Source organism: Equus przewalskii, chromosome 7, assembly GCF_037783145.1.
Source record: "Equus przewalskii isolate Varuska chromosome 7, EquPr2, whole genome shotgun sequence".
Classification (NCBI taxonomy): domain Eukaryota; kingdom Metazoa; phylum Chordata; class Mammalia; order Perissodactyla; family Equidae; genus Equus; species Equus przewalskii.
Window position 1 is genome coordinate 3,654,904 of NC_091837.1, and position 71,886 is coordinate 3,726,789.

Consider the following 71,886-nt stretch of genomic DNA (forward strand, 5'->3'; position numbering starts at 1 on the left):
AGTTCTTCCAATCTTTTGTTGTATTTTGGAGGAGAGAGAATCCCGGGTCAGCTCACCCTGCCATTTTGCTCGGCCCCCTTCCTAAAATGTTTATTTCTTAATATGTTGTTTTTTCACAAACTGATGCTTTCGAAAGAGATAGTTAATTGTCCTCTTTGACTTCTGAGGTCATCCCTGGGGGTGGAGTGGTGATGTGGGTCCACCTTCACATTCAGGGTGCAGATCTGTGTGACCCAAATACTGACACTTCTTTCCGTTTGACGACTTGCCCGTCTCCCCTCCCCCGAGTGATGATGATTCTTTCCAGACATTTATGAATATGAGTTTTTAAACCTTTGATGCCTTTTTCTGAAAATTAAAACATGGAAATCTTCGTGAATATTTCAGGATTTCCTGCTACCCAGATCGTTAGCTAATAGAATTCCGCTGGGTTCCGTTGCCCTAGTTCAGATCCTGTAAGGTGAGTGAACGAGATTCTGTGCTCCCTTCTGGGGGTTACATTCTCTGTTGATGATGCACGATGCTGTCTTTTAATCACGGGAACAGCTTTACTGAGATACGGTTCACATACAAGTCACACTCGAAGGCATGCAATTCAGTTTTTTAGTATATTCACAGAATTGTGCAACATCAACACAGTCGATTCTGGAAGCTTTCCACCATCCCTCTAAAGAAACACGTTCCTTGTTAGGAGACAGGCCCATTTCCCCCAACCCCTAAGGCCTAGGCAGACACAAATCCACTTTCTGTTTCTATGGATTGGCCCGTTTAGAACATTCTGTATAAATGGAATCACACAGTGTGTGACCTTCTGTGTCTGGCTCCTTGCACTCAGTGTAGCGGTTTCGGGTCCATCCGTGTCGTGGCGTGTGTCAGCCCATCATTGCTTTGATTGCTGAGGAATATCCATTGTGCAGCTCTAGCACGATGTATTTCTCCTTTCCTCAGGTGAGGGACATTTGGGTTGTGCCCACTTTGCGGCTTTTATGACTGTGGCTGCTGTGAACATTCCTGCACAAGTTTCTGCGTGGACATCTGCTTTCATTTCTTTTGGGCGCACACCTGGGAGTGGAACTGCTGGGTCAGATGGTCACTCTCTGTGTCCCTGTTTGGATGCCAGGAGGACCTTCTCCAAAGCGCCTGCACCGTTTCCCGTTCCTGCAGCAGCGTGTGAGGGTCCCAGTTCCTCCACGTCCTCACCCACACTCACCGTCTGTCTTTGATTCTAGCCACGCTGTGGGTGTGAAACGGCTTCTCACTGTGGGCTTGATCGGTATTTCTCTGACGGCTGATGACGTTGGACATGTTTTCATGTGCTCAATGGCCATTTGTGTATCTTCTTGGAGAAATGTCTGTTCAGCTCATTGACCTATTTGAAAATTGGGTTATTTGTCTTTTTATAACTGAGTTGCTGCTATCCTTTATATATTCTAGGTATGTTTCTTATCAGATATACGATTTGCAAATTTTTCTCTATATTGTGGATTGTCTTTTTTCATTCTAAATGTTGTCCTTTGAATCCCACAAGTTTTGCATTTTGCTGATGTCTAATTTATGCATGATAGAGTCTTACTAGATGGAAATGATTCAGACATTAACTCACATCCTCATCAATATTTTGGTTATCTGAGTTAGAAGCCAGCTGTCAAAGGGTCTGGGAGAGATTTGAATTAGTTTATTTCAAGATTCGCTATAGATCCAAAAGAACTCGTTGGGGAACATATCAAATGTCAAACATTTCTTTATTATCCTTTTACTGCTCATGGGATCAGTAATCATAGCCCCTCTCTCATTTCTGAGATTAGGAATTTGTGTTTCTCTCTGTTTTTCTGAGCTAGCCTGGCTTGAGGTTTATCCATTTTTTAAATCTTTTTTAAGAGCTAGTTTTGGTTTTATTGATTTCTCTATTGATTTCCCTGTTCCAGTGTCATTAATTTCTTTCTTCTTTTTGAGGAAGATTACCCTGAGCTAACATCTGCTGCCAATCCTCCTCTTTGTTGAGGAAGAGTGGCCCTGAGCTAACATCCGTGCCCATCTCCCTCTGCTTTATATTTGGGACGCCTGCCACAGCATGTCTTGATGAGCTGTGCCATGTCCGCATCAGGGATCTGAACTGGTGACCCCTGCCGAAGCAGAATGTGGGAACTTAACCACTAGGTCACTGGACTGACGCCTAAGTGTCATTAATTTCTGTTGTAATTTTTATTTCCTCTCTTCTGTTTGCTTTAGGCTTCCTTTGTTCTTCTTTCTCCAGCTTATTGTGTCAGATCTTTTTGTTTTTTAAAGATTGGCACCTTGCGCTAACATCTATTGCCAATCTTCTGTTTTGATTTTTCCTTCTTCTCTCCAAAGCCTTCCAGTTCATAGTTGTAGATCCTAGTTGTGAGTGCTTCTAGTTGTGGCATATGGGACACCACCTCAGCATGGCCTGATGAGTGGTGCCATGTCCATGCCCAGGATCCGAACCAGTGAAATTCTGGGCTGCCGAAGTGGAGTTTGCGAACTTACCCACTCGGCCACCAGGCTGGCCCTTTTTTTCCTAATATGTGCATTTACTGCCATAAATTCCCCTGCAGGTTCTGCTTTCACTGCATTCCACACATTTTGATTAGTTGTATATTCATTTTCATTTAGTGAAAAATATTTGCATTTTCTCTTGAGACGTCTTTTTTTCATCCATATGTTGTTTAATCTGTAAATATTTTGGGATTTTCCAGCTACCTTTCTGTTTTTGTTTCCTACTTTAATGTACTTTTTGGTCTGAGAACATACTTTATTTGCTTTCTATTTTCCATAGTGACATCTTTCATTAATTGCACCCAACACTGAATCGCTTGCTGGGCTGGAGGGTAACTGTGTGGCCTCTGTCCTCTGAGTCCTGGTCGTTGGTCGCACCACAGTGGCTGGGGTGACACATGTCCCGGTTGGTCTGTCCACAACGAGGTGAGGCACGTGCACAGAGCATGTGCTGACTTTCAGAAACACACATGATGTCCTTCCCTTTCTAAATGCTCAGAGACGTCTAGTTAATGTTTGGTTTGTAGACTGTCCTGAAATTGTGCTGGGGCCACGGGTCTGCGTTTTCTGGAATCCGTGTGATCTTCTTTGTCCATGTCCGGGCTTCTGGCCCTTCCCTCAAAACTGCCAGGGCTGGGTAATCCATCAGATCCCACAAGCTGGCTTCCTGAGAATAGCGGAGTTCCTGCCAGCTCCTCTCAGGGGCCTGGTCGTCTGGTCCCTCCCAGCACATGCACTGTGTCCTTGTAGTGTCACAGCCTCCAGCGAACACCTGCTGAGCCTCCCCCAGACCGGGCTTGCAAAACTCCACCGTCCCCACCTCACGGAGCTCCTGCACAAACAGTGCAGCCAAGGTGGCCAGTCCTGCGATGGGGGAAGAAGCTGCAGCTGGGAGACCCAGGGAGGAATGTCAGGCGGCCCGGGGCCTTGGGAAGCGTTCCTGCAGGGTGCGAGGCTGGAGGGGGATCTTGAGGATGTCCAGGCAGAGGGGGCTGTGTGGGCAGAGGCCCTGAGCTGTGTGAGTTGGGACCCTTCCAGGGCTCCCTGCAGTGAGTGGGGTTGTCCCTAGTTTTGGACTGGGCCAGGAACGGGTTGCCCTGGATCACAGGGCCTGTGAGCCCGTCTCAGGAGCTGAAGTGGATCCAGTAGCAGCGGAGCCACAGAAGGGCTCAGGGGAGGGGGTGCGACCATCTGTGTATTGGGATGGACCATGCGGGCTGCTGGAGGGAGGTGGATGAGGGCAGAGGTGGAGCCCATGCTGGTCACCATGTGGTCTGGCCAGAGGAGATGGTGGCCCAGCATGGGTAGAGAGGAGTGCCAGACTCAAGACATAGGTAAGGACGGTGAGGCAGAGCAGGTGGCCCCACTCTGTCCCTGCCCACTTCTCATAGTCCCATCCCCACAAAGTCCCACCGTTTCAGTTGGCTTCTCCGAGTCCTCAGCCCTTCCTGCCACCCTGGTGCTGCGTTCCTCCTGCTGCCCCTGAGCCAGGGGCCCTGGGCAGCAGCATCCACCCTCAGCCTGGCAGAGCCATGTCTGTCTCAGTGCCCGACGCTTGAGGGTGCTTCCTCTCTGGGGTCTGGGACTCCAAGAGAGCTTGTCCCCACTCCTTCCTGGCTGATGCCCAGAACTCTGTGACCCTATGCAGTCACTAATGTCCCTGTTTACAGCAGAACAGGTGGGGAAGGGACTGGCCTGTGGTCCCTTGGCCAGTATGTGGGGTCCCACTTCCCCAGAGGCTCCTCTGAGGAGGGTCCCACCCTTTGTGTGCCACACCCAGCACCTCCACCCTGGCATGAACTCACCCTCCCAGAGTCCCTCCACCATCCCTATTCTGTCGTCTGAATTGGACCAGAGGAGCTTGGCCTCGAGGAGTCACTTCTGCTCCCCCAGGGACAGAGCTGTCAGGAGGGAAGGTCTCGCTCTGTCTTGGGAGACAACGCTGCACCCCTATCTGGCCGGGGGCTGGTTGCCATCCCCCTCTGACCACCTCCATTTAGCTGCACTCTCCAGCTTTCCCATGCGCCCCAAACTCAGGGAACCTGGGGGCTAAGCAGCGGAGGGGTGTGTCCCTGGGGACTGCAGGGCTGGGTCACTCAGGGGAGACACCTCCTGGGCCTGGACAGCTCTGCTCTCTCACCACCTCAGCCTTCTCCATCCACTGGAGACCTGCTGGGCTGACGAGGAATGTCCTGAAGGGGAGACGGAGATGCACAGCCATGGTCACTGTGGGCCCTGTCTTCCAGCGCCTCCACAGGGATGGGGGTTTGGGGTACTGGGCTGGGACCCTGGGTGTCTCCCCTCTGCAGGCCCGGTGGTGGCTCTGTGTCTCTTCTTTCTGCCATCAGCCCCCTGCCCACTCCCTTCCCAGGCCCTGTGGGGATTGGAGGCCTGGAGTTTGTCTTGTGTTTTCAAGGCATAAAAATGGGCCAGTGTGTGATCTTCAATGGGACCCACAGGACCCATGAGATCTGGGGCAGGTGCCCCATGGAGAGTGACACTGTGCCTGTGTAAGTGTCCCCGAAACCCAGGGCAGGGTCCCAGGACCAGCACAGCCTGCCCCTTACCTCCCCCCACCTGCAGGAAGCCCCTACTGGTCCAGGCTGAGAACTTCACCCTGTTCATGAAAATCAGTGTCACCTTCAGCAAGTTCAACTCACCAAGTGAGCATGGTGGGTCCTGGCTGGCCCCAGATCCTCCTTGTCCCCTGCTATTTATGATCCTCCCCCATCTCCAACCCCTCAGGTCCAGTGCCTTGGAGACCTGGGATGCCACCTATTTCAAGCACCGCCCCTACGACCCACACTTCAGCCCCTACTGCCCTGTGTTCCACATCGGGGACCTCGTGGCCATGGCTGGTGGGGGTCTTTGAGGACCTGGCATTGCAGTGGGTCCGTGGGGACAGGTTTCTTCGGGGACTGGGGGATAGGCTCCTGGGCCCATGTGCTGGGGGAGCAGTGATGTGCTGTGTGCAGGGCGGTGCTGTGGAATCCATGTCTGCTGAGATGGTGACCTGGATACCGGGGGCCCCGACTGCCGACCTCACTACTCCTTCCAGCTGCAGGAGAGGAGCTCCAACTTCAGGTGCAGCCCCACTGTCAGCCTGCTGCTCCTCAGCCAGGTCCTCCCCGGGACAGACCACAGCCTGGCCCATCCCTCTGGACGCTCTGCTGTGTGTGTGAGGGGGTCCCAGGGCAGGAGGGGGTCTCTCAGCTCCAGGTCCCCCAGCACAGGCTCCGTCCAGCCTCCCTCCTGAGCACTTTGGCCTCCACCCCATCTCTCCCCACACCCTGCTGCAGCTGGGACCCCTCACCCCAGCCCCTCCTCCACTCCACCCTGCCTCTAGCACCTGCCTCCATGACACAGGGGCTTTCTCTTTACTTTTCCCTTAAGGTTTTATATGAAAAAGTACAAGAATCTATAGAAAACTTCAAAGATTAGTGCCATGAAAACTCATATAGCCTTCATCTGGGCTCACCATGATTATTTTTATTTATTTTTTCACCATTCTGCCCCATTTGTTTTCTCTCTCCCTCTCTAGAGAGCCAGATATATTTAGATGGATTTCACAGGAAACCATTGGAAAGTAAGTGGCAGATATCTGGACACTCACCCCTCTCAACGCTGTCCTGAGAATGAGGACCTTCCCCAGGTGACCGATGTCCTTTTGTCACACTCAGGAAATTTAACATTGGCAGATAAATCTAATATTTAAATTTCCCCAGCTGTGCCAATAATAATCCTAAATATTTTATTTTCCAACCCGAGGTGCACTCAACGCTCTTGCGTTGCATGAATTGTCGTGTCTTTGAGTCTCCTAAGCAGACCTGTCCCATCCGTCTGCCCCCTCATCACCCTCATGCAGACATGCACACAGCCACCAGGCCTGGAGGTGATGCCCATGACACTGCCCTCTGAGCCCTCCTGGCCTGGCTTCACTGGCCCTCCAGCTCTATGCAACCATGTGGGGCTGGACCTGCCCACGCCCTCTTCCCCTCCCCTCTGTGTTCTCCCTACCCTTGTCTCTCCCTAGAGCTCCTCCCTGAGCCCTGGGAATCCAGCCTGAGGGTCTCCTGGCAGGAAGTCTTCCCTGGCTCCCAGGGGAGAGCACATGCTCCTCTCTGGACCCCACAGCCCCAGGCTTCCCCACCTCCCCCACCCCCACTGCTGGTGTCTGTTTAGGGAGCCTTCTGTCCCCATCCCCTCAGCAGGCAGGGAGCTTCTGAGAGGCAGGTCCCAGCTTGCTTGTCCCCTGTGTTCTCAGCAATGACACAGGGCTGAGACCCAGGACTCAGGCTGGGAGTGGATGGAGTCAGTGGATGAGTAAGATGAGGCCTGTGAGGGCCAGGCCCCCCAGGAGTGGGCAGAGCAGCCACTGGACTCTCTCCTGCCCTAGGACAGCCACTCACTGGGGAGAGTCCTCAGGCGGGGAGGCCCGGAGCCTGCTCAGCTCTACGGGATCTGCTTCAACATCCTCATCAGTAGACAGGTAAGGGTCAGGCCAGGACAGGTGGGGGCAGGCAGGGGTGAGGGGTGGGAGGGAGTGACAGCCACAGGCAGAGAGGTTCAGCCTAGGTCTCAGGCAGGGAAGTTCGGGCTCATCCCCACAACCCTCACTCTGGGCACTGGAGTGGCCTGGCTGGGTGTGGTGAGTCTGGCCATCGTGGCTCCTTCTGGCTGCTGGTAAGCATGTACCCCCTGAGAGCCCCCCTGAGAACCTGTGCTGACATTGAGTCTCGGGATGAGGGCTGTTGAGGTGGTGGGAGGGTAGGTTGGGGGCCAGGCTGTGGGTCTGCCCTGCCTCTCCCAGATCACCCCTTTCTGTGACCTGCTGCTGTTGTACTTGGATGGAGAAGCCCATTTCTACTGAGGACCAAGCATGAGGAGGGGGCTGCGGGCCTGACGCTGGCTACACTTTGGAGGGTGGTGGCTGGAGCCCCACCTTGCTGTCCTCATCTGTAGGCAAAGGACCCGAAGAGAACTGCCAGCCCGGAGCAGAGAGGCGGCTTCCCCAACATCCGGCTGCCCAGGTGCCTTAGAGGGGGCCCAGCACCTGCCCCCACTACTGCTGCTGGGAGCAGGACACTGTCACCGGGGGCCTGGCACCCACTTGCTGGCCCATTCCTGAGGCCTGTAGCCTTTCTCTGCTGGCTGGGGGTTGAGGGTTGGGGGTTGGGGGCTGAGAAAGGTCAGTCCCCATGGCTGATGGCTGATGCCCTGGCAGGACCAGGACAGGGGTAGGGGGAGAATTCCACCCTTCAGCTGCCAGACAGCCTGTCCCTCCCCAAGCTCCAGCCTCGGCAGGTGCTGCCTGGGGACCACAGAAGCCAGTTTTGTGTAGAGACTGCAGGGAACAGACGCAGGGCCCTGGTCCAATGGGGCTCCGGTTTGGGCTGGGGCTGCAGATGCTCTCCCAGGCTCCATCTCCAGTGTTCCCAGCAGCTCCCCACTCTCCAGCTGTCCACCACACTGGCTGTTGTTGCCTTGGCCCTGCCTGGCTCCCAGCCCTCCTCCCCCTGCCTGCACCCCCCTCACAGGGAGAGCCCCTGCCCTCTCAGCTGCCCCACACTGGGGTCTGTGCAGCCAGAGTCCCAAGCCAGGGAGAAGGCAGCCTGACAAGAGGAGCTGTGGCAGCTGCTCTGTGCTGTGTTCCCAGGGCAGGGCCCCTCCCAGCTCTGGGTCTCATTCATGGAGTGAGGAGTGTGGTGGCAGATGCTCTGACCCCCTAGGACACCAGGCAAAGGTACAGGCACCTCTTGGGCCCATACCTTCTCAGCTGATGAGCACCAGCACCTTCCTGGTGGCAGCCCTTTGGCTGTGGAGGGCTGGGATGGGGAGCTGGATAGAGGGGTTGTTGGTGGGCATGGGGTCCTTTGGGACCCTCTGTTTGTCTCCTTGGTGACACCAGCCCAATGCCCTGGAATCTGCTCACCAGGCTTCCTGGGATTCATAGGGTGGGGAGGCTGCATATCTGCACACATGTCACTGCTGTCCAAGGTCACACCTGAGAATACGTCTGAACAGCTGCCACCCCAGCCTGAGGCAACTGCCCGAGGACCACGCTCTGACCAAACCCCAGCTGCAGCCCAGGGGCTGGAGGGAATGTTCTTAACAGAGGACATGGAAACCCCAGTAGGCTGGCCTGGTTCTGGCTCTGGAATCCTCCAGGGGCCTGAGTCCTGCCTGCTGGAGAATTTCCCTGTGTCCCGGGCCCACGGTCAGGAGTGGGGAGGGAGAGGGCTGCAGGAGCCAAGCCCTCTCTGGGGCCTGGGGACCCCCAAAGATGGGGCTCCATCGTCACCAGGTGGGCTGAAGGTTCCTGGAGCAGGTCCAGGTGCTTGTGCACCCACCTGCCTGTGTGTGTCCCATCCTGAGCCTTTGTCACAAAGCCCTGAGGGGGCAGCAGGGAGAGAGGCTGCTGGAAGCTGTGGGCAGCCCTGGGCTGGGAAACAGCTGCTGCCTCAGCCTGCACGTCCATGTCGGCGACCGTATGCGCCATGTGGGCCTGTGCCTGAGAGATGCGTGTGCCCGGGCAGGGGGTCTCTCCATCTGGGGCAGGGATCAGGACATGCCCTGCTTTCTGGGAGCCCTGGGAAACCGAGGGAACCCAGAACTGTCCTGCCCTTTCTAAGTGGCCTCCTTGGGGTCCAGGCTCTGCTTTCTATATCTGCCCCCAAGGGACATGTGTGGAGCCTGGGAGGGAGCCTGGCCCCACCCTGTCATGGACCCCCTGTGCCTGGTGTGTGTAGCTCCCCTCTGTGCTGGGCAGAGGGCACTGGCCTGAGGTTAGAATCCCGGGACCCAGGTCTGGCCATGTCCCTGACTCAGGGCTGTCCCAGGGCTCGCACATTCACCTTACAGAACCTCGGCAAATGTGCTGTAGGTTGGAGATAACATCTGGTTTCTGGGGACAGGTAAGGACTCAGGATCACAAAGACCCCCACAGTGGACACAGCAGCAGGCCACATGGCTGGCCGACCTGTTATTATTGTGGGTTCCTGGGGCTCGGACCTCTTCCCTGCCTGCCCTACTCCATCTGCCCAGGTAGCTGGACTTGGTCATAAACTGGATGGCGCTGAGCAGAGTCCACCACACCAGCAGTGGCCACGGCCCACTCCCAAAGACTCGAAGCTCAGCACCGGGGCTGAGGTCCGGCATGGGCAGGTGTGAAAACCCGAGCTGCCCCAGATAGAGGGACTGCCAGCTCCTCTGGCCTCCTGAGAAGGTGGGGTAGGGCAGACAAGAGCCAGTGGTCCTCATGGACTGGTTGGCTCCTCCCTGCGACCAGGCTCTTGGGCCAGTGCCTGGCTGGAGGGCTGCAGGGCTGGTACCATCTCCTCCAGGTTGCTGTGTGTGGCCATCAACCTGGGCCGCTCCTGCTGGTTCTCCTTGCTGTGCCTGATGCCATAGCCAAAATACACCACAAGTCCTGTAAGGGCAGCACAAGCATGAGGGGCAAGTCGCAGCCCTGCTTCCCTGGTTGACCTCCTCCTGCGGCCCCCTGGGGTCCCAGCCAGGTCCCCACTCACCGATCAATAACCAGATGGACAAGCCCAGCCAGGCCACGTAGCTCAGCTGCAGCATGAGGAAGATGTTGAGGAGGATGCTCAGGGCGGGAGTCAGGGGCACCATGGGAACCTGAGGGGACAAGTGCAGGGCTGGGCTGCAGGGAAGGGCTGCTGGCCCAGGGCCTGACTTCTCAGGAGTCCACAGAGCCTTTCTCTGCCTCTGGAGATTCTGGAGATAAGGGCCCACCTGCCACGCAGAGAGAGGGGTGTGGGGCACTGGCCTCCCCCGCCCTGTGGCCCTGGTGCATCCTGCCACAGCAGAGGAGGAAGGGGCGAAGGGAGCTGGCTGGGCTGAGCGCAGTGGGTGCTGGCTGGAGGAAGTACCTGAAAGGTGTCCTGCCGGCGCTGTTGCTGGTGGGCCCCCAGGATGAGGAGACTGAGCAGAAACGTGGCGGAGCTGAGCAGGAGCAGCAGGGTGTAGCCCCCGGGCGGGAGGTGCAGGGCCGTGTCCCCGAAGACCAGCACGCAGTCCAGAGTGACGGCTGAAGCCACCAGGACACCGAGGGCCCAAGCCACGGCGGCTCCAGGCCTGCACCCACTCAGGAAGCGGAGGTAGGGCCTCAGGGCTGGTCGCAGCTGCCCGGGCTCAGGGGCTGAGGCCTGCTCTGTGCCCACAGGGCTGCCTGAGCTCTGAGAACTGGATGGAGGGGACTCTCGGAAGCGTAGAGCAATAATGCTGGTGGTCAGGACAGTGAGTTCCAGCATTATTCCGATGGACAGGAACCGGACTAGTGCCTGGAGGTCTAGCAGCAGTGCCAGGAAAGCCATGAGGAACCCAAACACCAGGGTGCTCACCACAGGCACTTGATTCCGGGGGTGCTTGGGGGCAAATACCTGGAAGAAGAGCCCATCGGCAGACATGGCACAGACCATACGTGGCAGGAACAGGAGGATGTTGAGCAGGAGAGTGATTACGGCTGTGACAGAGGGTGGGAGACTGGTCAGCATGGTGCAAAGGCCCACAGGGGCCGCTGCTGTGGGCCAGGGCATGGGTGGCCCCTTGGGAACATGGCCATGAGTTTCTCTGAGCTCTGAGAATGAGTGTGAGTGTATGTGGGGTGCAGGATTGCTCCCCCTCACCACCCAGGAATGGGACATCCCAGTTTAGGTGACAGGCCCACTGGAGAATCTGATGAGGGCTGAGTCCTTCCGCCTGGAAGGATCTGGAAGCACATCCCCAGAACTGACATGCTGTGTACAACTGGGAGAGGTGGTAAGTAGGTCCCTCCCAACAAGCCCGGGTGGATAGTCTAATCATTAGCACCTTCCTGGGTCCAGGATGCAATTGAGAGCATAGGCCCAGATGGGGAGATGTGTCCCCTGGAGGCCCCTCCACCCTGTTCCTTCCCACCTTGTCCAGATGGGCCCCTTACCACAGATTGCACCAGCCACCACGATGAAGGCTGCCCAGCTATGGCCCTGCTGGAGGAAGGCATCAGCGAGTGCTGAGTCAGGGTCCAGGCTGTGCCAGGGCACCAAGAGGGTGAGGACTGTGGAGACGAGGATGTAGGCGCCAGCCACTACACCAACTGAGATGGCAAGGGCCATAGGCACTGTTCGCTTTGGGTTCCGGACCTCAACACTGGAGGCAGCAATGTCACCAAAGCCTGCAAAGGCGTAGAAGCAGGTGGCGGCGCCAGTCATGATGCCGGAGAAGCCGAAGGGTGCAAAGCCGCCCTCCTCAGCACTCCAGTTGTGTGGGCGGGCCAGGACAAACCCCAGGATGATGATGAAGAGGATGACGACCAGACTGATGGTGGAGAAGATGTTGTTGACCCAGGAAGAGACACGACCTCCACAGGAGACGAAAGCCAAGAACAAAAGTATGATGGCAGCAGCCAAGAAGTCTGGGTACTGGGCCAGAAAGGGCACCTGCCAGATGCCCACATGGGCCTCGGTGAAGCTGCGGATGCGGTGGCTAAAGATGACGTCCAGGTAGCTGCTCCAGACGCGGGCCATGGCAGCTCCACCAATGAGACACTGGATGAGCACGATCCAGCCAACGAGGAAGGCCCACAGCTCGCCCGTGAACACATAGGTGAACAGGTAGGAAGAGCCCCTGCAGGGCACATGCACTACAAATTCTGCATAGCATAGGGCTGTGAGCAGGGAGGCCACGGCAGCCACGCTGAAGGACACAAGCACTCCAGGGCCGGCCATCCACTTGGCCACAGTGCCTGTGAGGATATAGAGGCCTAAGCCAACCATACCACCCACACCTTGCAGGGTCAGGTCCAGTGTAGTCAGATTGCGCCTCAGTGATGTCTCCATCGTGGGCTCCTCCAGTGTCTTCAGCCGGTTCAGTTTCTGGCAGAAGCGCGCCAGGCTGGCGGTGCTGGGTATTCCCCAGGCCATGGTGGGCAGCTGAGATGAGCACCAAGTCAGCTGCTGGCACCTAAGAGGGTGAGAGTGGAGTGAGAGGCTACCCAGCTGGGTCCTGACCAGCCCTCAGTCCTTGCTCTGACCCTGCCCTGAGGACCCAAGCCTGGAACCACTGGCAGCTGCAGGGGTGGATGAGGCAGGCTCAGGGCCTGGCAGCAGGGTGGGCAGGAGGCCACAGGGAAGCATGGGGACCCCTTCAGCCTGCCTCCAGGGCAAGGGACTGGGTGTTTGGGAGGGGCTCTGAGAGTGGGGATGGGGCAGCCCCAGGGAGCCAGGCTAGGAACCCCTCCCGTGGTCTGGGATCCCAGAGCATGTTGGAAACCTGAGGCTTCCCAAGAATGGGGCCAGGCCCCCAGGCCCCAGGATTGGAATGACTCTGTGGCCCTGGGCTTCACCCAGGTGGCCACCTGACCTCAGACAGCGATGTTCATGCCCCATCCACTGCCTTGCCAGTTTGGTCTATCATTTCACCCCACTGGGAGTGGGGGGCACCCTGGGCCCTGCGCTGAATGCCAAGGCCCTGCTTCCCTCCCCTGCACCTTGACACACTGCTGCCTCATCAGTGCCAGAGTCCCTTTTGCCACGCCCCTGTCCCTAGGTACCCTAGGCTCCATGACCTCTCTGGCTGAGTTCAACCACACAGGACTTGCTCTGACTCCCCTGCTGTCCACATCGCTGCCCCTCAGTGTGCAGGGCCCACCCCATGCCTAGCACCAGATCCAGCACTGGACCTTGCCTCATGATCCCACATGCACCCAGACCACCCTACCCACACCTCCCCAGGTTCTGGGGAAGCCCTGTGGCTGTGCCCAGTTCACAGATGAGGAAGCCCAGGCCTCCAGGCAACTGACTAGCCCAGGTCACTGGGGTGGCCTCAGGAGGTGGGTGGAGGCTAAGGTCCAGATCTGGGAGGGGACTAAGCCCACACATTTAACATTGCTGCTGACACCCTACATGATCCCTCATCCCAACACACAGACTCCACCAGCTGGGCACCATCCAGGCCCCTCGACCTTGGGAGGTGTGGGGGCTGCGGGAATCAGGCAAGACGCTGGTAAGATGAGGGTCTGAATGTGGCTGAGAGGCCCTGGGCAGTCCCTGACCTCCTGGCACAATGGGATGGCAGTAAGCCACCCTCACCCACTGACAAGTGAGTGCCCGGCTGTGGGGAGTGTTCTGTGAACTGGCAGAAATCATGCTGGCTGTTCTGAGCTTCCAGCTACCGACAGTGTCCTGAAAGGAGGCAAGCAGACCCCTGGGGATGACGTCCAGCCCTCCACTTGGGGTAGCCCTAGGGCCCCTCAGACCCCAATGGCAGCCCCTTCTAGCCCAGGAGTAATTGTCAAGCCTGGGGGAACTGAATGATGGCTCCCCACTTGTGGATATCCCTGAGAGGTGTCATGGACTGAGCATCTGCTCCATGCCAGTCCCCGCATCATGAGGATACATCACTTGTCTCATCACGTGACCAACACAAACTCCCCTCAGGCTTATTTATTTCTGGGACTGTGGGGTCTGTGTCCTTCTGCTCTTCCCACTCCTTTGAAAGTGGAAAGGTTGGTGTCACAGGGTGTGAACTTGTCTACAGCAAAATGAAGACAATCTATTCAAGCAAAAGAAAAACAAAACAGTCATCCTCTTCCCCCAGAACTCTCTCCACGTTGTCAGGTTTCTATGTGGTTTGTGGGATAGGATGTTAGGGGCACCTGCAGGCTGTCTGGCTCAGCAGGCTGGTGACAGGGTGGTGGACGCCCAGGCGAGATGGTGCCACTTGGAGCACTCTGCCTTAGCCAGCCCCTTGCTCCCTTCTGGTATGTGGCTGACGTTGTCTTGAGGAGCTTCTCAGATGGGCTCCCACTTCCTGCAGGGGTGACCCCTCCCACACCTCACTCCTGTGTGGCCTAAACATAACTGAGCAGATGCTCCTTGTTCTGAAACGCCTTCACAGAAACCCGGAAAAATTCATTTCCAACCAAGAGGCCTGGGCAGTTGTGTAACAGGAGCTCCCCCAAGGCCTGACCGACGGCCACCTGAGAGCTGGTATGCAGGGTTTCAGAGCACTGACTTTTCATCTACCCAGAGAGAGACTCTCACCACACCCCCTTCACAGGCACCAACATCCAGTGGATACTCATGGTCAAGCATGGTCGACACAGTAAACTAAACTTCCAGGGACATGGCTGGGCCAAGTGCTGGACCCCAGCGAGCAAGGCAGTTACACAGAGCAACACATGGATATGCAGTGAACACAATGCACCAAAAATACAAGACGAAGATGAGAGAATGCTTCCTTCCTCATCCTACATAGCCAGGAGCACCCTGACACCAAACCCAACAGAGACATTACAACGAAAGAAACCACAGACCAACATCTTTTATGAATATAGATGCAGAATTGCTCAACTGAGTACCAGCAAATCGAATCGAGCAACATGTAAAAAGGACCAGGCAGGATTTATCCCAGGAATACAAGATTGAATTAACATATGAAAATCAATCAAATGAATATGCCATACTAATAGAATAAAGAAGAAAAACCACACCATTGTCTCACACAGACACAGAAAAAAACAGTCAACACACCTGGAATAGAAGGGCCCACCCCCCCAAACTGATAAGGACCATCCATGAAAATCCCTTTGCTGCTGTGCTCAGTGGTGAGAGACTCAAAGCTTTCCCTTTGCTTCTGCTTTGGAACAATGCCAGGATGTCCTCTCTTACCACTTGTACCCAACATTTTACTGGAGGCTCTGGCCATGGCAATTAGGTGAGAACATGAAATAAAAGGAATCCAGATTGGAAAGGAAGAACTAAGACTATCTCTAGCCTCAGATGACATGATCTTACATAGACAAAATACTAAGGGATCCACACAAAAATATCAGAATTAATAAACCAATTCAGGAAAGCTGCAGGACACAAGATCAATATACAAAAACCAATTGTATTTCTGTATACCTACAATGAACTATCCAGAAATGAAATTGAGAAAACAATTCTGCCTACAAAGCATCAAAAAAATTTATGTATAAACATATTTAGAGTAAGTTTGGCAAAAAAATGCAAGACGTACACTGACAACTACTAAACATCATTGCAAAAAATTAAAGATCTAAATAAGTGGAAAGACATCCCATGTTCATGGACTGGAATACCTAATATTGTCAAGAAGGTAATACTTCCCAAATTGGTCTGCAGATTCAGTTAAATCCCTATTAAAATCCCAAGTGCCTATTTTGCAGAAATTATCAAGTTGCTCCTAAAATTCAAGTGGAGATGCAAGGGAACCAGGAGAGCCCAAACAATTTTGACAAAGAGCAAAGTTGGAGGACTTACATGTTCTGATTTCTCAACTGACTACAAAGCTACAAGAATCAAGACAGTGTGTTACTGACATAAGGAGAGACATAGATCAATGGAATAGATTTGAGAGTCCAAAAATATGGGAAAATAATTTTTAAAAATTTATGACCAATTGAAATTATGGTCAATAGATTTTAAAAAAATAGACTTTATTTTTTACAGCAATTTTAGGTTCACAGCCAAATTGAGCAGAAGGTGGAGTTCTCATATTCCCTCAGCCCCAACACATGCACAGCCTCCCCCGCTATCAACATCCCCCACCAGATTGGTACATTTGTTATAACTGAGGAATCTGCATTGACACATTGTTATCACCTACAGTCCATGGTTTACATTAGGGCTCACTCTTGGTGTTGCACTTCCCATGGGTTTTGACAAATGTATAATGACGTGTACACACTATTACAGTAAGCCCTAAAAATCCTCTGTGCTTCACCTGTTCGTCCGTCCCTCCCCACTAAGCCCTGGAAACCACTGATCTTTTCACTGTCTCCACAGTTTGGCCTTTCCAGAAGGTCATAGAGTTGGAATTGAATCATGTACTGTGTAGCCTTTTCAGATTGGCTTCTTTCAATTAGTAATATGCACTTAAGTTTCTCCATGTCTTTTCATGCCTTAATAGCTCGTTTCTTTTTAGCGCTAAATAATATTCCATTGTCTGGATGAACCACAGTTATTTATCCATTCACCTACTAAAGGACATCCCGGTTGCTTCCAAGCTTTGGCGATTATGAATAAAGCTGCTGTAAACATCCATGTACAGGTTTTTGTGTGGACATAAGTTTTCAATTCATTTGGGTAAATGCAAGGAGTGTGGATGCTGATTCATACGATAAAACTATGCTCAGTTTTGTAAGAAATTTCCAAACTGTCTTCCAAACTTGCTGTGCCATATTGCATTGCCAGCAGCAATGAATGAGCGTTCCTGTTGCTCTGCATCCTCAGCAACATTAAGTGTTGTCAGTGTACTGGATTTCCGCCATTCTAACATGTGTGTACTGGCATCTCGTTGTTTTAATTTGCAATTCCCTAGTGACATAGGATGTGGAGCATCTTTTATAGGCTTATTTTCCAACTGTACATCTTTTTTGGTGAGGTGTCTGTTCCAATGTTTTTCCCATTTTTACTTGGGCTTTTGGTTTTCTTGTTGATTTTTAAGAGTTCTGTGTTTATTTTTATAACAGTCTTTTATCAAATATGTCTTCTAGAAATATTTTCCCCTAGTCTATGCCTTGTCTTCTCATTCTCTTGATGTCCAATTCCCTTTTTACAAGAGAACCAAAACAACTCAATGGGGGAAACGATAGTCTTCTCAACACACTGCAACAACTGGATCTCCACATGCAAATGAATGAAGTCAGACTGCTACCTCACACCACATGCAAAAATTAACTCAAAATGGATCAGAGACCTAAATCTATGAGCTGAAACTGTACAAGCAGACCTTGGAGATATTGTGGTTTCAGTACCAGAGCACCACAATAAGATGAATGTCACAGCAAAGTGAGTCACATGAATTTTTTGGTTTCCCAGTGCATATAAAAGTTTTATTTACACTGTACGGTAGTCTATTAGATGTGCAATAGAATTATGACTAAAAAAAGAATTACATACATTAATTAAAAAGTACTTTCTTGCTAAAATCTGCTAACCATCATCTGAACCTTCAGAGAGTTGTAATCTTTTTGTTGGGGAAGAGTCTTGCCTCGGTGTTGATGACTGCTGACTGATCAGGGTGGTTGTTGCTGAAGATTAGGATGGCTGTGGAGATTTTTTCAAGACAACAATGAAGTCCGGAACATCGACAGACTCATCCTTTCACAGTTTGTCTACAGCCTGTGATGCTGTTTGGTAGCATTTTACCCACAGAAGAACCTCTTTCAATGTTGGACTCACTCCTCTCAAACCTTGTCACTTCTTCATCAACTAAGTTTACATAATATTCTAAATCCTATATTGTCATTTCAACAATCTTCACAGTATCTTCCCCAGGCTAGATTCCATCTCAAGAAAGCACTTTCTTTGCTCATCCATAAAAAGCAGCTCCTCATCCATTAAGTTTTGTCTTGAGATTGCAGCAATTCAGTCACATCTTCAGCCTCTACTTCTAATTCCAGTTCTCCTGCTATTTCCACCACTTCTGGAGTTACGTCCTCCACTGGAGTCTTGAACCCCTCAAAGTCATCCATGAGGGTTAGAATTAACTTCTTCCAAACTCTTGTCAATGTTGGTATTTTGACCTCTTCCTATGAATCATAAATGTTCTTAATGGCATGTAGAATGGTGAATCCTTTCCAGAAGGTTTTCAACTTCCTTTCCCCAGATCCATCAGAGGAATCACTATCTATGACAGCTATAACCTTATGAAATGTGTTTCTGAAATAATAAGACTTGAAAGTGAAAATTACTCTTTGATTCATGATCAACATTACTGCCCAGATCCTGCAGGATGGATGTTGTGTCAGCAGGCATGAAAACAACATTATTCTAATTATCCATCTCCATCAGAGCTCTTGGGTGACAAGGTGCATTGTCAATGAGCATTAATATATTGAGGGGGAATCTTTTTTCTGAGCAGTAGTTCTCAACATTGGGCTTAAAATATTCCACAAACTGTATTGTAAACAGATGTGCTGTCCTCCAGGCTTTGTTTTTCGATTTATAGAGCATGGGCTGAGTAGATTTAGCATAATTGTTAGGGACCCTAGCATTTTCAGAATGGTAAATGAGCATTGGCTTCAACTTCAAGTCACCAGCTGCATTAGCCCCTAACAAGAGAGTCAGCCTGTCCTTTGAAGCTTTGAAGCCAAGCACTGTCTTCTCCTCTCTAGTGATGAAATTCCTAGATGGTGTCTTCTTACAACATAAGGTTGTTTTGTCTATGTTGAACATCTGTTATTTAGAGCAGCAACCTTCACTAATGATCTCAGCTAGATCTTCTGGAGAACTTGCTGCAGCTTCTCCATCAGCACTTGCTGCTTCACTTTGCACTTTTATGTTACGGAGATGGCTTCTTTCCTTAAATTTCATGAACCAACCTCTTCTAGAGTCAACCTGTTCTTCTGTAGATTCTTCACTGGCTCAGCCTTCATAGAATTGAAGAAAGTTAGGGCCTTGCTCTGGATTAGGCTTTGGTTTAAGGGAATGTCATGGCTGGTTTGATCTTCTATCCGGAACACTAAAGTTTCCCAATGTCAATAATAAGGCTGTTTTGCTTTCTTATCATTCGTGTGTTCACTGGAGCAGCACTTTTAATTTCCTTCAAGAACTTTTCCTTTGTGTTCATAGCTTAGCTAACTGTTTGGCACAAGAGGCCTAGCTTTTGGCCTATCTAGGCTTGTGACATGCATTCCTCACTAAGCTTAATCCTTTCTAGCTTTTGATTTAAAGTGAGAGACGTGCAACTCTTCCTTTCACTTGAACACTTAGAGGCCACTGTAGGGTTATTAATTGGCCTAATTTCCACAGTGTTGTGTCTCAGGCAATAGGGAGGCCTGAGGAGAGGGAGAGAGATGGGAGAATGGCTGGTGGGTACAGCAGTCAGTACACCCATGACATGTACCAATTTAGTTTGCTGTCTCAGATGGGCACAGTTCGTGGCACACCAAAACGATTACCATAGTAACATCAAAGATCACTGATCACAGATCAGTATAACAAATTAATACTGATGAAAAAGTTTCAAGCACTGTATTACTGAAATGTGACCCAAAGCCCCAAAGTGGGCAAATGCAGTAGGAAAAATGATGCCAATAGACTTGCTTGATGTGAGGTTGCCACAAACCTTTGATGGGGTTCAGGGCAGGCCACCCCAAGATGTGCCACTCTTTAATGCAGATTATTTTGAGCTGAAGACAAAGCTCAGAAGACACTGGAAGAACATTTGACCTTCCCCCAAATTGCCTAAAAGAATTTAAGCTGGAAGGGCCTGTCCCAGTAGGAGCTCTTACTATGGACAATTCTAGGTGTGGGGGGCAGGAAGGCATCTAGCAAGGGCCATTTTATCAAAAGATCTCTTTCTGGTCCCATTGTGTATAGACAAGACAATGCACACATTTGTTTACCAAATATGAACTCTGTTCATCTTCCTGTAAATTGCCTTCTCCCCCTTGCCTCTGTCTCCCTCTCCTTAATCCAGAAGGACCCAAACACCTCATTTTGCCTGACTGTCTTTGGAATTCTTCCTGCTTATGTGAGTTCCCCATGTGCCTGTATTAAACTTTGCTTTTCTCCTGCTAACCTGCCTTATGTAATTTTTAATCCTTTGACCAGCCATGAGAACCAGAAGTGGAAAAGGAGGAATTCTCCCTCTTCCCCTGCACCTTCAATTTGTAAAAAATGCACTATCTGCAAAGCACAACAGAATGAGGTATGCCTGCAACAGCTGTTATGATATGTCAAGTTAACGTTTGTTAGTTAGAGCCCTGGGGGTATTGGATGGTAAGTCTTGGTTCATCAAAGACCATAAAGGTATCAAAATAGAGACGTTTGTTACACATCCTGGAGAAGGTCCACAGCAAACCTTGAGAGACCATGCCAGGGAGTTAAGGCAGAGGGCAGGCAGAGGGCAGGCAGAGAGCAGGGCAGAACCTGGGGCATATGCCTCTATTGGGGTGCACAGGTGGAGTGCTTTGGGGTTCTCAGGCTATGACTGGATCGGTCAATTCAAACCGAGAAGAGGTTTTGGTAAGTCTCACAGGGCTGTTATCTAAGGGGTGCATAGGGGGAAGGCCCTGGGAGACAGAGAGAATGCTTCTCACAAGGGCAGTGGTGGAAGCCATACCAGAAACTTCCATTGACTTGTGACTCTCCTGGTGGTTATCTAGGGTGTGCACTCTCCGGAGGGGCTAGTGTCACTTCAAGGCCCCTGCAGGCTGCTTGTCCACATGAAATGGATGCTGAGGCAGCAACACTGTGGAGAAGTTTAGCTAAACTCCCAACAAACTCTTAGAAGGAAACATAGGAGTAAATCTTCATGACTGCAGATTAGGCAATGGCTCCTTTCTTTCTTTTAGTTTTTACTTTTATTGAGGTAACATTGGTTTATAACATTGTATAGGCTTCAGGTGTACAACATTATAGTTCAACATCTGTACACACAACAGCGTGCTCACACCAAAAGTGTAGTTTCCATCCATCACCATATAATTGACCCCCTTTCCCATTTCACCCTCCCCCAGTCCTTTCTTTAAAAATGACAGCAAAGTTCAATCAATCTAAGAAAATGTAGATAAGTTGGACTTCATCAAAATTAAAAACTTGCATGCACAAAGTATACCATCAAGAAAGTGAAAAGAAAATCCACAGAATGGAAGAAAATATATGCAATCATATATCTGATAATGGGATTGTGTCCAGAATATGTAAAGAACTCTTTTCTTTCAATTATTTTATTGAGGTCATATTGCTTTATAACGCTGTGTAATTTCAGGTGTACATTATTATATATCAGTTTCTGTATACACTGCATCGTGCTCACTACCGATAGTCTAGTTTTTAGCTCCCACTATACATATGCGCCCCTTTACCCCTTTTGCCCAACCTTCCACCCCCTTCCCCTCTGGTAGCCACTAAGCTGTTCTCTTTATCTATGTGTTTGTTTATCTTCCACATATAAGTGAAATCATAAGGTATTTGTCTTTCTATGTGTGACTTATTTTGCTTAACATAATACCCTCAAGATCCACCCATGTTGTTGGAAATGGAACGGTTTTGCCTTTTTTATGGCTGAGTAGTATACCACTGTATCTTCTTTATCCATTCATTCACTGATGGGCACTTCAGTTGCTTCCACATCTTGGCTATTGTGAGTAACGCTGCAATGAACATGGGGGTGCACATGGTATTTGTATTGTTGTATTTCACGTTCTTTGGATAAATACCCAATAGTGGGATAGCTTCATCATATAGTATTTCTATTTTTAACTTTTTGGGAAACCTCCATACTGTTTTCCATAGTGGCTGCATCAGTTTGCCTTCCCACCAGCATTGTATGAGTGTTCCCTTTTCTCTACATCCTCTCCAATATTTATTATTTTTTGTCTTGCTAATTATAGTCATTTCGACAGTTGCAAGGTGATATCTCCTTGTAGTTTTGGTTTGCATTTCCCTAATAATCAGTGATGCTGAACATCTTTTCATGTGCCTGTTGGCCATCTGTATATCTTCTTTGGAAAAATGTCTGTTCATATCCTCTGCCTATTTTTGATTGGGTTTTTTGTTTTTTTGTTTGTGTTCTTGGGAACTTAACCCCTTGTTGGATATACAGTTTGTAAATATTTCTCCTAGTTGGTGGGTTGTCTTTTCTTTTGGTTCCTGATTTCTTTGGCCTTTCAGAAGCCCTTTAGTCTGATGTAGTCCCATTTGTTTACTTTTTCTTTTGTTTCACTTGCCTGAGTAGACACGGTATTCAAAAAGATGCTTCTAAAACTGACATCAAAGAGTGTACTGTCTATATTTTCTTCTAGGAGTTTTACGATTTCATGTCTTACTTTCAAGTCTTTAATCCATTTTGAGTTAATTTTCATGTTTGGCATAAGATGATGGTCTACATTCATCCTTTTGCATGTGGCTGTCCAGTATTCCCAACACTGTTCATTGAAGAGATTTTCCTTTCTCCATTGTATGTTCTTGGCTCCTTTTTGAAGATTAGGTTTCTGTAGATGTGTGGTTTATTTCTGGGGTCTCAATTTTGTTCTATTGATTGGTGTGTCTGTTTTTGTGTCAGCACCATGCTGTTTTGATTACTATAGTTTGTAGTACATTTTGAAGTCAGGGATTGTGATGCTTCCAGCTTTGTTCTTTTTTCTCCGGGTTGCTTTGGCTGTTCAGGGTCTTTTCTTGCCCCATATGAATTTTAGGATTCTTTGCTCTATTTCCACCATGAAGAATGACATAGGTATTCCAATTGGGATTGCATTGAATCTGTGGATTACTTTAGTAATTTGGACATTTTAACTTGTTTATTCTTTCAATCCATCTGCATGGAAAATCTTTCTATTTCTTTATGTCATCATCAATTTCTTTCAATAATGTCTTACAGTTTTCGTTGTATAGGTCTTTTACCTCCTTGGTTAAATTTATTCCTAGGTATTTTTATTCTTTTTATTGCAATTGTAAATGAGATTATAGTGTTGACTTCTCTTTCAGCTAGTATGTTATTAGGGTATAGATATGCAACTGATTTTTGTAAGATGATTTTCTACCCTGCAACTTTGCTGTAGTTTTTGGTTATTTCTAGCAGTTTTCTCATGGATTCTTTAGGGTTTTCTGGATATAGAATCATGTCACATGCAACCAGCGAGAGTTTCACTTCTTCCTTGCCAATCTGGATAACTTCTATTTCTTTTCCTTGCCTAATAGCTCTGGCCAAAACCTCCAGTATTATGTTGAATGAGAGTGGCAGAAATGGGCACCCTTGTCTTGTTCCTGTTCTCAGAGGGATGGCTTTCAGTTTTTCCCCAGTGAGTATGACGTTGGCTTATATGGCCTTTCTTATGTTGAGGTACTTTTCTTCTATACCCATTTTATTGAGATTGTTTTTAATAAAAAATGGGTGTTGGGTCTTGTCAAATGCTTTCTCTGCATCTATTGAGATTATCATGTGGTTGTTTTATTCCTCATTTTATTCATGTGGTGTATCACATTAATTGACTTGTAGATGTTGAACCATCCCTCTGTCCCAGTATAAATCCTACTTGATCGTGGTGTATGATCCTTTTAATGTATTGCTGTTTTCAGCTTGCCAATATTTTGTTGAGGACTTTTGCATCTTTGTTCATCATTAATACTTGCCTGTAATTTTCCTTATTTGTGTTGTCCTTGTTCAGCTTTGGGATGAGGGTGATGTTGGCCTTGTAGAATGAGTTAGGAAGTGCTCCATCTTCTTCAATTTTTTGGAATAGCTTGAGAAGGACAGGTATTAAATCTTCTTTGGACGTTTTGTAGAATTCTCCAGTGAGGCCCTCTGGCCCTGGACTTTCCTTTTTGGGGAGGTTTTCAATTACTGTTTCAATCTCTGTACTTGTGTTTGGTCTATTCAGATTCTTTATTTCTTCTTGATTCAGTTTGGGGAGGTTGTATGAGTTTAAGAATTTATCCATTTCTTCTAGATTTTCCAATTTGTGGGCATATAGTTTTTCATGGTATTCTCTTATAATCCTTTGTATTTCTGCAGTATCCATTGTAATTTCTCCTCTTTCATTTCTGATTTTATTTATTTGAGCCTTCTCTCTTTTCCTCTTAATGAGTCTGGCTAAGGGTTAGTCAACTATCTTTATCTTCTCAAAGAACCAGCTCTTAGTTTCATTGATCCTTTCTACTGTTTTTTTTTTTTTTTGGTTTCTACTTCATTTATTTCTGCTCTGATTTTTTATTTCTCTCCTTCTGTTGACTTTGGGCTTTGTTATTCTTTTTCTAGTTCTGTTGGGTGTAGTTTAAGATTACTTATTTGAATTTTTCTTGTTTGTTAAAGTGGGTCTGTATTGCTATGAATTTCCCTCTTGACACTGCTTTTGCTGCATCCCATAAGAGTTGGTATGTTGTGTTTTCATTTTCATTTGTTTCCAGGTATTTTTCAAATTTCTTCTTTGATTTCTTCATCGATTACCTGCTTGTGCAGTAGTGTGGTGTTTCATCTCCACATATTGTGGCTTTCCCAGGTTTTTCTTGTAGTTGATTTCTATTTTCATAGCATTGTGGTTGGAAAAGGTGCTTGATATGAATTCAATCTCCTTAAATTTATTGAGGTTTGTCTTGTTTCCCAACATATGGTCTATCTTTGAAAATGTTCCCTATGCACTTGAGAAGAATGTGTATTCTGCTGTTTTTGGATGGAATGTTCTCTATATATCTATTGAGTCCATCTGGTCTAGTGTTTCATATAAGGCCACTGTTCCCTTGTTGACTTTCTCTCTGGATGATCTATCCATTGATGTAAGTGGGGTGTTTAGGTCCTCTACTATTATTGTGTTGCTGTTAATTTCTCATTTTATGTCTGTCAATAGTTGCTTTATGTACTTTGGTGCTCCTGTGTTAGGTGCATATATATTTACATGTTATGTCCTCTTGGTGGAGTGTCCCTTTTATCATTATATATTGTCCCTCTTTGTCTCTCATTGCCTTTTTTATCTTGACGTCTACTTTGATATAAGTATGGCAACGCTTGCTTTCTTTGTTTGTCATTAGCTTGGTGTGTCATCTTCCAGCCCTTCACTCTGAGACTGTGTTTGTCTTTAGTGCTAAGATGTGTTTCCTGGAGGCAGCATACTGTTGGCTCTTGTTTTTTAATCCGTCCAGCCACTCTGTATCTTTTAACTAGAGAACTGAATCCATTGACATTTAGAGTGATTATTGATATGTGAGGCCTTAATACTGCCACTTTATCTCTTGTTTTCTGGTTGTTGTATGTTTCCATTGTTTCTCTTCCCTTGCATTTCTGACAGCCATTTCAATTTGGTGGTTTTCTGAGTTTTCTCTTTATTTATGACTTGTATCTCTGCTCTGTTTTTTGTTTAGTCACTCCCATGACCTTTGTATAAAAGATCTCATAGATGAGATAGTCCATTTTCTGATAACCTCATATCTCCATTAGCCTAAGCAGCTTTCATCCCTTTCTTCTTCCAGTTCTGAGGTATTGTTGTCACAAATTATTCTGTTTTGTGTTCTGAGTTTGTGACTAAATTGAAGTGTTTATAATTATTTTTGATGTTTTCTTTCCTATTATCTTTAATATTATAGCTAAGTTTTTGCTAACCTGTTCTGATAGAGAGCTGAAATTTTCTGATTTTGTCTATCTCCCTGCTCAAAGCTTTGTAAACTTTGCCTTTTTGTTATAGGTGTGAGGGCTTCCTTCCTCATTTTTTGTAAGAGAGGTCTAGTGGTGATGAACTCCTTCAGATTTTTTATCTGGAAAAGCTTTTATTTCTCCATCACATCTGAAGTATAGTTTCACTGGATAGAGTATTCTTTGCTGGAAGTGTTTGTCTTTCAGTATTTCAATATATCATCCATTCTTTCCTAGCCTGTAAGGTTTCTGCTGAGAAATCTGCTGAAAGCCTGATATGGGTTCCTTTATAGGTTATTTTATTCTGCCTTGCTGTCCTTAATGTTTTTTCTTTGTCATTCACTTTTGCCAGCTTTACTATTATATGCCTTGGAGAAGGTCTGTTTGCATTGATGTAATTATGAATTCTATTGGCTTCATGTACTTGTAAGTCTAGTTCTTTCCCAAGGTTTGGGAAGTTCTCAGCTATTATTTCTTTGAACAAGCTGTGCTCCTTTCTCCCCCTCTTCTCCCTCTTGAATACTTATAATCCTTGTGTCGCTTTTCCTAATTGAGTTGGATATTTGTCAAAGAATTTCTTCATTTTTTTTTTCTTTTTCTCTTCAAAGCAACCTGGTACATAGTTGCATAATTTTTTAGTTGTGGGTCCATCTAGTTGTGGCATGTGGGATGTTGCCTCAGGATGGCTTGATGAGTGGTGCCATTTCTGCACCCAGGATTGGAATCAGTGAAACCCTGGGCTGCTGAAGCAGAGCACATGAACTTAACCACTCGGCCATGGGGCTGGCCTCAAATTTCTTCATTTTTAAAAGATCTTAGTTATCTCTCCTCCTCCACCTGAAGCATTTCTAGATTCCTGTCCCCTAATTCACTAATAATATCCTATGTAATGTCAGCTCAATTTTTTATGATTTCTAGATTAATTTTTATCTCATTAATTGTGTCCTTCATAGCCAGAATTTCTGTATAGTTTTTTTTAAGGGCTTCAATCTCTCTGGTGAAGTATTCCTTCTGTTCATTAATCTTATTCCTGAGCTCATTGAACCATCTTTCTGAGTTTTCTTGTAACTCATTGAGTTTCTTTATGTCAACTATTGTAAATACTCTGTCATTAGGTTGTAAGTTTCTGTGACTTCAGGATTGTTTTACAGAGACGTGTCATTTTCCTTCTGCCCTGAAGTGTTACTGTGTCATGGGGTTTGATGAACTGATCCTTCACTGGTGCATTTGTGGTAGTAGCAAGTGGCAGATTCCACCTGCCAACACTGGGGAGGGTCAGGAGCTGTGTTTCTGATCCTGCCTTTTCTGTTGGAAGTTGTGTGTGCACAATTGCATTTTTGTGGGCTGGCTGCAGCCACTTGGTGGGTCACTGTTGTGGGGGTGGGGACATTTGCTCAGCAGGTGGGTTGTGTACATGCATGGCAATTCTGTGCTCATGAATGGTTTGGCTGAGCTGCTCCATTTGGTGTGTGGGTACTTTCATGGGGGCTGAGCTGACACCACTTGCCACTTGGTGGGGAGTGATCTCTCAAGTGGGGCTGCCATGGCACAGTGGGGACTCCTGCAGGCCAGGCTCCCACTCCAAAAAGATTCACATGTGTGGGCCTGACTGTTCCTGCCTCCTCTTACAGTTGCATGGCTACTGTGTGAGGCTCTGCAACCTGGATCACTGCTACTGGGCAGTAGGTGGGATGTGCTTATCTAGTTCCACTGCTTCCCACGATTCAGTCCACCCACCTTCAGGAGTATATCTGTGTGGATCTCTCAGGATTCCTGTTGTGCTGTGTGGGAATCCTCTGTTGGCTAATGAATGTCCATTTAGTTGTAACTTTGAGGGGAGAGACAAAGGGAACAGCTCACTCTGCCGTGACACTGACATCATTCCCTATGAAGAACACTTGCAACTTAACAATAAAAAGATAAATAGCCCAATTTAAAAATAAGCAATGGATCTGAATAGACATTTCTCGGAAGAAGATATACAAATGCCCAATAAGCACTTGGAAAGAGTCTTGGCATCATTAGTCATTAGAGAAAAGCAAATCAAAACTACAATATGAGGCACCCCCTAGGATGACTACAGTCAAAAAGTCAGATAAGAAGAAATGCTGAAGATGATGTGGAGTGACTGGAACCCTCACACACTGCTGGTGGGAATTGTAAGATGGAGAAGCTGATTTGAAAAACCACTGGGCAGTTACTTAAAATATGAAACATGAAGTTACTGTATGATCCAGCCATTCTGCCCCAGGTATGTACCCAAGACATGAAAACATGTGTCCACACAAAAATTTGCACATGAATTTTCATAGCAGCATTACTCATAGGAGCCCCAAAGTAAGGCAATTCAAATGTCCACCAACTCCTGATGGAGAAATAAAATGTGAAATATCCAGACAATGGAATATTATTTGTACATAAGAATGAATTAAGTCATGACATAATATGGATGAATCTTGAGAACATCATGCTAAGTGAAAGAAGCCAGTTATAAAAGAGCACATATTGTCTGATGTCATTGATATGCAATGTCCAGAATAGTCAAATTCATACAGACAAGGAGTAGATTAGTAGGTGGCCAGGGGATTGGGGAGAGGGGAATGGGAAGTGACTGCTAATGGGGACAGAGTTTCCTTTTGGGGTGATGAAACTGTTCTGAATTAGATAGTGGTGATGGTTGCACAATTCTGTGGATTTAGTGAAAACCACTGAAGTGTACATTTTCAGTTGGTGAGTATTATGTATGTGAATAAAGTTGTTATCAAAATCAAAGATAAAGCACCAAACTGTTGCCAAGAAAGAGCTCCAGGGGCAGGAAGGGCTGGGTGCCAGAGAGAGATGGAGCCTGGTCAACAGAGGAGCAGAGTAAGAAGTGGGGAGACCAGTGCTTCTCCCAAGCTGACCTCTTGTGCGTTACCTGATTGAGGCTGTGGAATGTGAGACAGTCACTCATGTCTAAGGGCTTTAAAATGGAGCTGGGAAGCCATGAAGGAAATGGGTCTCATGCATGTCCTCATCCAGCAGAACATGAACTTCTGAATTGAGTAACCTGCAAGAACCTGCAGCCCCTCACAGTGATGGACTTTTGGCCCCCTCTAGCTAGCCTTAGTAATCAATTATTTTTAGCCAAGAGTAAATTTTGCCACCAACCCCAATTAACATTCTTTGTAATGCAAACCTCCCTTCTGTGCCTTTAAAAACCCCTGGCTTTTACTCCCTAGCTGGACATTATTTTGGTTTCTACCTGAATCTGTGCTCCCTGAATCACAATTCTCTGATCCCCAAATAAATGCCTCTCTGCTTCTCCTTTTAGCTCTGTATTTATAGGTTAACACACATGATGTCAGAAAGTGGGACCTGAAGTGATCTCATCTTTGTGGACCACCCTCCCCTGGAACCAGGTATGGTACCTGCAGAGCCGCCTGGGGTTCACTGTTTCCATGGACCACTGACTCTGGTGATTGTGGGTCCTCTCAGGTTGTGACCTCCCTCCAGTGGGTCAAGGTCAGAGCCTCTTTTTGGGGATGGGGATGAGTGCCCAGGAGATGATTGTCTCAGTCCAGTGTGGCGGCCATTGCCAAGGACTGGATTCCCTCCGCAGGGTTTTACTTTGCTCTATGAGCACTCTCACTGAATTGAGGGATACCTATACTGTTACAGGCTCTTAACATCAGCCCCGATATCAGTTCCCCCACATTGAACCCAGCGTATATGGGGTTAAAACTAAAACTCACCACCCCCTTTCCTGCTTCTCTAGCTCCACTCACATGTAAATACCTGTTTCTTTAAACTTTGACTCTTTGAGCTTTACAACTAAATGGGAGTTACAAATTGTTAAAAGCCCAGTTGGCCTGGTGTTGGAGGCACACTAAAGTTTAGCTAATCATGTGTCCTTGAAGTTTGCCAGGAAAGCCACTGTCTCAAGAATATCAAGGAGCGGAGGCTTCCCAGACCTCAACTCCTCGACTCCCGGCGCTCCAACCCGCCTCACACAGTAAGATGAGAGACAACGGCGAAGGACGCCCACCTGCCATCCTCCTATCTCACCCCCCCACCCCACCGCCTTGCTGCAAGCAGCCTCTCAAGGCCAAACGCAGGCTGGTGGACAAACACCGACCTGCACAAGCTACATGGGCCCCATCCCCTACCCAAAACCCCAAATAAAAATCCCTACCCGTTCCTCATCGGGGAGCTAGCAATTTTTGAGACATGAGCCCTTGCTTTGCTCCCTGTGCCTGGCATAGTAAAAAACTTTGCTCTTCCACTCAAGACTCTGTTCTCGTTATTTGGATTGTCATCGGGTTCAGAGACCGAACTTTCGGTTACAATACTGTCATTCCTGTCTGTGAGCTTCTCTTTCACTTGGGACTTTAACTTTCTAAAGCTTCCCAAGAAGTTTCTCCCTGAGGAACTCTGGCTGGTTTTGTTTAAGAACTAAGGTCCCTTCTCTTGCAAATTTCTATCTCAATGGACCAAAATTACTAAGGATGATTTAAGATCACAATGGCCAGTAGAGGGAATATTCTAATTAGATAAGATCACTTAACAGGTGCACTCCAAAGCAAATCCTGAAATAGTTTCATTGAAGGTTTTGTGGCAAAAAACTAATGGAAAATTAAACCTGCAAGAGGGACCTAAAAGGAAAGACCACACAGCCATACACAGGAGGCCACCAGGTTAGTGGCCTTACTGACGCCCTCACATCCACTCTCATAGGAGGGTCCTGATGGGCAACTCCAGAGATGATGAGACTCTGAGGGTTTTCCTGGTAAACTGCTACGTCATTCCCTTAAACAGCCCAGGGGAATCTAAATTAGAAAAATTGAGGTTATTTAATACTGCCAGAAATATTTACCATTTGTTCTGGCTGAAAACTAAGCAGATATTTTAAAGCTTTTTAAATTTCTTCAGTAGCTCTGTGGTCAACCATTGGCCAAATGAAAAGCTGATATTCAGAGCCTGAAAGAATTTTTATAGTAGGTTTTCTTCCCTAAGTGTTAGGACACAAAATTCTTTCCTTATGGTTCCTCGTCCACAAACCTCCTATAACCTCCTATTTCACATTCAGAATTTGCCCCATGGCTTCTTTCTTCCTTTCTACTATTTTAGGACAAATTTTTCTTAACAAAACAAACAAAAACATTTCCACTCCTTGTAGCTTCTTTAATGAAAACATACATCTTACTTTCCTTGAGCACAACGGTGTTTTCCTTATTAGTTTTTAGTAGCTTTAATTACATATATTAACTGAAAATTTTGCCCTTATGGATGTTCATTTTTCATGTAAACTAAAGAGTAACTTATTATGAACTGCTTTTTTACATTAGCATTCTGTGGCTTGGCAAGTTAATAAACAGTTTTTACAATTTCTAGATACATGCTACTTAATAATACAATTTTTATAAAATATGACATGTTTACTAATAGGCCAAAACATCTTTTAGTTTCTCTGTAATGAGAAGTCAAAAGTAGATAAATTTATCCATGTTCAGCAATAATGTTTCAGTATTTTATTTTATTTGAAAATGACCCAAATATTCAATGAGTTTTTTTTTTTGAGGAAGACTGGCCCTGAGCTAAAATCCGTGCCCATCTTCCTCTCCTTTATATGTATGACGCCTACCACAGCATGGCTTGCCAAGAGATGCCATGTCTGCACCCAGGATCTGAACTGCTGAACCGTGGGCCACCAAAGCAGAATGTGCAAACTGAACCACTGCACCACTGGGCCGGCCCCTTCAATGGGATTTTCCTCATTTAATTTCACCTAGAGAAATGTTAAAGTTTCAAGTTACCAGAGAAATTTTGGAAGTTGTCTTAAATACTCATGCCATAACACATAATTATTGTTAAAAAGCTCACCCAACACTTTTATCTTTCTCATCTGTTTAGTTTACTCAATCCCAATAATTCCTTAGATTGCCTACAAAACTTTATGAGACATTAGGCAAAATTAGCCATCATTTTAAGTTATTATTTTTGCTAACCAGTTTTATAATAGCTATAATATCAGCTTATTTGACCAACAAACATAAAATAAAGCCTGCATGTCTCCATATTATCCAATGTTGATAACATTGAGGACACGTCCATTTTTTTTAACTTTTTATTAAGATTATGATAGTTTACAACCTTGTGAAATTTCAGTTGTACATTATTGTTAGTCCTGTTGTAGGTGCACCACTTCACCCTTTGTGCCCCGCCTCATCCCCCCTTTCCTCTAGTAACCACTGATGAGTTCTCTTTGTCTATATGTTAACTTCCACCTATGAGTGGAGTCATGCAGAGTTCGTCTTTCTCTGTCTGGCTTATTTCACTCAACATAATACCCTCAAGGTCCATCCTTGTTTTTGCGAATGGGACGATTTTGTCTTTTTTATGGCTGAGTAGTATTCCATTGTATATATATATACCACATCTTCTTTATCCAATCATCAGTGGATGGGCATTTAGGTTGCTTCCACATCTTGGCTATTGTAAATAATACTACAGTGAACATTGGGGCGCATGGGACTTTTGGAATTGCTGATTTCAAGTTCTTGGGATAGATACCCAGAAGTGGGATGGCTGGGTCGTAAGGTATTTCTAGTTTTAATTTTTTGAGAAATCTCCATATTGTTTTCCATAGTGGCTGCACCAGTTTGCATTCCCACCAACAGTGTATGAGGGTTCCTTTTTCTCCACAACCTCTCCAACATTTGTTACTTTTTGTTTTGGTTATTTTTGCCATTCTAACAGGTGTAAGGCGATATCTTAGTGTAGTTTTGATTTGCATTTCCCTGATGATCAGCGATGATGAGCATCTTTTCATGTGCCTATTGGCCATCAGTATACCTTCTTTGGAGAAATGTCTGTTCATGTCTCCAGCCCATTTTTTGATTGGGTTTTTGATGTTTTGTTGTTGACTTGCGAGAGTTCTTTATATATTATGGATATTAAGCATTTGTCAGATATATGACTTGCAAATATTTTTTCCCAGTTAGTGGGTTGTTTTTTGTTTCAATCCTGTTTTCCCCTTTCTTGAAGAAGCTCTTTAGTCTGATGAAGTCCCATTTGTTTATTCTTTCTATTGTTTCCCTCGTCTCAGGAGTTATGATGTCCGAAAAGATTCTTTTGAAACTGATGTCGAAGAGTGTACTGCCTATATTCTCTTCTAGAATACTTATTGTTTCAGGCCTAATCTTTAGGTCTTTGATCCATTTTGAGTTTATTTTTGTGAATGGTGAAAAAGAATGGTCAATTTTCACTCTTTTGCATGTGGCTTTCCAGTTTTCCCAGCACCACTTGTTGAAAAGACTTTCTTTTCTCCATTGTATGCCCTCAGCTCCTTTGTTGAAGATTAGCTGTCCATAGATGTGTGGTTTTATTTCTGGGCTTTCAGTTCTATTCCATTGATCTATGCACCTGTTTTTGTACCAGTACCATGCTATTTTGATCACTACGGCTTTGTAGTATGTTTGAAGTCAGGGATTGTGATGCCTCCAGCTTTGTTCTTCTTTCTCAGGATTGCTTTAGCAATTCAGGGTCTTTTCTTGCCCCATATGAATTTTAGGATTCTCTGTTCTATTTCTGTAAAGAATGTCATTGGGATTCTGATGGGGATGGCGTTGAATCTGTAGATTGCTTTAGGTAGTATGGCCATTTTAACTATGTTTATTCTTCCAATCTATGAGGACACATCCATTTTAATCAAAGCAACAATCTTTTTTTCTTAAAGATTGGCACCTGAGCTAACAACTGTTGCCAATCTTCTTTTTTTTTTTCCTGCTTTTTCTTCCCAAATACCCCCAGTACATAGTTGTGTATGTTAGTTGTGGGTCCTTCTAGTGGTGGCATGTGGGACGCTGCCTCAATGTGGCCTAATGAGCAGTGCCATGTCCATGCCCAGGATCCGAACCAGCAACAACGTGAGCCACTGAAGTGGAGCGAGTGAACTTAACCACTCGGCCATGGGGCTTGCCCCACCAACAATCTTAAATAAGCTTTCATTTACCAAAGATTAATTTTTATCATGTTAACTTGAAAGACATTTGGGTTAGTTGCTATTACATTTAGAAGTAATTTATGCAAATACTTATGTTAATCCAGTTGAGTAGAGCTCTTTAGAAACTAGACCACCCAGAGGTAAGATGTCACATAAACACATATATAAACGTGCCACATCGAGACTCCACTTGATGAGGATTTTAGGCTGGTTAATTTTAAAACTACAGATGAGAAGCAGGCTCCAAGGGGTGGAATTTGCTTGCTCTTTGTTGGGAGGCATTTGCATTTGTGGGGGGAACCTCCATCTGTGGAGATGTCTCCCTCTCTGTGCCAGGGGGAAGAGGGATGGCCTTGTCTCTGGAAACTTTTAATGGGGAAGGCAAGAACTTAAGTTGGTTACTTTCTGGCAACCTCATGTAACTGATTTAGGGTGGTGGCTTCTGGCCTTTACTTAATCTGATTTGATTCTTATCTAAAAGATGTGGGACCACCCAATGGCCAGACCCCACCTGCACTGATACCATTTTAACTTTTTTCCATGTTCTTTCCTTTGTCTTGTAAAGAGATGGCTCACATACCTATGCCTTAAATTTAGCCTTACTCTCCACCCACGTTGGCAGCAGAAGCGGGGGCAGCACCTCCTCCTGCCCATGGGTCCTGTCCCCATGCTCTTCCACACTATTCTCTAAATAAAAGAGCACTACCGCCAGATCTTGAGAGTACAAGAAATCTTTCTTTCGACTCCTCGGCTCACTGACATCGCATCACACTGACAAATAAAAATGGCAAGTAATAGGATATATTGGAGAATATGAGGAAGCCATTTGTTGTAAACCTAATTTGGTCTGACCTTGTCTTTCCAAAAGGGCCTGACCGTGGCCGTTGAGCATGCATTGTATATCTGCTTTAGATATTCCCTATGGCAAGAACAAAGGCCCTTGAGATAAAGGTGCAACTTCCCTCCCCCTCCCAACGTTGGCATTCCCCTAAGGATTAAGCATCTTTCCTTAGTCTAGGAACTGATTGCTGCACTCATCTGTGACCACCCAGCTCGAGACAATAGACTTACCTCCTGCTACACCCTCCGAGACAGCAGACCTGTGTCCATCAAGCGTTGTGCTGACAGGTCAATCTTGTGACTATTGTGGGAGGGACATTTCAATCATATGTGAAACAGCCTGTTTGGGGGGTATATAACCACTCTGTATACCTCACTTCTTCGGTGCCCTTTCTTCCTTAGGGAAGAAAGGCCCTGGGCCATGGTCCTCAGATTTCAGCTCAGAATAAACTCTCCCAAATTTTCATTTATAGATTGGTTATGGATTATTTTCATCGACACCACAGTTATTGTTTTAAAATTACTGCCGTGAATCAGGTACAGTAATAAAAGGCTCCCTAGTTATGATTCCACGTTTTGTTTTAGGTTTTTTACTAATATTTGTGGAGAGGACACTCAAGATGCTAGATTTTTGGTGAGGGTGCTCTTACGGCCATTTTTCTTGCCTTTACCCTTTTTTTCTTCAGTCTTAAGAATTGCTGGTAGGCTAGATATTTCTTGGAAAGTTTGCATGTTCTTTGAGATAAGGGAAATGGGTGGACTCTGAACTGCCTCTAGACCTGAATTTCCAGTCTTGCAAGGATTTTTTTAAGCACAGTTGCTCTTAATTCCTCAGAAATTGGGTTGTAACTTAAATGACATTATAGGTTGATCAGCCTGTCCAGCTACATCACAAAGGCACAGAAAAACCATTCACATTTTCTCCAAGATGGAGTTTCTTGGGCATATTTTGTTTATCTGTCTCCAATGTCCCAATATCTATGAGCATCTTGAGAGGAACAGGGGAGGCTTTGGGACTGGAGAAGGACAAGCAAACTTTGAACGGCCTTCCAGAGCCACACCTCTGGCCCTGCAGGGATTTGCAAGGCAAAGATGGTTGTTTCCAGTTCCCCAAAGAACTGATTACAGTCTGAATGATAAGAGAGGTTGGCCTACCCTTTCAGCTACATTTTTCCAATTGCTTCTTTATATCAGGGAGATATTTACTTTAAGAGGTAAGTCCAAAGGTTGTTATCTTCTAAAACTTCAGGATAATGAATCACACCTTTAAAAAGGCTGCACAAAGTGTTTAATAAAGGCCCTTTGCCAAGTGCACAATTCAGCTCTAGACCAATTTACTCCACTAACTTCTGGAAGAGCAGGAGAGGAGGCTGAGACACCAAGTTTAATTCTTAAGACTAGTCTATGAGACTTCTCTAAAAAACTTTTCCAATTTAGAAGCTTTTCCAATTTAGGGATCCATTGTCTGACCATTGATGAGTAGGATCTTAATAGCGACTCAAACCAATAAGCATTTATGGCTTAACTATGGACACAAGACGCGCCCCCAAAAGAGAATGCAAAAGAAGCAGCCCTCACAAGATCCAGAAAGTTCACTGTCAAAAAAAAGTCCAAGAAAGAAAAGGTTTCCACTGCACAGATGGTAGTGCACTAAGAAGCAGTGAAGGTTGAGACAACAAAGGTCCCTGATGGACTGGGACCCTCATGACAAACTCCCCTGAGATTTGATACAGCAGGACAAAGAGAGTGCACCTCAGAAACCCAGTCTATTCAACTGGCCGCCAAGATGCATGCTGGTACGTGCATCCTGCAGATGGCAGAGACCAAAGAGGTCACAAAGCCAAGCTCTCAAACATGGAACAAGACAAAAGAAAAACCTTCATCTTATAAGCCCATTAATAGCTTTAGCTAAGCCTTGGGTCTCTTGGAGCCAAAGTAATACCTAGGAGGGAAGTACCTTGGGGTTGCGGATTGTGTGTTGTTTTACAGAGTACCTTGTACACAGAAGTGTTCTTGAGATTGGTGGGAGACCTGTCATCATGTACCCCATTCTGTGACCAACTTTTCCTATCACAGGAGTCTTCTTGCGGAGGCAAGTGCCCTAATGGCTCTTAACTGCTTGACCTGTGCCCACCAATGTTGTGGCCCTTTTTGGCTTCCAAGAGGCCCCTTAGCAATAGCTTTCACCTCATGTGCATACTTAACCTACAGCAAAGTTTACTGAGGGCCCAGACAACAGCTTATAGAGATACCTGTGTCTTGCCCTATGGTTCCTTCCTTTTTATGACAATTGACATAAATGACAGAGACAAGAAAAAATAGTGACCATCTCTGGGAGGAGAAGGATCAATCAACCAGTGAGTACTCAAACCAAATTTCTCAGAGTCACTGAGTGACCCATCATCTGACTATTTTCTCCAGAGTTTAAAGAACACGATAGCTAGGCTGTGTTATAAAGAAATATCGCCTTGTCGTGTTTCATGGGCTCATAGCTAAAAGTTGCCCATTTTGGGAGAATGTAGCCTAAGGGGCTAAAGATGGGAATCAAATTAGCATTTCCCATTGTTTCAGAATTTAGACACAGCTGGTCAAAAGTGTATTTATGCTGCAGATAGAATCAGGTAGGGAAAATTTTCGGGATCCCTGAAACCAAGGCCCTGACAATGATGTCAAACCACAGCTTCCTTCCAATGGCCAATGTAATTTCTGAGGCTGATGGCAGTTTGGTAGGACCCTTGGCCACAAAATGGAGTGCAACCACATTTTTGCCCAACTGTATTTTGTGACCTCCACCCTGATGATTATTAAGCCAAACCCTCAGGACACTAAGCAAGCTGGGTCAGATTCTACAGTTATTTGTAAACATTTGCAGCTTCTGGAAACTTTAGGTGCCAGAAAGTGGTGAGCTTGACTCTTTAAAGAAATTTCTCTACTGCCTGGCTCTTAAAAAGAAGCCCCAAAATAGCCACTGCAATTTTAAATTATCCCGGGTTAGCCTGAATGCTATTCAGACAAACATTAACACACAGTACAATTCTGTGTATAACCCAGACCAGAACACTAGCTAGTTTTCCAGGAGTAGCTCAGAAGCAGTGCCAGGAGCTACTCAAAACCAGATTGCCAGGGACAGGTCACAGCCAGCGCCAAGAGTTGCCCAGATCCAGAAGCAACTCTTATCCTGCCTCTAATTACTTTGGGTGGTTCAGGCTCAAGGTTTGGGTATCAGCCCACCAGGATTCCCCAGAGTGAAAGCCAAACTTCTATTTCCAGGAAATCAAACCAGAGAGACAAGGTGAAGGACAGTCATTTTCTTAAAGTTACTCACCCAGAGCTCAGAGATGTCTTGATCCAGAAAGTATTTCTTCTCCTAATGGGAAAACAAAACACCTTGGTACTGGGAGCACCAAAGGGGGAAACAGGAATCCAATCAGTCACGTCACTAGACAAAATTGTCTAGGCGGCTGCTTAGGGTCAATGAAAAGACCACACATCCTGCTGGGGGTTCCAAAGTCTCAGGCAGGCGGTGACAACACCTTGTCCCTTCATGGTCACCAACTGTTACTTCAGAATATTGGAGTACTCTTGCCTGATGAGCTTAATGAGCCATTAATTATGGCATCAGACTTCGGAGGAGAAATCAGCTTTATTCTGAGAGATGGATCTGCAGGGAGGCAAGGGGCGTGTGCCCTCACACTGATCTCCCTGATTCAGGACTTGGGGTGAAATTTAAGACATTAGGGAGGACAGGGTGGCACCTGGAAACACTGGTGGCGCTGGTTTTGATTGGTAGGCTTCAAGCATTTATGGTATGGCTTTAAACATTTATGACAAATTTCTAAACTTTTATGATAGGGCTCTAAACATTTATGATGAGGTGGGGAAGGAATCTAACACTGGATCTTCCTGAAGGAGGGACTCCTCACTTCTGAGAAGAGCCTAACTTTCAAGGTCCAGTTGTGTCCCAGCCCTTTGGGTTCCATGGGGAGGAGAATCTTTGATTCCAAGGTCATTTCATGTCTATGAATAATAGACAATAAATCTATGAACACAGATAGAAAGAAGCAAATTATGGATAATGTACAAAGTTGCAACCCAATTTCTGAGGCACTGAGAGCAACTGTCCTCATCTCACAAATCTCTGCAAAACTGAAAATGCAGCTCCACAGGCAGCTCAGGTTCCACCATCCCTGTCACTGATCCTGACACCTCCCCATCTGAATCAAAGCCTGGACCCTCGCCAGGAGCACCCTTATTTAGACTGTCCCCAATTCCTGAGACTGAAGGAAAAGTTTAAACCCCAATTACCCTGAAAGCCCTAGGGACAAACTTGCATTTTTCCTCTCTGTCCTTTGAAGTTGTAAATGTTTCCCTGTCTTTAGCATGTAAACAGCCCAGGAGAGAACAGCCCACAGTCACCTGAGACTCAGCCTGACTCCTCTATCATATAAATGATTTCTAAATATAATAGAAACTAGCCCAAATGTTTCTCAAGTTAACATGTTATAAAATAATCTTTAGTCAATAAAAGCTTGCTTAAGTTTGTTGGTTTAATGAAAATAGATGCGTCTTCACACTTATCAGATATAATGGAAACAGACAACTTTTATTCTATGTGGGTTATTAATCAAGGATCCCGGGCCTGTGTGCTGGTGGAGCAGTGATGTGATGTGTGCAGGGCGGTGCTGTGGCATCCACGTCCACTGGGATTGTGACCTGGATGCCAGGGGCCCAGACTGCCGGCCCCAGGACTCCTTCCAGCTGCAGGAGAGGAGCTCTGACTTCAGGTGTGGCCCCACTGCCAGCCTGCTGCTCCTCAGCCAGGTCCTCCCCCACCTGTCCTCCTGTGGTGGCCGGGACAGACCACAGCCTGGCCAGGCCCTCTGGACGCTCTGTTGTGTGTGTGAGGGGGTCCCAGCGCAGGAGGGGTCTCAGCTCCAGGTCCCCCAGCACAGCCTCCATCCAGCTTCCCTCCTGAGCCCTTTGGTCTCCACCCCATCTCTCCCCACACCCTGCTGCAGCTGGGACCCCTCACCCCAGCCCCTCCTCCACTCCACCCTGCCTCCAGCACCTCCCTCCACAGCACAGGGGCTTTCTTTTTACTTTCCCCTTAAGGTTTTATCTAAAAAGTTGCAAGACTCTATGGAAAAATTCAAAGATTAGTACCATGAAAACCCATATAGCCTCCATCTGGGTTCACCATGGTTTTTATTTTAACCATTTTTCCAGATTTACTTTCTCTCTCCCTCTTTAGAGAGAGCTGGATATATTTAGAGATTTCACAGGAAACTGTTGGAAAGTAATTGGCAGATATCCAGACACTCACCCCTCTCAACACTGTCCTGAGAATGAGGACCTTCCCACTGTCCTCTTATCACACTCAGGAAATTTAACTTAGGCAGATAAATCTACTGTTTAAATTTCCCTAGCTGCACCATTAATTGTCCTAAATCTTTTTATTTTCCAATCCAAGATGCACTCAAGGCTCTCGCATTGCATGTATTGTCATGTCTTTGAATCTCCTATGCAGACCTGTCTCATCCTTCTGCCCCCTCATGTCACCTCGTCACCCTCATGTAGACGTGCACACAGCCACCAGGCTTGGACGTGATGCCCTGTGACACTGCCCACTGTGCACTCCTGGCCTGGCTTCACTGGCCCTCCAACGCTGTGCAACCACCTGGGGCCGGACCAGCCCTCCCCTCTGTGCTCTCCCCGCCCTCCATCTCTGCCTGGAGCTCCTTCCTGAGCCCTGGGAATCCAGACTGAGGGGCTCCAGGCAGGAAGTCTTCCCTGGTTCCCAGGGGAGAGCCAGTGTCACTCTCTGGACCCCACAGACCCGGGCCCGCCTCACCTCCCCCACCCCTACTGCCTGTGTCTGTTTAGGGACCCTTCTGTCCCTGCCCCCTCAGCAGGCAGGGAGTTTCTCAGAGGCAGGTCCCAGCTTGCTTGTCCCCTGTGTCCTCAGCAATGACACAGGGCTGAGACCCAGGACTCAGGCTGGGAGTGGATGGAGTCAGTGGATGAGTAAGATGAGGCCTGTGAGGGCCAGGCCCCCCAGGAGTGGGCAGAGCAGCCACTGGACTCTCTCCTGCCCCAGGACAGCTGCTCACTGAGGGGAGGCCTCAGGTGGGGAGGCCTGGAGACTGCTCAAGCTCTAAGGGCCCTGTATCCTGCCTGCTGGAGAACTTCCCCATGTCCTGGGCCTATGGTCAGGAGGGGAGGGACGGGGCTGCAGGAATCAAGCCCTCTCTGGGTCTCAAGGAGGGGCAGGGTTGGGTACCCACCCCAGGGAGACAAGCGGCTGCCTTCTCTTGGGTTCCTGATGAGCAGGGCCGTGCTGGCAGCTTGCTGGTGGAGTGACATGGGCCAGGCTGGGGAGGGGAGGCCTGGGGCTCAGGCTGGGCAGCATCTGGAATTATCTGGTGCCTGGAGCCTCAGCAAAGCCCAGGGGTCCCTGCTGCCTCTCACCACCAGGGCAGTGTCCATGGAGGCCGGGTCAGACAGGCCGGGGTGAGAGATCATGGCCCTGAGACCTGGTTATTGGAGCAGAGTCATGTGTCCCTGGTTGTCCTTAGGGCCCAGAGAAAGTGATGTCGAGGCTGCAGAGAGTCGAGGAGTAAAGCTGCCAAACCCAGTGGCTTCCTGTGTGGTCCTCACAGGCAGGAACCGGGAGGGGGAGGTGTCTATGGTAGTTGGAGCATGGCCTTGGGGAGACCATGGCGGGTGCAGGGTGGGCCTGGGGAGCCCCAAGCATGGCGCCGCACCACCAGCAGGTGGGCTGAAGGTCCCTGGAGCAGGACCAGGTGTTTGTGCACCAACCTGCCTGTGTGTGTCCCACCCTGAGCCTTTGTCACAAAGCCCTGAGGGGGTGGCAGGGAGAGAGGTAGCTGGAAGCTGCAGGCAGCCCTGAGCTGGGAAACAGCTGCTGCCTCAGTCTGCACGTGGGTGCACTCCCAGGGGACCATGTGCACCATGTGGGCATGAGCCTGAGAGATGCGTGTGCCCAGTCAGGGGGCCTCTCCTTCCAGGGCAGGCCTCAGGAAATGCCCTGCTCTCTGGGAGCCCTGGGAAACCCAGGGAATCCTGGAACTGCACTGCCCCTTCTAGGCGGCCTCCTTGGGGTCCAGGCTCTGCTCTCTGGTCGTGCCCCTGAGGGGACATGTGGGGAGCCTGAGAGGGAGCCTGGCCCTGCCCTGTCTTGGATCCCTCTGTGCCTGGTGTGCAATACTCTCTTATAAGCTGGCCAAAGTACACTGGGCTGAGAGCCATACCCTGGGTCACAGGCCTGGCCGTGTCCCTGACTCAGGGTTGTCCCAGAGCTGGCACATCCCCCTTATAGAACCCCAGCATCTTTGATTTGTTCCCTGAACAATCGTCTGGTTCCCAGGGGTGTTAAGGACTTAGTGCCACAAAGAGGCCACATGGACATGGCAACAGGCTATGTGGCTTTCTGAGCAGTGATTATTGTGGATCTCTGGGGCTCGGGCCTCTTCCCTGCCCACCCTACTCCACCTGCCCAGGTAGCTGGACTTGGTCATAAACTGGAAGGTGCTGGGCAGAGTCCACCACACCAGCACTGGCCACGGCCCACTCCCAGTGACTTGAAAAACAGCACCTGTGCTAAGGTCCTGAGGATTGCCTGGCATGGTCAGGTCTGCACACCAGAGCTGCCTTGGATAGAGGGGCTGCCAGCCCCTCTGGCCTCCTGAAGAGGTGGGGGAGGGCAGGACCCCAGTGGTCCTCATGGACTGGGGGGCTTCCCTGTGTGACCAGGATCGTGGGCTGGTGCCTGACTCGGGGGCTGCACGGCCTGCACCGTCACCTCCAAGCTGCTGCTGGGGAACAGCACGTAGCATGTGGCCATCAACCCCGGCTGCTCCCACTGGTTCTCCTTGCTGTGCCAGATGCCATACCCAAAATACACCGCGAGTCCTGCAAGGGTGGCACAAGGCTGAGGGGCAGGTCTTAGCCCTGCTTCCCTGCTTGCCCTCCTCCTACAGCCCCCCGGGGTCCTAGCTTGGCCCCCACTCACCGATCAGCAGCCAGATGGAGAAGCCCAGCCAGGTCAGGTAGCTCATCTGCAGCATGAGGAAGACATTGAGGAAGATGCTCAGGGTGGGCGTCAAGGGCACCAGGGAAACCTGAAGGGACAAGGACAGGGCTGGGCTGGGCTGCTGGGAAGGGCTGCTGGCCCAGGGCCTGATTTCTCGGGAGTCCACAGAGCCTTTCTCTGCCTCTGGAGATTCCAGAGACAAGGGTCCCCCCACCACGCAGAGAGAGGGGTGTGCGGTACTGGTCTCCCCCGCCCTGCGGCCCTGGTGCATACTGCCACAGCAGAGGAGGAAGGGGCGAAGGGAGCTGGCTGGGCTGAGCGTGGTGGGTGCTGGCTGGAGGAAGTACCTGAAAGGTGTACTGGCGACGCTGTTGCTGGTGGGCCCCCAGGACGAGGAGACTGAGCAGAAACATGGTGGAGCTGAATAGGAGCAGCAGGGTGTATCCCCAGGGCGGGAGGTGCAGGGCCCAGTTCCTGAAGACCAGCACGCAGTCCAGGGTGGTGGCTGAGACCACCAGGACACTGAGCACCCAAGTCACAGCGGCTCCAGGCCTGCACCCACCCAGGAAGCCAAGGTAGGGCCTCAGGGCTGGTCGCACCTGCCTGGGCTCAGGGGCTGAGGCCTGCTCTGTGCCCACACAGCTGCCTGGGTCCTGAGAACTGGATGGAGGAGGCTTTCGGAAGCGTAGCACGATAACTCTGGTGGCCACAAATGTATAGGCCAGCAGTGCACCAATGGACAGGAACCGGACAAGTGCCTGGAGGTCTAGCAGTAGTGCCAGGAAAGCCATGAGTACCCTGAACACCAGGATGCCCACCATAGGCACCTGGGTCCGGGGGTGCACGTGGGCAAACACCTGGAAGATGAGCCCGTCGATGGCCATGGCATACGTTGTTTGTGGCAGGAAATGGAGAATTCTGAGCAGGACACTGGTCATGGCTGTGGCAGAGGGTGGGAGACTGGTCAGCATAGTGCACAGGCCCACAGGCTCTGCTGCTGGGGGCCAGGACATGGATGGCCCCTTGGGAAAATGTGCATGAGTTTAGGCTTTGAGAGTGAGCCTGAATGTATGTGACTGCTGGATTGTTCCCCCTCACCACCCAGGAATGGGACAGCCCAGTTTAGGTGACAGGCCCACTGGAGAATCTGATGAGGGCTGAGTCCCTCTGCCTGGAAAGATCTGGAAGCACATGCCTATAACTGACATTCTACGTACAACTGGGAGGGGTGATGAGTAAGTCCCTCCCCACAAGCCTGGGTGGAGAGTCTAATCATTAGCACCTTCCTGGGCCCAGGATGTGACTGGGAGCACAGGCCCAGATCGGGAGATGTGTGCCCTGGAGGCTTAGGGCAGGGCCGACTGCCCTATCCCCTCACACCTTGCCAGGAAGAGCACCTTACCGCAGATGGAGCCAGCAGAAATGAAGAAGCCTGACCAGCTATAGCCTCGCTGGTGGAAGGCATCTGTGAATGCTGAGTCAGGGTCCAGGCTGTGCCAGGGCACCATGAGGGTGAGCACAGTGCAGACAAGGATGTAGGCACCAGCCACTACACCAACTGAGATAGTGATGGCCATAGGTACAGCTCGCTTTGGTGTCTGGGCCTCCTTGCTGGAGGCAGCAATGACACCAAAACCCTCAAAGGCATAGAAACAGGTGGCGGCACCAGCCATGATGCTGGGGAAACCAAAGGGTGCAAAGCCACCCTCCTCAGTGCTCCAGTTGTGCGGGCGGGCCAGGACAAACCCCAGGATGATGATGAAGAGGATGATGACCAGGTTGATGGCAGAGAAGATGTCATCACCTGGTTGAGCCAGGAAGAGATACAACCTCCACAGGAGATGAATAAGGAGGCCAAAAGTGCAAAGCCAGCAGCCAAGAAGTCTGGGTACTGGGCCAGGAAGGGCACCTGCCAGATGCCCACGTGGGTGACAGTGAAGCTTTGGATGCGATGGCTAAAGATGGCATTCAGGTAGGCGCTGCAGATGCGGGCCATGGCAGCGCCACCAATTAGGCACTGAAAGAGCACATTCCAGCTGATGAGGAAGGCCCACAGCTCACCCATGGACATGTAGGTGAACAGGTAGAATATTCCAGCACAGGGCACATGCACTGCAAGCTCCACGTAGCATAAGGTTGCCAGCAGGGAGGCCATGGCAGCCACGCCAAAGGACATGAGCAACGCAGGGCTGGCCATCTCCTTGGCCATAGAGCCAGTGATTAGATAGATACCCATGCCTACCATGCCACCCACACTCAGCAGGGTCAGCTGCAGTGTAGTCAGGCGGCGCTGCGGCAACGTCTCCGTGGTGGGCTCCTCCAGTGGCTTCAGCCGGTTCAGCTTCTGGCAGAAGCACGCTAGGCTGCCGGTGCTGGGCAGCCCCCGGGCCATGGTAGGCAGCTGAGAGGAGCACCAAGCCAGCTGCCAGCACCTATAAAAGTCAGAGAGGAGTGACATGTTGCCCAGACAGGTCCTGACCAGCCTTCAGTCCTTGCTCTGACCCTGCCCTGGGGACCCAAGCCTGGAACCACTGGCAGCTGCAGGGCTGGATGAGGCAGGCTCAGGGCCTGGCAGCAGGGAGGGCAGGAGGCCACAGGGAAGCGTGGGGACCCCTTCAGCCTGCCTCCTGGGCAAGGGACTAGGTGTTTTAGAGGTGCCCTTAGAGTGGGGAGGGGACATCCCCAGGGAGCCAGGGTAGGAACCCCTCCAGTGGTCTGGGATCCCAGCAGGGTGGAAACCTGAGGTCTCCCTGCAGCTGGTCCAGGCCTCTAGGACCCAGAACAGGAGCGACTCTGTGGCCTTGGTCATAGCCCAAGTGGCCACCTGGCCTGGGACAGTGAATTTCACCCCCCACCCCCAGCCCCCCCAGACTGGTGCATCAGCTCACCCTGCTGGGAATGGGGGTCATCCTTGCACCTCTGCCTGAAGCCAAGTCCCCACCTCTCAACATGATATGCCACCACCACACCCCTGCCAAAGTCACCTCCTTCATACCCCTGTCCCCAGTTAGGAGCCTTCAACTCCTCTCCTGCCTGAGGCAGCCCTGCAGGAATTGCTGTGACTCACCTGCTATTGCTGCCACTGCTACGTGCGCTGCGGTGGCCTCCACCCCTGGGCACAAGCTCCAGCCCTGGGCCCTGCCTCATCATCACACACTCACTCAGCCCACCCTGCTCACACCTAACACAGTCAAGACAAGACTCCCAGGTTCTAGGGAAGCCCTATGACTGTGCTCAATTCACAGATGAGGATGCCTTGGCCACCAGGTAAGTGACTAGCCCAGGCCACCAGGGTGGCCTTGGGAGGCAGGTGGAGGTTAATGTCCGGGTCTGGCGTGGGGTCTGGAGCCCACCCACTTTCCACTGCTGCAGACACCCTCCTTGATCCCTCATCCCAACACACAGACTCTACCAGCTGGGCACCACCCAGGCCCCTCGACCCTGGAAGATGTGGGGGCTGTGGGAGTCAGGCAAGACACTGGTAAGATGAGGGTCTGAATGTGGCTGAGAGGCCCTGGGCAGTCCCTGACCTCTGGCACAATGGGATGACAGTAGGCTACCCTCATCCACTGACAAGGGAGTGCCCGGCTTTGGGGAGTGGTCTGTGAATTGGCAAAACTCATGCTGGCTGTTCTGAGCTTCTAGCTACAGACAGTGTCCTGAAAGGAGGCAAGCAGACCCCTGAGGCTGACCTCCAGCCCTCCAGCTTGGGGCACCTTAGGGCCCCTCAGATCCCAATGGCAGCCCATCCCAGCCCAGGAGCACCTGTCAAGACTGGGGGGCCCTGGGGGACCCTCACCACAGTTCCCCACCTGTGGATATCCATGAGAGGCGTCTTGGACTGAACATCTGCTCCATGCCAGTCCCTTCATCATGGGGACACATCATGTGTCTTGTCACATGACCATCACAAAGCCCCTCAGTCTTATTTATTCGTGGGGCTGAGGGCTCTTTGTCCTTCCGCTCTTCCCACTCCTTTGAAAGTGGAAAGGCTGGTGTGACAGGGTGTGAACTGCTTTACAGCAAAGTGAGGACAATCCATCCAAGCAAAGCAAAACCCAAACAGTCATCCTCTTCCCCCAGAACTCTCTCCATGTTGTCAGGTTTCTATGCGGTTTGTGGGATAGGACGTTAGGGGCACCTGCAGGCTGTCTGGCTCAGTGGGATGATGACAGGGTGGTGGACTCCCAGGCGAGATGGTGCCACTTGGAGCACTCTGCCTTAGCCAGCCCCTTGCTCCCTTCTGGTATTTGGCTGACATTGTCTTGAGGAGCTTCTCAGATGGGCTCCCACTTCCTGCAGGGGTGACCCCTCCCACACCTCACTCCTGTGTGGCCTAAACATAACTGAGCAGAGATCCTTGTTCTGAAACGCCTTCACAGAAACCTAGAAAAGTGCATTTTCCACCAAGAGGCCTGGGCAGTTGTGTAACAGGAGCTCCCCCAAGGCCTGACCGGCGGCCACCTGAGAGCTGGTATGCAGGGTTTCAGAGCACTGACTTTTCATCTACCCAGAGAGGGGCTCTCACTACACCCCCTTTCACAGCCACCAACATCCAATGGATACTCGTGGCCAAGTGTGGTCAACGCAGTAAATTAAACTTCCATGGACATGGCTGGGCCAAGTGCTGGACCCCAGCTAGCAAGGCAGTTACACTGAGCAACACATGGAGATGCAGTGAAGAGAAAGCACCAAAAATACAAAGAGAAGAAGAGAGAACACTTCCCACCTCATCCTACACAGCCAGGAGCACCCTGACACCAAACCAACAAAGACATCACAAGAAAACTACAGACCAACTACTCTTATCAGCATGGATGCAGAATTACTCAACTGAATAGCCACAAATTGAATCCAGAAACATATAAAAAGGACCCAGCGGTATTTGTCCCAGGAATGCAAAATTGATTTCAAATGTGAAAATCAATCAATATAGTATGCTGGACTAGTAGAATAAAGGACAAAAACAACACTATTTTCTCAACAGAGATAAAAAAAAAAAAACAGTCAACAAATGTGGAAAAGAAGGGACCGCCCTCAAACTGACAACGACCATCTACGAGAAAACCTCAGCTGCTCTGCTCAGTGGTCAGAGACTGAAAGCTTTCCCTTTGCTCAGGAACAGCATTGGGAGGTCCTCTCACCACTTGTATCCAACATTTTACTGGAGGCTCTGGCCAAGGCAATTAGGTGAGAACATGAAATAAAAGGAATCCAGATTGGAAAGGAAGAACTAAGACTATCTCTAGCCTCAGATGACATGATCTTATGTAGAGAAAATACTAAGAAATCCACACAAAAAATATTAGAACTGATAAACAGGTTCAGTAAAGTTGCAGGAAAAATCAATTGTATTTCTATACACTAGCAATGAAATTTCTATACCCAGAAATGAAATTAAGAAAATAATTCTGCCTGCATAGCATGAAAAAGAATAAATTTATGTATAAGCATAATTATAATAAATTTAACAAAAGAAATGCAAAACTTGTACACTGAAACCTCCTACACATCATTGTAAAAATTTAAGACCTAAATAACTGGAAAGATATCCCATGTTCATGGACTGGAAAGCTTCATATTGTCAAGATGACAATACTCCCCAAATTGGTCTGCAGATTCAGTGCAATCCCTATCAAAATCCCAACTGTCTATTTTGCAAAAATTGTCAAGTTGATTATAAAATTCAAATGCAGATGCAAGGGACCCAGAGTAGCCAAAACAATTTTGACAAAGAACAAAGTTGGTGGACTTAGACTTTCTGATTTCTAAACAAAGCTACAGGAATCAAGATAGTGTCTCACTGACATAAGGATAGACATATATAGATCAATGGAATAGAATTAAGAATCCAAAATAAGGTCAGTTAATTTTTAAAAATTCATGGCCAATTTATATTTACGGCCAATTAATTTTTTAAAGATAGACTTTCCATTTATTATTGAGAATAAAATAAGGTGGAGTTCTCATACACCCCCAACCCCTCCACATGCACAGCCTCCCCCACTATCAACATCCCCCAGCAGATTGGCACATCTGTTATAACTGATGAACCTACACTGACACATCATTATCACCTACAGTCCATGGTTTACATTAGGGCTCACACTTGGTGTTGGACATTCCATGGTTTTGACAAATGTATAAGGACATGTACACACTATTACAGTAAGCCCTAAAAATCCTCTGTGCTTCCCCTATTCATCTCTCCTTCCCCACTAACCGCTGGCAACCAGTGATCTTTTCACTCTCTCCACAGTTTTCAGTTTCCAGAAGGTCATATATTTGGAATCATACTGTACACTATGTAGCCTTTTCAAATTGGCGTTTTTCACTTAGAAATATTCATTTAAGGTTGTTTTATGTCTTCTCATGGCTTAATAGTGACATCGACCCTGATACCATTTTCCCCACATCAAACCCAGCATATATGGGGTTAAAACCAAAACGCTCATGCCCTGCCTACTCCCTGGCTTCCTGGCTCCAGAATCCACCCTCCTCCATGGAGACAGGCATCACCAAGGACAAGAACTTGGATTCTTTTCTCCCTGCAAAAAGATACAGGCTGGTGGGAAAGCTGCTGACCAGCAAGGTCATGAGCTCTCTCCTCTCTGCAAGTCATCTCAAGACCAAACACAGGCTGGTGGGGAAGCTCCGTCCAGCAAGGCCATAAGCTCCGCCTCCCCTCCCTAAAACCCCAAATAAAAACCCTTCCTTTTAGCTTTTTGGGAAGTTTGAGATTTCAGTGTTAGCTGCCCTCTCTCCTTGCTCAGCACTGTGCAATAATAAAATTCCTACTTTCTGCCACTACACCCAGTGTCAGAGATTGGCTTGCTGCACAACGGGTGAGCAAACTCACTTCAGGTTCGGTATCAATAGCACTTTTCTTTTTAGCACTGAGAAATATTTCTTGTCTGGATGAACCACAGTTATTTATCCATTCACCTATTGAAAGACAGCTTGGTTGCTTCCAGGTTTGCCAATTATGAATAAAACTGCTGTAACATCCATGTGCTGGTTTTTGTGTGGACATAAGTTTTCAAGCCATATAGGGAAATACCAAAGAGTTTTGTTGCTGAATCATATGGTAAAAGTATGTTTACTTTTGTAAGAACCGCAAAACTTCTTCCAAAATGGCCGTGCCACGTTGCATTCCCACCAGCATTCCTGTTGCTCCCCATCCTCAGCAACATTTACTGTTGTCAGTGAATTGGGTTTTTGCATTCTAAAAGGTATTTAGTGGTATCTCACTGTTGTTTTAATTTGCAATTCCCAAATGACATAGGATGTGGGGCATCTTTCATAGGCTTATTTGCCAGATGAATATCTTCTTTGATGAGTTGTTTGTTCAGAACTTTGCCCATTTTTAATTGGGGTATTGGTTTTCTTATTGTTGATTTTTAAGAGTACTTTCTGTATTTTGGATAACGATCCTTTATCACCTATTTGTTTTACAAATATTTTTTCCTAGTTTATGCCTTGTCTTCTCATTCTCTTGATGGCCAATTGATTTTTGACAAAGTGCCTTAACATTCACCAGGGGGACCAGCAGTCTTCTCAACACACTGTGCTGTAACACTGGATCTCCACATGCAAATGAATGAAGTCAGACTCCTACCTCACACCACACAGAAAAATTAAGTCAAAATGGATCAGAGACCTAAACCTAAGAACTGAAACCATACAGGCATACCTTGGAGATATTGCAGGTTTGGTTCCAGACCACGGGAATAGAATGAATATCACAATAAGGTGAGTCACATGAATTTTTGGTTTCCCAGTGCATATGCAAGTTATGTTTACACTATACTGTAGTCTATTAAGTGTGAAAAGCATTATGTCTAAAAAAAGAAAGTACATACATTAATTAAAAATACTTTATTGCTCAAACAATGCTAACTATCTCCTGAACCTTTGGTGAGTTGTAATCTTTTCACTGGTGGAGGGTCTTGCTGGATGTTGATGGCTGCTGACTGGTCAGGGTGGTGTTTCCGGAATGTTGGAGTGGCTGCGGAACTTCCTTACAATAAGCCAACAATGAAATTTGACATTCGGAGTGACTCTTCCTTTCGCAAACAATGTCTCTGTAGCATGCAGTGCTGTTTGATAGCATTTAGCCACACTAGAGCTTCTTTCAAAATTGTAGTCCATCCTCTCAAAACCTGCCACTGCTTTATCAACTAGATTTTCTAATAATTAAATCCTTTGTTGTCATTTCCACAATCTTCACAGCATCTTCACCAGGAGTCGATTACATCTCAAGAAACCATTTATTTTCTCATTCGTAAGAAGCAACTCCTCATCCATTAAAGTTTTATCATGAGATTGTAGCAATTCAGTCACATCTTCAGGCTCCACTTCTAATTCTAGTTCTCTTACTATTTTCACTACATCTGTAGTTACTTCCTCCACTGAAGTCTTGAACCCCTCAAAGACATCCTTGAGGGTTGAAATCAACTTCTTCCAAACTCGTATTAACGGTTATATTTCAACTTCTTCCCATGGTTCATGAGTATTCTTCATAGCATGTAGCATGATGAATCCTTTCCAGAAGGTCTCAATTTACTTTGCCCAGATCCATCAGAGGAATCACTATCTATGGCAGCTATAGGCTTATGAATTGTATTTCTTAAATATTAAGACTTGAAAGTCAAAGTAACTCCTTGATCCGTGATAAAAATGACTGCCCAGATCCTGCAGAGTGGATGTTGCATTAGCAGGCATAACAACAACGTCAATCTCATTGTACATCCTCATCAGAACTTGGGTGACCAGATGCATTGTCAAAGAGCAGTAACATTTTGAGAGAAATCTTTTTTTCTGAGCAGTATGTCTCAAAGGTCTAAAATATTCCGTAAACCATGTTGTGAACAGATGTGCTGTCATCTAGGCTTTGTTGTTCCACTTATAAAGCTCAGTCACAGTAATTAGCATAATTTTTAACAGTCCTAGGGTTTTCAGAATGGTAAATGAGCATTGGCTTCAACTTCAAGTCACTACCTGGATTAGCCTGTAACAAGATAAACAGTCTGTTTTGAAGATTTGAAGGCAGGCATTGACTTTTCTTCTCTAACTAGGAAAGTCCTAGATGGCATCTTCTTCCAGTACAAGGCTGTTTCAGCTGCATTGAAAATCTGTTGTTTAGAGTGGCCACCTTCATTAACGATCTCAGCTAGATCTTCTGGAGAACTTGCTGCAGCTTCTACATCAGCACTTGCTGCTTCACCGTGTACTTTTATGTTATGGAGACCATTTCTTTCCTTAAACCTTAATCAACTTCTCCTGGCTTCAACCTTTTCTTCTGCAGCTTCGTCATCTCTCTCAGCCTTCGTAGAGTTGAAGAGAGTTAAGACCTTGCACTGGATTAGGCCTTGGCTTAGGGGAATGTTGTGGCTGGTTTGCACTTCTATCCAGACCGCTAACACTTTCTCCATATCAGCAATAAGAATTTTGCTTTTACCTTTTATGTGTTCATTGGAGTAGCACTTTTAATTTCCCTCCAGAACTTTTCCTTTGTGTTCAGATCTTAGCTGTTTGCTGTAAGACGCCTGGCTTTTGGCTAATCCAGGCTTTTGACATGCCTTCCTCACAAAGCTTAGTCATTTCTAGCTTTTGATGGAAGATGAGAAACATGTGACTCTTCCTTTCACTTGAACACTATGAGGCCAACATAGGGCTACTAATCGGCCTTATTTCAATACTGCTGTGTCTCAGGGAATAGGGAGGCCTGAGCAGAGGGAGAGAGACGGGGGAATGGCTCATCGGTGGAGCAGTCAGAACACATGACATTTATTAAGTTTACTGTCTTACATGGGCACAGTTCGTGGCAATCCCAAACAATTACAATACTAACATCAAAGATCAGTGATAGATCACATAACAAATTAATAATAATGAAAAAGTTTGAAACATCTTGAAAATTATTAAAATATGACACAAAGACACAAAGTGAGCAATTGCTGTTAGAATAAGGGTGCCCATAGACTTGTTGATGCAGGGTTACCACAAACTTTTGACACTGTTCAGGACAGACTGCCCAAGATATGCCACTCTGGTGTGTGAACTATTTTAAGCTGAAGACAATCAAGGGTCAGAAGACTCTGGAAGAACATTTACCCTTCCCCCAAATTGCCTAAAAGAATTTAAGATAATAGGGCCTGCCCTAGGAAGAAGCTCTGACCATCGATAATTCTGGGGATGGTAGACGTCTAGCTGGGGGCACTGCTTCAAAAGATCTCTTTTGGGTCCCATGGTCTGTCGATGGGACAATGCAAACATTCGTTTACCACATGTGAACTCTTTTCATCTTCCGGTACATTTCCTTCTCCCCCTTTGAAGTCTCAGACCTCAACCTCCCTCTCCTTAGTCCAGAAAGGCATATGCACTTCATTTTGCCTGTCTTTGGAATTCTTCCTGCTTATGTGAATTCCTGTGTACATGTGCTAAACTTAGCTTGATTTTCTCCTGCTAACCTGCCTCATGTCGTTTTAATTCTTTGACCAGCCATGAGAACCAGAAGGGGAAAAGGGGGGGATTCTCCCTCTTCCCCTGCAGCTTTGGCACAGCTGGCAGGATCCCCATGGGCTGGCAAGCTGCCCTCTCTGGCTGGAAGGACTCCTTCCTCCCTAGGACGGTGGCATAGGAGGAGATTCTGGGTCACCTGATGAAGGCTTGCAAGAGGAAAGATTCTGACCATGTCAGCCTCCTGGAATCTCTGTCTGCTGGGTCTGGTGGAAGCAGGTGGTGAGAACATCTTTCTCTCTTTCTAAATTTGGATTGGCAGGAGAAAATATTTTGGAAACTAGTTTCTTGTGCTTTTTAGTGACACTGGTAAATTTGGTGCAGTACTGCTGGCTTTGTTGGTCCTTTCCCTCCCAGAGATGGTCACTGTATTTTTTCTTTTTCTCTCTGTGTTTGGAGTCAAACGTCACAAGAAAGAAATAACATAGGGCAGGATGCAGGCATAGGCCTTATAAGCCTGCCGTCCGGGCCAGCCCCACAGGCTGGTGAGTTTGTGGTCTCAGCAGACCAGCATCTATTTACACAAAGTTTGCTGTGGGTTCACAGGCACATGAGGTAAAAGCTGTTGCTGAGGGACGTCTTGGAAGCCAAATGACCACAATAGTGGTGGATACGGGCTGAACAGATGAGACATCAGGGTACTTGCTGCCTCAAGAGGATGCCCATGATAGGATAAGTTGGCCAAGGAACAGAGTAGATGACAACAGGTCAGCTGCCAACCTCAAGAAAATTTCCACTTGGTGACATCAGCAACATGACCGAGTGAGTTGTTCCCTTTGTCTCTCCACATTTTGAACTACAATGAAAGGGACATTCACTGACCACAGGCGGAAGCCCACACAGCACAAAGGATGCCTGAGAGACACAGCTATACATCTGCGGGTGGATGGACTGGCCACCCGGGAAGTGCCAGAGATAGGTGAGCATGCCCTGCTCTCCCTCAGTAGTGAGGTGCAGGCACATGAACAATTTGCAACCCGCTGCAAACTCCCAGAAAGTGGGGATATGCAGCGGAGTGACGGTAAGAGGAGGAGGCGGTAACTCTCAGCCCGTGATCGTGGTCACTCTCCCTGCACAGAGAGGGAGCCCACCAAACCCCTGTGCTGTAAAAGAGCAGCCATAGCTCCGGTCCCAGGTCACAACAAGGAAGCCCCGCCTGTGACTGGAGTGTAAGCAGGGGCCTCAGCAGATTTCCGCGCTGAGGCACACACTTCCCAGGCGTGCACCAGAGCTGGCAGTGCAGCTGTGCTCCCAAAGAGGCGACAGGTCTGGGCGGCTGTGGTAAAAGGCACGGCAGCTTCGAACACATGTGCGTTCACTTTCCCAGTGGGGAGGGGGGCCCACTGTGCCCCAGGGCCATCAAAGAGCAGCCATGGCTCAGGTCCCAGCGAGGAAGACTCACCCACAAGCACAGCGGACTGCGGACTTCAGATGGTGAACAAGGACCTCAGCAGATTTCTGTGGTGGGGCAAACACAGCCCTGGCATGTGTGAGCGCTCACAGGGCAGCTGCACTCCCCAGGAGGGGTGGATCCAGGAATAGGTGTGGCAGCTTTGAATCCACTGGTGATCTCTTTCTGACAGGGAGGGGGAGCTCAGAGAACCCCTGAGGTGCCAAAGAGTGACCTTAGCCTAGTGAGGAAGCCCCACTCGACAAGGACGGTCCACACAAGTGCCTGAAGACACCCGAGGCTGGGATAAGCGCTCATAATACCCCTACGGCTTCCAGCAGTGGGGGTGGGGCCAGAAACCCTGCTCCTGCTCCCTCCTAGCTATAGCAGGGGGAATCTGCATCCTAAGACTACCACAAATGCCCCAACAAAAGATTAGTTTAGCAAACAGCATGAGAAACTTCAGCAACAGTTCAGACCAGAAGGAAAATGACAACTCACCAGAAACTGACACTGAAGACACAGAAATACACAACCTAAACGACAGAATTCAAAATAGCCATCAAAAGGAAACTCAATGACTCACAAGAAAACACAGAAAGACAATTCAAGGAGCCCAGCAATAAAATGAATCTCTTCACCAAAGAGATTGAAACTATAAAAAAAATCAAGCAGAAATTCTGGATATGAAAAACACAATTAATGAAATAAATAATAGTCTAGAATCATTAAGAAATAGAATTGATCTTATGGAAGAAATAGTCTTCTTGAGGATAAAAATGTAAAAATTCTACAGGTGGAGGAGACAGAACTAAGATTTTACAAAAATGAAGGAATTCTCTGAGAAATATTCAGCTCAATTAGGAAGAGCAACATAAGGATTATACGTATTCCAGAGGAAGAAGAGAGGGAGAAAGGAGCAGAGAGCCTGTTCAAAGAAATAATTGCTGAGAACTCCCCAAATATGAGGATGGTTTCTGATTTACAGATAAATGACACTAATCGAATGCCCAACTTCATCAATGCTAAAAGATCCTCTCCAAGGCATATAATAGTAAAAATGGCAAAATTTTGGGATAAGGAAAGAATATCAGGAACAGCAAGGCAGCAGAAAATAACCTATAAAGGAAACCCTATCAGGCTTTCAGCAGATTTCTCTGCTGGAACCCTACAGGCTACAAGAGAATGGAATGATGTATTCAAAATACTGAAAGACAAAAACTTTCAGCCAAGAATACTCTATCCAGCGAAGCTTTCCTTCAGATACAATGGAGCAATAGAAGCTTTCTCAGATAAACAAAAGCTGAGGGAGGATATCACCACAGTCCTTTCCTACAAGAAATAATTAAAGATGCCCTCATACTGGCAACAAAAAGGGAAAGGTCTACAAAGCTCTGAGCAAGGAGATAAATAAACGGACGTGATGAGAAACCTGCAGCTCTCCACCAGAATAGGGAGGCAAAGGCTCAATTACAACTTAAAGAGAAAGAGAAAGAAAGCATCAAAAGTAAATCACACTTCAACTCAGCCACACACTCAGGAAATTTCAAACAGAACAAGGTGTAACAGCAATGACTCAGAGGGGAGAGGAAAGGGAAGGAACCTGGTTAGGCTAATGGAGATAAGAGGCTATAAGAAAATGGACCATCTCATCTGCAATATCTTTCATACAATGCACATTGTAAACACTAAACAAAAAATCAGAGCAGAGCCACAATTCAAAAAAAAGAGAGAGAACTGAGAAACCCCTCTCAGAAAACCAACAAAATGAAATGGCAGTCAGAAATACAAAGGGGGAGCAGCCCCATGTCCATGTGGTTAAATTCACGTGCTCCACTTCTGTGGCCCAGGGTTTCACTCACTCAGATCCTGGGTGCAGACATGGCACCACTCATCAGGCCACGCTGAGGCCTCATCCCACATAGCACAACCAGAATGACCCACAACTAAAATATACAACTACGTGCTGGGGGTATTTGGGGAGCAAAAGCAGAAAAAAAAAAAAAACGATTGACAACAGTTGTTAGCTCAGCTGTCAATATTTTTAAAAAAGGAAATACAAAGGAAGAGAAAGAATGGAAACATAGAACAACCAGAACACAAGAGATAAAATGGTAGCATTAAGCCCTCATACAACAATAATCTCTTGAAATGTAAGTGGATTGAACTCTCTACTCAAAAGACACAGAGTAGCTGGATGGATTAAAAAACAAGACCCAACAGGGGCTGGCCTGGTGGCACAGTGGTTAAGTTCCCATGTTCTGCTTTGGTGGCCTGGGGTTTGCCACTTCAGATCCTGGGTGCAGACATGGCACTGTTTGGCAAGCTATGCTGTGGTAGGCATCCCACATATAAAGTAGAGGAAGATGGGTCTGGATGTTAGCTCAGGGCCAGTCTTCCTCAGCAAAAAGAGGAGGATTGGTGGCAGATGTTAGCTCAGGGCTAATCTTCCTCAAAAAAATAAAAAAAGACCAAACAATATTCTGTCTCCAGGAAATGCATCTCAGCTTCAAAGGCAAACATAGGCTTAGAGTGAAGGGATGGAAGACAATACTTCAAGCTAATGGCCAATGAAAGAAAGTAGATGTTGCCATACTTTTAACAGACAAAGCAGACTTTGTTTTAAAAAAGACAATGAGAAACAAAGAGGGGCAGTATATAATGATACAAGGGACATTCCACCAAGAGGACATAACACTTATTAATAGATATGCACCTAATACTGGGGCACCAAAGTACATAAAGCAATTATTAACAGACCTAAAGGGAGAAATCAACAGCAACACAATAATAGTAGGGGACCTCAACACCCCACTTACTTCAATGGACAGATCATCCAGACAAAAAGTCAACAAGGAAATAGATTTAAATGAAACACTTGACCTGATGGATTTAATAGACATATATAGAGCATTCCATCCAAAAACAGCAGAATAACATTCTTCTCAAGTGCCCATGGCACATTCTCAAAGATAGACCATATGTTGGGTAACAAGGTAAGCCTCAACAAATTCAAGAAGATTGAGATCATCCCAACTGTCTTTTCTGATCACAATACTCTGAAGCTAGAAATCAACCACAAGAATAAAACTGGGAAAGTCAGAAATATATAGAGATTAAACAACTTGCTATTGAGCAACAAATGGAAGAAATCAAAGAGGAAATTTAAAAATACTTGGAGACAAATGAAAATGAAAAAACAACATAACAACTCTTAGGGGATGCTGCAAAAGCGATCATAAGAGGGAAATTCATAGCAACACAGGCCCACCTCAACAAGCAAGAGAAACCTCAAATACGTAATCTTAAAATGCACCTAACACAGCTAGAAAAAGAAGAATAAACAAAGCCCAAAGTCAGCAGAAGGAGGGAAATAATAAAAATCAAAGCAGAAATACATGGAATAGAGACTGAAAAAACGGTAAAAAGGATCAATGAAACTAAGAGCTGGTTCATTGAGAAGATAAACAAAATTGACAAATTCTTAGCCAGACTTACCAAGAAAAAAAAGAGAAGTCTCAAATAAATGAAATTAGAAATGAAAGGGGAGAAATAACAACAGCTACTGCAGAAATACAAAGGATTATAAGAGAATACTATGAAAAGCTAATGCCCACAAATTCAGTAACCTAGAAAAAATGGATGAATTTCTAGACTCATACAACCTCCCACAACTGAATCAATTAGAAACAGAGAATCTGAACAGACCAATCATGAGGACAGATATTGAAACAGTAATCAAAAACCTCTCAAAAAACAAAAGTCCAGGACCAGATGGCTTCTCTGGGGAATTCTACTAAACATTCAAAGAAGATTTAGTACCTATCCTTCTCAAACTATTCTGAAAAATTGAAGAGGATAGAGCACTTCGTAACACATTCTATGAGGCCAACATCACCCTGATACCAAAACCAGACAAGGAAAACACAAAGCAGGAAAACTACAGGCCAAGATCACTGATGAACTTAGATGCAAAAACCCTCCACAAAATATTGGCAAACTGAATACAGCAATACTTTAAAAGAGTTGTACACCACAATAAAGTGGGATTCATTCCAGGGGTGCAAGGATGATTCAAGATCTGCAAATCAACCAATGTGATACACCACATTAACAAAATGAGGAACAAAAATCACATGATCATCTCAATAGATGCAGAGAAAGCATTTGACAAGATCCAACATCCATTTATGATAAAAACTCTCAATAAAATGGGTATTGAAGGAAAGTGCCTCAACATAATAAAGGCCATATATGACAAAAACACAGCCAACATCATATTTAATGGCAAAAAACTGAATCCCTCTGAGAACAGGAACAGGACAACTGTGCCCGCTATCGCCCCTCCTATTCAACATAGTACTGGAGGTATTGGCCAGAGCAATAAGGCAAGAAAAAGAAATAGAAGGAATCCAAATTGGAAAGGAAGAAGCAAAACTTTTGCTATTTGCTATTTGATATGATTCTCTATGTAGAAAACCCTGAAGAATCCACCAAAAAACTACTAGAAATAATCAACAACTATAGCAAAGTTGCAGGGTACAAAAATCGCTTTTAAAAAATCAGTTGCATTCCTATACACTAACAATGAACTAGCAGACAAAGAAACCAAGAATACAATCCCACTTACAATCACAACAGAAAGAATAAAATACCTAGGAATAAATTTAACAAATGCAGTGAAAGACCTGTACACTGAAAACTATATGTCATTATTGAAAGAAATTGAGGAAGACAGAAAGAGATGGAAAGATATTTCATGCTCATGGATTGGAAAAATAAACATAGTCAAAATGTCCATACTACCTAAAACAATCTATGGATTCAATGCAATCCCAATCATAAGCCCAATGGCGTTCTTCACAGAACTAGAACAAAGAATCCTAAAATTTACATGGAACAAAAAAAGACCCCAAATAGCCAAAGCAATTCTTAGAAAAAAGAACAAAGCTGGAGGCATCACACTCCTTGACTACAAAGCTATAGCAATCAAAACAGCATGGTTTTGGCACAAAAACAGACAAACAGATCAATGGACCAGAAGTGAAAGGCCAGAAATAGAACCACACATCTATGGACAGTCTATCTTTGACAAACGAGCCAAGAACATACAACAGAGAAAAGAAAGTCTCTCCAATAAGTGATGTTGGGAAAACTGGACAGACACATGCATAAGAATGAAAGTAGAACACTATCTTGCACCATACACAAAAATTAACTCCAAATGGATTAAAGACTTGAATGTAAGAACTGAAGCCATAAAACTCCTAGAAGAAAATATAGGCAATATACTCTTTGGCATTGGTCTTAGCCACATCTTTGTGAATACCATGTCTACTTGGGTAAGGGAAACAAAAGAAAAAGTTAACAAAAGGGATTACATCAGACTAAAAACCTTCTACAGAGCAAAGGAAACCATCAACAAAATGGAAATACAACCCACCAATATGGGAGAAGATATTTGCAAATCATTTATCAGACAAGGGGTTGATATCCAAAGTATATAAAGAACCCACACAACTCAGCAACAACAACAACAAAACAAACAGCCCGATTAAAAAATGGGCAAAGGATATGAACAGAAATTTCTCAAAGGAAGATATATGGATGGCCAACAGGCACATGAAAAGATGCTCAACATCACTAATCATTAGGGAAACGCAAATCAAAACTACAATGAGATATCACCCTACACCAGTGAGAATGTCTGTAATTACCAAGACCAAAAACAGCAAATGTTGCAGAGGATGTAGAGAAAAGGGAACCCTCTTACACTACTAGTGGGAATTCAAACTGGTGCAGCCACTATGGAAAACAGTATGGAGATTCCTCAAAAAACTAAAAACAGAATTACCATATGATCCAGCATCAGGCAGTCCATGCGGGATCTACTGTGGATGTGCCCTGGACCTCCACTGCAGAGAGTTCATGTCCCCTGGACACAGCCCATCTATGAAATTATAAACCTCTCCTGCCTCCATGGTCAGAAGACCCACTAAATTTAGAGAGGACTCAGAAAGGTCAGTGGCTATTCATAACCCCACCCACGGAGATCGTGGCTGGCTGCTAAGGGGGTTCTTCCAGCCCAGGATTACACTGTAGTTATCAGACTGACCAGGGGACCCCTGGAGGAAACGCCCTCACAGGGGAAATAGAGGGCCAGACCCTCTCCCAGGCCCTCCTGCAAATGACCAGGAAGTGGCTCTGCTCGAGGCTGACACTCAAGGGTTAATAAGAGCAATTTTAGAGGTGTTTCCTCCTAAAGGTAAATGGCCAAAAATGGAATTATGCACTCAGAATGAGGGGAACATCCATAAGCCTTTGTTGAACACTTATATAAACTTTTCAAAGGCGCAGTGCATTAAACCCGGAAGCCCCAGAGCAGAAGAATCTCCTAATTCCTGCTTAGTAGGAAATTTTCTTCCTGATATCAAAAGCAAATTCCAAATAGTGTGGTTGGTGGGTCAGGGCAGCCATTAAGTGTAATAATGGAGGCTGCTACACAGTTCTTTGAAAATAGTCGGCATGAAAGTAAAAGAATAAAAGAATTATGAGCAACTCTTCTTGCTTTTCAACTTGAATGTCTAGAGAAGCGAAACTGTGACTGTGAGAGTCACTGAAGCCCACTCAGAGGGCTCCCTATTTGCCTCCAGACACTTGCAGGTCTCGCAGGAAACCAGGGCATTGGAGAGAGATTGTCCTGCTCTGAAGAGAAGGGGAAGCTTAAAAATACCTCCCCGGCCTTGGCCCCAGTTCCCCCAGAAGTCTTGTATTTCTCCTCCTGAGGGGCATTTCCCCCTTAAACGATGGGGTCAGCTGATCCTCAGTCACTGCCCTGAGCCATCACTAAACTTAAAATAGAGGATCGGGAACCGGATTTCTTAAGTGACTCTGGTGTGACTTTCTCTAATCTCCCTTCAGAGGGTTTATCTCTACCCATCTCCTCTGATTCTGTTCAAGCTGTTACAGTCTCTGGGCAGCCTATTTCATGGCCCAGGTCCCAGCCACTCCCACAGCTTGAGCCCCTTAACACTCACCCTGCCTCTCTAGTCTTGCACTGTTCCCACCTTTTTGGCAGAGGTTTGTTATGTAAATTTAATGCCACTAGAATTGTAATGACAAAGGCATTTTCACCTCCCTGCCCTGGGACCAAACCCCAAGTCTCCTACTTTCCTTGTTAGAAACTCATCCTGATTTAAATTCTTCTGAAGAGGATGAGTCTTTAAATATGTCCCCAAGAGTCTCTGGGCTACACATGCCAATGAAGTAGGATTGTTACCACGCACGTTACCTGGAAAAATGATGAACCATGTCCGTCAGTTGCCCATTACCCTCTCCATAGATTCAGAGTGAGGAATTGAACCTATAGTACACTCTCTTTCACATCAGGATGTACTCAACTTACTTCCTCACCCTGTAATACTGATGCCTGCCCTGATGTCAGTTCCCCTACATTAAAACCAGCATATATGTGGTTAAACCCAAAGCACTCTTGCCCTGCTCACTCCCTGGCTCCCTGGCTGCAGAATCCACTATCTGCCATGGAGACAAACAGCCAAGGACAGCCACCTGGATTCCATATCATCTCCTCCTCCTTCCTGCAAGCAGTGTCCCAAGGCTGAAGGCAGGCTGGTGGGAAAGCTCTGACCAGCAAGGCCACTGACTCCCCCCTGCCACAAGCAGCCACATTTCTCACAAACCTTTAAAGCCCCTGGCTCCCCATCTTTCAGGGAGATAAGATGAAATGAGACAAATTTGAGAGCTCACTCTCACCTCCCAGCTGATATCATCTGAAATAAAAACCTTTTCCTTGCCTGGTGTTCCAGTGTTTATTTGGCCCATCTTGTGTGGCAGGTAGGGAACCTATGTCTACAGGAGCAAACAATACTGCAATCTTGACAGTGAAAAAAGAAGACAAGTTTGACTCACATGGAACCAAATCTATAGATTTGTACAGACCTCAGAGCCATAAAGTCTTCTGTATTCCTTGGCAGCCCTGGCCCCTGATCCAGCCGTCATCCTGATTCAGTTCCTGATGGTGCAGCCTGAGTGACAAGAGTTGGACCTTCCCCCACTCTCTTTTCCATCCCACTGCAGCCTCACAAGTTACTTCTGCATTTACCTTTAAAGGGAGGCCATTCACATGGACTCGCCTACCTCAGGGATATTGAGTCTCCCTCAATATTTTCCCAAATCCTTGCAGTGGACTTGAATTCTGTAGCCTTCACTCAAGGCTCCACTCCTGTTCAGTATGTGGATGACCTTCTACTCTGTACTCAGAGTAAACAGGGAGCCCTTACAGACCCCTCACTCTCCTAAAGGCACGAGCTGCTGGAGGCCATAAAGATCTAAACCTCAGTGGGCGCAGACGACTGGGACCTACTCGGGACAGGAGCCATGTCAAGGCTTTCAACAGCTCACCCCAAATGCCTTGAGTCCATTTTGTCCACCCCTCTCCCCAAAATGAAGAAACAGCTCCATAAACATCTAGGGACAGCTGGTTACTGCCCCAGTGGATTCCTGATGCTGCAGCCCTTGTGTGCTCTTCTCCCAGACATCACCCCACAGCCTATTTCCTGCCCTTCAGACCCATTAAACTCCTGTGAAGCCTTAAAATTACCTTTTCCCCCGCCCCTGGTTCTCTGCTTACCTAATTTTGACAAAGCTTTCATCTATACTGTCATGAAAATAATGGAACTGCTGCACGCATTCTAGGACAGATAAGTCCTATGGCATGTTTCTCATGCCAACTAGACCCCATGACATCAGGTATGCTCCCATGCTTATGTGCAGTGGCTGCAGCTGCCACCCTGACTGACAAAGCCAGTACTCTAACATTAGGCTCTGCCAGTCATCTCTATGTTCCCCGGGCTGTGTCTGCTCTTTTGTAAGTTCACAGGACACAACACCTCTCTACAAGGCCAGACAGAGCAGGCTCTTCTAAATAACCCTTCCATCATCTTACATCCTTGTAACACTGTGAATCCAGCGGCCTCATCGCCCTCCCTGAAGCTGTAGAGCCCCACTGCATCCCACAGTCTTCCCTTACACCCATAGAAATGGTCTCAAAGCCACGAGAGGGTCTCTCGGACATCCCTTTAGAAATCCCAGACTTACTTCTGTTTTGTGATGGCTCCTGTACATAGAGTTTCTGGGGAAACATAATAACTGATTATGCCACAGTTTCCCCACATGAAATGCTCGAAGCTTGTTCCTTGCCCACTGTAAAATCACCCAAGCTGCTGGATCATAGCTCTCACTAGAGCCTGCACATGAGCAAAAGGGAAAACTGCCACTCTGTACACGGACTCCATATCCGTTTTTGGAGTCTGCCATACTGTGGGCACAGTTTGGAAATCCCCTGGAGTCTTAACTTCCACAGGAACTCCCATTGCTAACAGAAACTTAATTCCTGCCCTATTACAAGCTATTCACCTCCCTTCTCAACATGCCATTTTTCCCTGTTCAGCCCACACTCAGGAGACTGATGTCAAATCTTCAGGAAACAACAGGCTGACAGAGCTGCTAAATGTGCAGCTCACCATGGACCCCCTTGTGCCTTCTCCACCCAATTTTTATACCTACCTGTAATCCCTGACTGACATTATTAACTATCAGGCTAAAAAGACAATTGGATACAAAAGGGTGCCAAACAATGATCAGATGGAGTAGACACTGGGCCAAAGGCACGTCCTGTATCTTTTTTCTTTGACTTTTTGGCTAGAACTTATTTTCCTCCAAGTGGGACATATGTGTAGATGGGGGATAGTTAAGGAACTAAAAGACAATTGGTTTTGCCCTGGCATCCACAAAATCTCTGACCCAATTGCTTCCCATTGCACCACTTGCCAATCTCACCAAGTTTCTAGAGAAATCCATGTACCCCAGGAAGTCCTCCCAGGCCCACACTGCCCTGTGCGGCACTCCAAATGGACTTTACAGACTTGCCCCAGCTTTAGGCTGTTCTCACTGTTTGGTGATCGTCTGCGTGGTTAGTGGATGCACTGAGTGCTATCCGACTAGACGTGCAGATGTCACAACAGTGGGACAGAAATTAACAACTGCAGTTGTCCCTTGTTCCGGCTTCCTTTACGGATTGAATCAGAATGAGGAGCTCATTTTACAGAAGAGATAAGCCACTTGCCTGCAGAAACTCTGGGGCACTCATTCAAATTTCATACCCCACATCATCCTCAATCATCAGGGCAAGTGGAACATAAAAATCCAGACATCAAAAGGACTTAGGAAAGGTCCATCAAAGAATTGGGCTTAAATGGCCAGAACCTCTGCCCTTGGCCCTTAGAAAGATATGGAATACTCCAAATAGGAGACACAAAGTGACTCCTTTTGAAATAGTTTTTGAATGCCTGATGGCTGCTGGCACCTCTAAACTTTCCATTCTTGTGTTAAGAGAATATTATGGGTACTTAAGTGAACAACTTGATGCTATGACTAGCTATAGACAAAAATTAACTAGTCTACTTGAAGCATATGGTCAACAGGTAAAAGAGGCATGGCCTCCACCTGCTGACAAGCCTTGCCCTCCCTTTGGACAAGGAGACCGGGTGTAGATCCAGCCTTTAGAATAAAAAATATGCTATCACATCACTGGGAAAGACATTATGAAGTCCTGCTGACCACCTACACTGCCTTCAAAATAAAGGAAAAATCCTCCAGGATCCTTGCATGCCACACCAAGATAGACCAAAAACGTCACTCTCAGGACAGCTGGGAGATAGTCCCCACAAGTGACCTTAAACTAAGGATTTCCAGGGCCAATATCAGGTCCCAGAAGCAGCTGGCCTCACCAGGTAGACAGCTTTTCCCAAGATCATGGATCAAAGAACCTCACTTTTACCTATTTTCCCACCTTGCTTTTAAAACTCCCTAAATACACACACACATGCACACACACAACAACCATTTTCCTGTTAATGAGTATATATATTTCTTTTAATCACTTATCAGAAACCTGGCTGGAGAGCATTAGTCTCTATCTGTCCACTCCCCCTCTCTAAGTTTCCACTCTGAGTATTTTTCAATCTGTGTCTTGCTCTCACTAACTCTCTCTTTCTCACCAGGTCGAGCACAGACCAAACACCCCCATATGCCAGTTTACCAAACCCTGGCCATGCTAACTAATCAACCTGACTGTTGGCTATGTCAACAGCTAGAGAGCACAGAAGAACCTGAACTGGCCTTTTCCTGCTGATGTGAACATCTGGTGGTGGACTAAGTATGGAAGATGGATGAACGACAGGGCATGGTGTCCATGACAAGGAAGACATCACTCTGCCTCTTCTCCTGGTGAGTCATGTGGACCCAAGAAAACCTCTATAGAAGCTCCAGGACTGTCCCTTGCCCAGATAAAGACAATAAGTGAAAATTGCTCTCTTTGCATCAAAAGTACACTGGACACTGTACCCTTCCTGGGTGACATAGGAAGTCAATATTGCAATCAAACTCTGCGGTTTGAGTCCACAGGTGGCATCCTCAAACCTCTCAAGGAAACTGTAATTGACTCTAACACTACTCCTTTTGGCACAAACATTTGCCAAATCACCAAATGTTCTGGATGGTTTATCAGTTATCCTTGTTCAACATGGGGTATTGCAGCTGCCCGCATGGTTAGCTGCCAATACCACAAACTATATGTGGGTGGATCCAAACTCTGGACTCACTTGGTCAGGTGACAGGACCAAGCTTTACAGCTGCCCGAATCAGGCTGCAGGCCTCCTGTACCAGCTATTCTGCATCTGTTCTGCTCTCCCAGATTGACAAGAGGGCATGGAAAATGGAGATGTTTACGTACCAACAGTACCAGTGGCAAAGGTCATGGAACACTCTGGACCCTGGAAACTACAGGTTCAGCTCTAACCTTGTCTGTAAACCACACTGGTCTTTTTATTTTATGTGACAACAAAGTATAGAAAGGGCTCCCAGCTAATTGGTCAGGACGATGTGGACTTGGACACCTGGCCCCTTCTGTCTCCAGATACTCCACCCTAAATGCCAGCCACATTGCAAACTTGGGCTCCTTTGTTCATAAGATTGTACCACGTGAATGTGCCAGTTGAGAAATCACAGAGAATCTGCTTATGTGTCACAACTCCAAGTTCTTTTCAGCATCGAGAGTCTTATTCCTCAGCTTTGGAAATTATCAGTTGGAAAAGGCGAACTTAAATCTCTCCATGGTGATGGAACAAGTGTTCAACCCCATCATGCAAACATTGGAAATACTCCAGTCAGCGATTAACAGCCTAGCCTCCAAAATCACCCTGTTCTGGACACACTAACTACCCAGCAAGGAGGCGCTTGTGCAATCATTGGTGAAAAACGTTGCTTTTATGTGAACCAAACAGGGCAAGCAGTATCTAACTTCCATCTATAAAGAGAAGATTCACTCTTTCCATCAGATGAATGAAGCTCACCCATTCATTGGACTGACTCATTCCCAGGATTGGGAACTGGTTTAATGGCGTGTGAGGAGATGGGCTCCCATCCCTTCCTATCTGCTTGTTCATCCTCATTCTAATCCATGTTCTTTTCTCCCTTTGCTGATTTCTTACCACTCAGCTACTAACTCATTTTCTCTCTCCACAGCCACCAGCTGAGCTTTCAATATGTGAAACTTCCAGGGATGTTTCAGAGAGGGGAACTGATGGGGTTCAGGCCAGGCCACTCCAAGATGTGCCACTCTGCTATGTGGGTTATTTCAAGCTGAAGACAATCAAGACTCAGAAGACTCTGGAAGAACACTTGACCTTCCCCTAAATTGCCTAAAAGAATTTAAACTGGAAGGGCCGGTCCCAGGAGGAGCTCTTACACAGATACTCCTAGGTGTGGGGGACAGGAAGGCATCTGGCAAGGGCCATTTTTATATAATATCTCTTTCAGGTCCCCTTTTCAAAACATGGCCCAGCAAACATTTGTTTACCAAATTTACCAAATATGAACTCTTTTCATCTTTCTGTAAATGGCCTTCTGCCCCTTTGAAGACTCAGACCTTTATCTCCCTCTCCTTAGTCCAGAAAGACATGTATACTTAATTTTTCTGACTTTCCTTGGAGTTCTTCATGCTTACATGAATTCCCCATGTACGCAAAGTAAACTTTGATTTTCTCCAACTAACCTGTCTTATGTCATTTTAATTCTTTGACCTGCCTTAAGAACCAGAAGGGGAAAAAGGGGGAGAACTCTCCCTCTTCCTCCCTCTCCAATTTGTAAAAAAATGCAATATCTGCAAAGTAAAATAAAATAAGGTATGCCTGTAATATGTGTTGTGACTTTGTCAAATGAACATTTGTTAAGTAGAGCCCAGGGGTAATGGATGGCAGCCTTGGTCCAATAAAAGACCACAAAGGAATTTAAAGAGAGGAGTTTCTCACTCACAGGTCCTGGAGAAGGTCCACGGGACACCTTGAGGGGCCACACCAGGAGGTTAAGGCAGAGGGCAGGCAGAGAGCAGGGTGGAACCTGGGGCATATGCCTTTATTGGGGTTCGCATTCAGAGGCTTTGGGGTTCCCGGGCTAAGTCAATATTGGTCAATTCAAACCAAATGAGGTTTTGGTAAGCTTCACAGAGGTCTTACCTAAGGAGTGCACACAGGGGGAAGGTCCTGGGAGAGGGGAGAACGCCTCTCACAAGGGCAGTGGCAGGAGTCAGATCAGGAACTGACATTTACTTTGACTCTCCCTATGGTTATCTAGGACATACACTCTCAGGAGGGGCTAGTGTCACTTCAAGGCTGCTGCAGGCCACTTGGCCACACAAAATGGATGCCAAGGCAGCAATGCTATGGAGAAGTTTAGCTAAACTCCCAAAAAACTCTTAGAAGAAAACAGGATGAAGTCTTCATGACCGTGGATTAGGCAATGGCTTCTTTCTTTTATTTCTTATTTTTATTGAGGTAACATTGGTTTATAACATGGTATAGGGTTCAGATGTACAACATTATAATTCAGCATCTCTATACACTACCACCAAAAGTGTAGCTTCCATCCATCACCATATAATTGACCCCTTTTACCCACTTGCCCTTCCCCCAATGGTTTCTTTAAATATGACACCGAAAGTTCAAGCAATCTAAGAAAAATATAAATTGGGCTTCATCAAAATTAAAAACTTGTGTGCTTCCGGGGATACCATCAGGGAAGAGAAAAGAAAATAATCCACAGAATGGGAAAAAATATTTGCAAATCATATATCTGATAAGGAGATTGTATCCAGAATATATAAAGAACTCTTACAACTCAACAATGAAAAGATATATAGCCCAATTTAAAAAAGGGCAAAGGATCTGAATAGACATTTCTCCAAAGAAAACACACAAATGTTCAATAAACATGTAAGTGGGCAAAAGTGAAGCCATCTTGTTTTGCTAAATGGCCCCAGCCCCTCCTCTGTGTGGCTACTCGCTGCTCTGCACACGCTTTAAAAAATTCACATGCTCTCCTGATTTATGGCCTCCACTTATGTATGTCCTCCCTGATATCTTGATAAATTAAAGCTTTGTTCTATGAGTTTCTCTCAAGGAACAGGCTGACGACAGTTGGGAAACACACCTGCAAGGTATCCATCACAGCCGACAGAAGAATAGAACAATGTGATGCCTGGAGCCCATCATAGCTGGAGACCAACATCCCTGGACCCCCTCCTCACCACCCATTTTCCCTGTATAATTGCCTCAACATTCTATAATCCTTGAAGGTGGGTTTTTGAGACATTAGACACCCATCTTCCAATTATCCAGCTAATCTAATTAAACTTCCTTTCTTGATCTCTTAACTCATTGTGATTAATTGGCTCAGATGACGGTGAGCACAGTGAGCCCATTGCTCAGTATCAAGCATATGGAAAGATTCTTTTTTTTTAAATTTTTTTTGAAAAAGAAGATTAGCCCTGAGCTAACATCTGCTGCCAATCCTCCTCTTTTTGCTGAAGATGACTGGCCCTGAGCTAACATCCGTGCCCATCTTCCTCTACTTTATATGTGGGATGCCTACCACAGCATGGCTTGCCAAGCAGTGCCATGTCCACACCCAGGATCTGAACCGGTGAACCCCGGGCTGCTGAGAAGTGGAATGTGCAAACTTAACCACTGTGCCACTGGGCCGGCCCCCACATGGAAAGACTCTTGACATCATTGATGCGGGGTCGGTGAGCCGAGGAGTCAAAAGAAAGATTTCTTAGACTCTCAAGATCTGGCAGTAGTGCTCTTTTATTTAGAGAATAGTATAGAATAGAATGGGGACAGGACCCATGGGCAGGCAGAGCTGGTGCGTGGGGACAAGACCCACGGGCAGTCAGAGCTCCTGCTGCTGCCCTGAGTTGAGGGTTAGGGCTAAATTTAAGGCATGGGTATGTGAGTCATCTCTTTACAAGACAAAGGGAAAAAAAAAGTTAAAATGGTACCATTGCCGGTAGGGTCCGGCCATTGGGCGGTCCCACAACTTTTAGATAAGAATCAAACCGGATTGAGTAAATGGCAGAAGTCACCGGTCAAATATTATCTTCAACTAAAGACAAAGGAGGATTTTGGGGTGGGGGGTCAGTTACATGAGGTTGCCAGACAGTAAACAACTTAAGTTCTTGCCTTCCCCATTAAGAGTTTCCAGAAATGAGGCCATCCCCCCTTCCTCCTGGCACAGAGAGGGAGGCATGGAGATTTCCATCACAAATGCAATTGTCTCTGATCAAAGGGCAAGCAAATTCCACTCCTCAGAGCCTGGTTCTTACCTGTAGTTTTAAAAGCAACCAGCCTAAAAATCCTCATCATAAACCATTTTAAAATTAAGCAGCCTAAAAATCCTCATCAATCATTACTCATTAGGGAAATGCAAATCAAAACCGCAGTGTGATGCACCCTCAGGATGGCTACAGTCAAGTCAAAGAAGAGCAAGTGGTGAGGATGATGTGGAGTGACTGGAACCCTCAGACACTGCTGGTGGGAATGCAAGATGCAGCAGCTGATTTGGAAAACTATGGGACAGTTCCTAAATGCTAAATATGAAGTTACCATATGACCCAGCCATTCTGCCCCCAGGTATATACCACAGACATGAGAACAGGTGTCCATACAAAAGCTTGTACTTGAATTTCATAGCTACTCATAGGAGCAATCCCAATGTCCACCCACTCCTGATACATAAATAAAAGGTGAAATATCCAGACAATGGAATATTATTCATCCATAAGAACAAATAAAGTGGTGACACAACATGGATGAATCTTGAGATCATTATGCTAAGTGAAAGAAGCCAGTTACAAAGACCATATATTGTGTGATTTCATTGATATGCAATGTCCAGAACAGGCAAATACATAGAGGCAGGGAGTAGATCAGTGGTGGCCAGGGGATGGGGGAGAGGCGAATGGGAAGTGACTGCTAATGGGGACAGAGTTTCCTTTTGGGGCGATGAAAACATTCTGAAATTAGATAGAGGTGATGGCTGCATAATTCTGTGGCTATGCTACAACCCACTGAAGTGTAGGTTTTCAGTTGGTGAGTATTATGTATGTGAATAAAGTTGTTATCACAATAAAAGATAAAGGACAAAACTGTTTCCAAGAAAGAACTCCAGGGGCAGGAAGGGCAGGATGTCAGAGAGAGATGGAGCCTGGTAAACAGAGGAGCAGAGTAAGAAGTGGGGAGACCAGAGCTTCCCCCAAGCTGGCCCCTTGTGTGTTACCTGATTGAGGTTGTGGAATGTGAAACAGTCACTCGTGTCTAAGGGCTTTAAAATGGAGCTGGGAAGCCATGAAGGAAATGGGTCTCACACACGTTGTTGACGAAAATAATCCATAACCAATCTATAAATGAAAATTTGGGTCAGTTCATTCTGAGCTAAAATGTGAGGACCACAGCCTGGGGCCTTTCTTTCTGAAGGAAGGAATGGCACCAAAGAAGTGGGGTGTACAGAGTGGTTATGTAACCCCAAAGAGGATGTTTCGCATATGTTTGAAATCTCCCTTTTACAATAGCCGCGAGACTGCTCTCTCAGCACAGTGATTGATGGACACAGCAGGAAGCAGGTCTGTTGTCTCGAGCTGGGTGGTCACAGGTGAGCTGGGTGGTCACAGGTGAGCACAGCAATCAGTTCCTAGCCTAAGGAGAGATGCTTATCCTTAAGGAAATGCCAATGTGGGGGGAAGTTGCCCCTTTATCTTAAGGCCATTTGTTCTTGCCATAGGAAATGTTTAAAGCAGATAAACAATGCATGCTTGATGGCCACGTCAGGCCCTTTTGGAAAAAACAAAGTCAGACCGAATTGGGTTTACACCAAATGGCTTCCTCATAGACTCCAATATATCCTATTGCTTGCCATTTCAATTTGTCAACATCCTCGTCCACCAGGACATGAACATTTGGACTGAGCAACGCTGCAAGAAGCCTGCAGCCCCTCAATGTGGACTTTTGCCCCTCTCTAGCTGGACTTAGCAATCAATTAATTTTCACCAAGATCAGTTTTCTGCCCCCAACC

At 46.7% G+C, this 71,886-nt stretch overlaps 1 protein-coding gene and 1 pseudogene across 3 annotated transcripts; one reads left to right on the forward strand and one right to left on the reverse strand.

Moving 5' to 3' along the window:
• The first annotated feature begins 3,817 nt into the window (after positions 1–3,817).
• Positions 3,818–7,479, forward strand: LOC139084624 (P2X purinoceptor 6-like; annotated as a pseudogene).
• On the reverse strand, positions 5,987–60,496 carry LOC103545684 (cationic amino acid transporter 4-like). 3 transcript variants are annotated; one of them, XM_070628273.1, is made up of 8 exons: positions 60,257–60,495; positions 44,734–44,923; positions 42,471–42,579; positions 37,764–37,805; positions 11,459–12,480; positions 10,410–11,002; positions 10,047–10,155; positions 5,987–9,946 (listed from the first exon to the last, which is right to left on the reverse strand). In XM_070628273.1, exons 1-8 carry the CDS (start codon positions 60,281–60,283, stop codon positions 9,774–9,776), a joined length of 2,265 nt encoding a protein of 754 aa, XP_070484374.1. In that variant the 5' UTR covers positions 60,284–60,495; the 3' UTR covers positions 5,987–9,773. The 3 variants fall into 3 exon arrangements, with proteins under 3 accessions (XP_070484374.1, XP_070484375.1, XP_070484376.1); XM_070628274.1 differs by lacking the exon at positions 42,471–42,579; XM_070628275.1 differs by lacking the exons at positions 37,764–37,805; positions 42,471–42,579 and having other exon boundaries at positions 60,257–60,496.
• Between the last annotated feature and the right edge of the window lie 11,390 nt (positions 60,497–71,886).

Coding starts and splice junctions, on each gene's coding strand:
- LOC103545684 (XM_070628273.1), bottom strand. CDS start 60,283: ATGGACTGCCTGATGCTGGATCATATG. Junction 37,806..42,470: donor CTCCATCTGGCTGCTGATCG/GTGAGTGGGGGC, acceptor TTTTCCCATTAG/GAGAAGAAATACTTTCTGGA. Junction 10,156..10,409: donor GCCGGCAGGACACCTTTCAG/GTACTTCCTCCA, acceptor TTGTCCCCTCAG/GTTCCCATGGTGCCCCTGAC.